This window comes from Electrona antarctica, assembly GCF_951216825.1.
Source record: "Electrona antarctica genome assembly, chromosome: 1".
Taxonomy (NCBI): Eukaryota; Metazoa; Chordata; class Actinopteri; order Myctophiformes; family Myctophidae; genus Electrona; species Electrona antarctica.
The window spans coordinates 37307887-37379975 of NC_136806.1; the positions used below are offsets into that span (position 1 = coordinate 37307887).

General features: G+C 43.9%; 2 protein-coding genes across 3 annotated transcripts in view; one reads left to right on the forward strand and one right to left on the reverse strand.

Annotated features, from left to right (window-relative positions):
* fgf16 (fibroblast growth factor 16) overlaps positions 1 to 3944 on the forward strand; it is a gene marked incomplete at its 5' end in the record, with an annotated part of 9002 nt that extends 5058 nt beyond the window's left edge. Inside the window, one exon of one of the 2 annotated variants that reach the window (XM_079503556.1) lies at positions 1904 to 3944. In XM_079503556.1, the coding sequence (XP_079359682.1) occupies positions 1904 to 2149 (246 nt within the window). In that variant the 3' untranslated portion in view covers positions 2150 to 3944. The remainder of the gene's footprint in view (positions 1 to 1903) is intronic. The other variant, XM_079503557.1, reaches the window with a different exon arrangement.
* A 2324-nt stretch (positions 3945 to 6268) lies between these two features.
* Positions 6269 to 60451, reverse strand: atrx (ATRX chromatin remodeler). Its single transcript, XM_079511241.1, has 34 exons — positions 60248 to 60451; positions 57766 to 57824; positions 57529 to 57584; positions 57324 to 57442; positions 56981 to 57061; positions 56747 to 56862; positions 56543 to 56610; positions 53445 to 56299; positions 53268 to 53325; positions 52886 to 53043; positions 51429 to 51596; positions 48926 to 49073; positions 48334 to 48442; positions 47265 to 47447; positions 46547 to 46688; positions 46198 to 46307; positions 45765 to 45911; positions 44720 to 44897; positions 43304 to 43441; positions 42505 to 42680; positions 41582 to 41699; positions 36147 to 36271; positions 35750 to 35841; positions 35369 to 35502; positions 33912 to 34059; positions 30027 to 30127; positions 28783 to 28891; positions 27626 to 27803; positions 27161 to 27355; positions 18324 to 18473; positions 12326 to 12439; positions 11517 to 11612; positions 9864 to 9992; positions 6269 to 7993 (listed from the first exon to the last, which is right to left on the reverse strand). Exons 2-34 carry the CDS (start codon positions 57811 to 57813, stop codon positions 7766 to 7768), a joined length of 6975 nt encoding a protein of 2324 aa, XP_079367367.1. The 5' UTR covers positions 57814 to 57824; positions 60248 to 60451; the 3' UTR covers positions 6269 to 7765.
* Between the last annotated feature and the right edge of the window lie 11638 nt (positions 60452 to 72089).

Here is a 72089-nt window from a genome sequence, read left to right on the forward strand (position 1 = left end):
CTTTGAACAATTAGAACAGAGGCTGCCATTAAGCTTTAGCCCATTATGTTGAAAATAATTGTGCGGATATCATTACTGTGTCCTATCAGAGTCTGGTATCCTGCAGCTTTGACCCTGGGAGGGGGGTTGTGTGTGTGTGTGTGTGTGTGTGTGTGTGTGTGTGTGTGTGGGGGGGGGGGGGGGGTCATCTAGTAATCACACACCTGACTGAGTCACCTGACTGACAGAGGGGAGTATGTAGACATGTCTGTCTGGGACTGAGGGCCCAGAGGCCCCAGGGCCAGGGTCAGCTAGACCGTCATCAGAGTAGACGAGTACTGCCATCCCACCGTCTTGAGACTGTGACGTCTTTTATCCTGCAAGGTTCTCTCTCTCTCTGTGTGCGTGCGTGCGTGCGTGCGTGCGTGCGTGGAGCAGGACCATTCATGTGACCTTCAGGCTGTGTTTACAAACAACATCTTACCACCGCACAGCCTTGGCCTAATTCACTGGTTCTCGACGTCGGGTCCAAACCCTTATGGGTCTGTAACTCTGACAGTGTACTCAATATGGTTCCATTTGTACGCCCTCAAGAGTTAAATGAATACTGAGGAGTTCACAGTGTAGATTGGGGGTCCCAGAGATAAAACAGATGATATCAAATCGGGGGTCCGTGGACTAGTGCATATCAAACTGGGGGGTCTTTGAAATTCAAATGGTTGAGAATGACTGGTCTAATTGATAACATTGTAACATTGTAACTGGAAGAAAAAAAAGAAAAAGAAACCACAGAGCTTTGGGACACTGCTGCGACTCGTCGGTGAAACACGTCCTAGAGCCATAAGCCCTTTTAAAAGCAGAGATTAAGCGACCGCAGACACTTATGCTATCACACAGCAACGCCAGGCCGCCGTCCTCCCGCTGCCAGAGACAGACCCAAACAATCCAACGGGACAGAGTTTTTAGAGTCGTTAACGACGCCCCTGAGGTTGGGCCTTCTTAAAAAGCAGTTCCAGGAGCAGAGGCCCTTGTAGCACAGCCATCGCATGACTGACTGGTCTTGGCAGGAACGCGACCGCAGAGCCGATGCCCTGCATTGTTCTCACACGCTCTCGCAGCCAACAGACTCTCACCTGCTGAACCCGCAGCCATCGCTCATGCTGCGCTGTCAGAGACGGCCTGGGCTCTGAGAGCTGCTGTGTGTGTGTGTGAGAGAGTGTGTGTGTCTGTGTTCGTGTGTATGCATGAGAGAGAGAGAGAGAGAACGTTGTTCTCGTTGCATCACAGGGAGTAATATAATTCTCCACGCACACTGAGAGGTTAACAGGGCTGAGGAGTGAAGTTTTGGGTGTAAAAGTATAAAGCTGCTGGTAATGACTTTCCCTCGATTGTCATAACGAGCACCTGCCGAAAAGACTTTCTACCGGTTCATTTCAGCCGATGAAATGGTGCAAGTCTCCAGGTGCTTTAAAAGAAGTTTGACACATACAAGGAAATGTATTAATACGAGTACATAGTTGCACACAGGATGAAGTGATGCACAATATCATCGCTCTTGGCCAGAAACCTTGCATCCATATATTTTATTCTTCTCCATAATGGATTATTTTATACTTTGTCGTATAGTAGTAGCTCTAGATCAGCTGTTTTGCTACATGTAGTTTGAAAGTGGTTAAGTCTGTGGGTCTACGGACAACAGACATACCGCGACAGCAACCACATGTGTCTTTGAGTGAAATAATACAACACAAAACATACATATAAGTCTACTATACATATATCTCTGTTCCATCTCTTGGCTGGGGCTGACATACTTTTATTAACTACTACCACATGAGCTGTACTGTGTATCATATCACTAATATGTTGGTCTCTCTCTCTCTGTCTGTTTGTCTGTCCCCCGCTCTCTCTCGCTCTCTGGCAGAAGAAGCTCACAGCGGAGTGTGTGTTCAGGGAACAGTTTGAGGAGAACTGGTACAACACGTACTCATCGACGATTTACAAACACAACGACACAGGACGCTTCTACTACGTTGCCCTCAACAAGGACGGCTCGCCACGGGAGGGAAACAGGACTAAAAAACACCAGAAACTCACCCATTTCTTACCCCGGCCGGTGGAGATCGACAAGATCCCACAGGCGTACCGGGACGCCTGGCAGTACAGGTGACCAGTGTTGCCACTGGGAGAGGTACCCCAGTCTGACGGGGCTTGGATGTTCGAGTCTCCTCTTGTGGCAGAACTCTGTTTCCTCTCCTCCTTCTGTCCTTAACCTCCCCCCTCCCTTCAGAGGTGTTTACATTTGCCCCCCTAGTCCACGTGGCAAGCCCACTCCTCAGCACAGCACAGACATAAACATTGCGTGCGTGTTTTCCTGGATGCTGCCACTCCATGTCAGGCTTCTGACCATGGATCAGAGGCAAAGTTCATCTTCAAAGAAAGAAAATGGAGAGGGGTCAGGTTCGACAGGAAAGACGCTGACCTCAGATGTGTAGGACCGCTCGGCTGCCGGCTCGGGACACCAAATCTGTGCCGCGGTCTCACGTTGTCTGAGGAACCACTACGAGAAGTGAACGATTGTTGTTGGGTAGCACGGACTATTACTGGGTCACAGAATGAATGGATGAATGAATGGCTGAAAGTTGGATGAACGATACGAGCTCCCGTTGCAGATCCCATCTGGTGCATTTGTCATGCATTGTGATGTTCAGTCATGGCAATATGCTAGTGTAGCAGAGTAGCTCAACCTGAAGCCCAAAAGCCTAATATCTCCCCTGCCAAGGGTTATTCCCTCTTGGCCTACCAGTAGAAGTTTGTTTTCACACCCGGGAGTCCTGGGTTCGATTCTCAGGTGTTACATCGGTGCCGTGATCTGGATCAGGTCCCCCGGTGTGAGGGGGTCAAAGGGGCTGAATGTAGCAGAGTAGCTCAGCCTGAAGCCCAAAAGCCTAATATCTACCCTTGGCCTAGTGACAGGAGACCCGTATTGCCAGTTCAGTTCAGATTGAGGGTGCAATTCACATGCAAGTCAGAGCAGACATGACAGGTCATCGTTAAGTGTATAAAATGGGCAGTTTATGACAGTTGAGCTACTAGCGACTCCAGTATACCGAGAAGCGATTGCATACAGTAGTTTTGTTGAGGGAATGTCTATGAGACAACAGGAGGTTAAACTATTATTATGGGGGTCCTGTGTTCACTAAATGCTCTTCTAAAACGAATATGGAAGAGGGCAAAAGATTTGCCAATGTATGACATTGGCAAATCTAAGAGCACTTACTGCCCCACGGTCTCGTCTGATCATCACGTGTAAATGAACATTCTAAGTAGCATCTCGTTGCTGTCGGACAGAAACCTTGTAATCTCAAGATTTGACCTTTTAATATTTCTTTTCATAAATGAATGCCGTTAATACATTGTGACATAATTTCTTTTTGGACCATTTATGCCTATAACGACATGCCCAAAACAGGGACAACAGATTGAAAGTGGTTAAGTCTGTGGGGTTTATGAATATTTAAATGAAAAGTAAATAACTACATTGGATCCATTGGAACAAAGGTTCTATTTTTCCTGAAAAGTAACAGTTTTGGACGTACAAGATTTCCACCCGACAGCAACGATCTTATAGTTTAATAGTTGTATGAAATGCCGGTGAGTAAGCTTGGGGCTGACTGTGGTTTATGATAGAAGTAAATCTGCATTTGTGTTGAACTTTGAAAGGTGGGCGACTTGTAATGTTCAGAGTGTCAGGAACATTATTAAAAAAAGAAATGCAAGCAGCGGAGGTGTACATATGGGTGATCCTATTTATGAGATGTACAATATATTTATTTTCTACATATACAAATCTATATATAAATCTATATATTTATTTATTGCAAAGACTTTATTTTGTAATGAACTTGAAGTTATCTGAACTGTAGATTCTACTGAAATTATATAGAAAAAGCAAAAAAAAAAAAAAAGAATTGAGATGAATTTGACAATAAAATTGTCCTGCTATTGAGCGCTCATTGTGAGACTATTTTTGCTTGGGTAAAGGACCTAATGTACCTATTAAAACCACATATGGATGATATGTGAATTATGTGGAGTTTTTGTTCCACCTTTTCTCAGCCTCCTATCTGAAGACTTCGCCCAGCCTGAGAACCATCCTGCCAGAAGCCTGTGATGGGGGTTGGCAGAAGAAGCGTTTGCGGTTGAGTTTAGGTTCCAGAAAAAAACACCACAACTTTCAAACACTCAGTGGCGCACTCTGGAAGAAAAAGAACAGAGAAAGAGAGAAAATGTTTTGGGACCTGCTGGTGATCTAAGAACATAGTCATGTAATGGAAGTTCGTACAAGCCTGCGTTAACCACTTGAACCCTAGCATCCCTATTCTGGGGGGTACATTTGCAGTAGATCAGCTTTTCTTTGACTTGTGTAGACAGTACAAATTGTAAACCAAGTACAGATCCCAGCCAACTAATTATAGGTAGGTTTATTAAGTCTAGAATAGAGGCTGTAAGTGGTTGAAAGAATAGAAAGTGTATAAATTAATAGTAAGCAAAGTGTTTAAAAAGCAATCCCCTCTGTGCGGATTTTGTCCTCATCTCTAAAAGAACACCGAGCAGCAAATGTGGCTCAAGTAATAGAGGAGATGCTTTCCCAGGGGAGAACACCCATACAATCTCATGGCAATTTGCCCTCCTAAAGCCTTTACCCGGCCTTATCATACAGACCCTCTCTGTTCTGTCTCCAGAAGGACTTAGTCGGCCTTCATCCACCGTAGAAAATGTGATTCCTTATGCAACTGGATCCCCACCCTTAATTGGCTTTACACATCAGCACGGATTTAGAGTGCAATGATTGGTTGTCCAAGACAGGGGCCTCACAGGCTGGGCTGTAGCGTAGGACTGTCTGAGCGGGGCCCTTCGTCAATGGACAGAAACAGCTGCCTGCTCCACAGCCAGCCAGCGGGGATGTGCAGCAAACCTGGAGTGGTGGTAATCCAGGGCTAAGAGGGGATGGGATCAACATTTCAACATCTGCAATAGTTGTAATGTTTCTCCAATGGCAAATTTCTATAAGCTGTGAGAGCAGGGCTCCCCTGGGGACAGGGAATGGAAAAGTCAAAGACATGCAGGGGGAAAACCCTGGTAGACTGAGAAATGAAAACAATACGAGGAGCAGGAGTGGGGGTAGATGAAAGATTGAAGGGAGAGAGCGATGGTTAGACAAAAGTGGGCTTAGATAGTGCTCCGGGTGACCAGGGGTAGTGCTTCAGATGGTTAGATAGTGCTCCGGGTGACCAGGGGTAGTGCTTCAGATGGTTAGATAGTGCTCCGGGTGACCAGGGGTAGTGCTTCAGATGGTTAGATAGTGCTCCGGGTGACCAGGGGTAGTGCTTCAGATGGTTAGATAGTGCTCCGGGTGACCAGGGGTAGTGCTTCAGATGGTTAGATAGTGCTCCGGGTGACCAGGGGTAGTGCTTCAGATGGTTAGATAGTGCTCCGGGTGACCAGGGGTAGTGCTTCAGATGGTTAGATAGTGCTCCGGGTGACCAGGGGTAGTGCTTCAGATGGTTAGATAGTGCTCCGGGTGACCAGGGGTAGTGCTTCAGATGGTTAGATAGTGCTCCGGGTGACCAGGGGTAGTGCTTCAGATGGTTAGATAGTGCTCCGGGTGACCAGGGGTAGTGCAGTGATTCAGACAGACCAAGTTATCCACCGAGGACACCTGTCTGATCGCCTCAGACAGACAAGTCCATGTTCACACTGGCAGCCCAGCTGTCCGACAGTGATTCTCCACCATTTTAATTTCATTTCAAGGACCCCCCCCTCCCGGTTTGATAAGCACTGGACACCCATTAGATTTTTTTTATTCTGTGGGATCCAAATCTATACTTTAAAATCCCCAGGGCTTATTTATTCAAATAACAGTTGGTGACTGGTACATACAGTGTAAACTGAGCATTACTCACGCTTGTTACTTCATGACCACAGCATCCAATGCAGATAGAGCGACGAGGTCTGACTCTGAATACACAAATCCGATGTGAACACTTGCAAATAACAGTGTGGACAGTCAGTCTTAAAGATGCTACTTGAGAAAACTCTGATTTGCCTCCAATATGAAATAAATCTCAATTAGCAAAAAAGAACAGCATTATTAACACAATTGCCAATCTTAAAAGGTTATTGTCTCCCAGATTCCCGCCAACCCCATATAGAACATGAATTTAAACATACTGTCTGGAGAGAAGTGCAGACGTGGGGACAAATAAGTGAGTCTGTAAACATGAGGTGGTCATCCTTTTGGTCACTTTATTAAATGTTAATATTAAATACTTATCAAGATAATAGCAGATCAGATTAATGGCAAATCAAGTTGGTGTATTCGCTAACATAAGAACATTCTGAGTAGGGCAGAAACGTTTCTCTACATTTAATAAGTACACCTTGTGCAAAAACGGAGACGGCCGTCCCCTAACGAGAAATGCGTGGATCTCTCATCATTAACAGCTACACCAGTTGAAAGCATTTAGAAGCAGGGATGTGCCAAAAATAATGGAAGTAACCTGGGGGGGGGGGGGGGGTTCTCACAAAGCAGGCTGTGGAAGTTAGCCTGGTAACCAATGAGACGGAGTCACCTTCTCCTCCTGAATTAACAGCCACGGAAAACAAGAAAGTATTCAAATTTGTGAGTTTTGAAATAAAACCAAAATAATTAATAAAATAAGAACTTGTGGAGTTGCTTGGGGTCTCCTGGCCGCCGGCTAACTAGACTGTGCTTTGTGAAATTCAGTCTTTTGGTGGGAGGTGGTGGGGTGGGGTCAACACAAGTGGGTCAAACGATAAACGGGACGCACAAGTGCTATGCTAGACAACACCAGACGACATGAATGAGGTTACAAAAAGTTTATAGGAACCCGGCAGGCATTTTGAACGACAACAGCATTCCATTAACATGTGGAGCGACAACTAATGTGTAAATGCCTAAAAGCAGAATAGAAAAACAGGAGTTCAACATATCTCAAATTTCAGAACTTTACAGAATTCATTTTTTTTTCTTCTAGGAAATTTATATAAGGCCTAAACTTTTTTCTCTTTTGCGGCTTTTTTTTTTTCTTTTCTTTTTTTGACATCGTCAATTGTCTCCCAAAAAGAGCAGGACTTTACAGCACCAATAGCTGCCCATGAACAGGTATTGGCGGAGGAATCAATCAGGGATGTCCTCTAGATCAGAGTCCAGTCATCCACAAACACTGGTCCCACTCAGGTTTAGTTTTAAACGTTTAAACTGTATAAAAACAACTGAGTTCCACGTAAATAATCAACAAGCCCTCCTTTAAGGGGAAAACAATGCAATGCTCAAAAGCATTGGGGGTAAAACCTGTTTTTATCATTAAATACATGAAAAATGAAGATATCGAACTTGAATAACATTAAGGCGGTATATACAATAATTTCAGATGAAATTGTTAATAAACCCCCTTCATATAGTCTCTTTTTACATGACTTTTCTGCGTCGTCCTCTCAGTGCCCGAGAGACACGTAGACTCGGTGGACTCCTTCTAAGGGCTGCTGACACCCATCCGTCCTACTGGAGGCCACAGCGGACAAGTCTCAAAGGACGCCCGTCTCGGCTTGAGTGCACCACCTTCAAAACCTCACCCTCCGTTCAACGTTGAACTCCTGTGTGTGGTGCATTAAGCTGAGAGAAGGGCACCACTTGGACTGGGCCGTTGTGGAGCCTTAGTTACACAGGGATTTGGGCTGTTTTCCCCCCTCTGAGGGGCCCCTACAGGCCCTTAGAGGGCCCTGGGTTCATGTTCCCATAGGGGTTAATGCCATGTAGCTGCTGGTACAAATTCAACAGTTGTGTCTGGCTGAGGCCGGTGCCGTCCGCTTGTAGCAGGCCGTTCTGTGCGGCCAGCTGTTGGAGTTGGTAGTTGACCTGGTTGGCCATGTGCTGCTGCTGCTCACGAACCTTCCTGTTGTTGAGGACCTTCTGGACGTAGACCATCAACTGACAGGAGAGGAGAAAGAGGTGAAGAAAAAGATGGAGGACATTTCACAATGCCTGGGACCTCAATCTACTGTAAAATCCTCAGTCTTAATTTAACTAGTGTCTCTAAAGACTGTGGGCTTTGAGTTTTCATATACCACCAGAAGTGCTGAAAAGCCACAGCTGATTTTTCGCTTCCACCAAACTTCCTTTTTGCAGACTCTTAAATACGACCTACAGGAAATCTAATTGGCCGAGGCCAAACTTTGGTTGCTGCTTACTAGAAATGAAAATCCCAAAATATATTTTATTAACAGAAAAAACATCTTCCAGTGCAGGGGCAACTTTTAATGGGCGTAATTACAAACTCTCTGTAGAATTTGAAGATTGTAGAAGAATTGTCTAGCTTGAGCCACTAGAACAAGATGCACAACAATGACATGCCTTGCCCATGTCTTTTGGGCAAGTCGTAGGTCAAAAATGTTCAAAAGGAAATATCAGATAGGGCTTAAGTGGTTAAAATTCCACCTTAAGATACACTTAGACACGATTAAAGTAAACTTCCAAATAAAGATGCTGTACGTCAATCCTTTGATGCTTAAACCACTCGGGCTGGAATGTTCTCGTAAGGTGTGTTACACATTGTTCGTGGACCTCCAACAACACAATGTCTGACTCACTGAATTTCCCAGAATTATTTGCGACTGATTTTCCAGTCTTTAAGACTTGGGCGGTGTTAAAAAGACATTCTATTACAAACAGGAACTGGGTGTCAGTATTGTGTAATATTGGTTAAGTTGGAGCCTTAAAGGGCTGGACGATGATCACCAGTAACATTTTATTGCTGGCCAACCGTCATTTGGTAGTTCATATTCTATCGCTCAAAAGTAGGCGGGGGGGAAGGTCTGTCACAATTATTACATAATAGTCTATTCGCAATAATTTAAGATAATCACAATTAAGCTTTGTAAGCTTGTAGATCAGCTATGTCTTCTATTTTTATAGTATAAGATTAATGCACATTTGTATTTTTCAGTTAGTCATATCGGCCCTGTGCATATTTGATTACAAGGCAAACAGTTTTTTTTATCCATATATTCTAATGCCAAAAACAATTAAATCATTAATCACAATTATTAGTGTGACAATTAATGGTCAACTTAAATGTGTAATGGTGACGGCCCTAGTGGGGACTGGGGGGGCCTTGTGGCTCAGACCATATGCTCCTTATGAGCATGAAGACCTAGTAGGGACTGGGGGGGCCTTGTGGCTCAGACCATATGCTCCTTATGAGCATGAAGACCCCATTTCTTTATCTGTCATGTCTCTACTCTCTCTCTGCCCTTGGTTTCCTGTCTCTCTACACTGATTTATATGAAATAAAGATGAAAAACAAACAAACCAAAAAAGAAACACCAAGAATATCATACCAGGGGTTCTCAACCTGGGGTTGAGAACCCCTGGGGGTCGCCAAATTATTTTGGGGGGGCAGGTCTCCAGATTACTTTCCAAAAAGAAAAATGCAACTGAATGGCTGGAAAGTGGAAATTAAGAGTTGACATAGTACATGCATAAACTTTCCTTAATGATTATATCTGGTTTCAGTATTTATTTGTGATGTATTTTCTCTATTATTAAGGTTATTGTAGCGGTCAATTTGTATTAGTGGTGGGGAGGGGGGCAGGGCTGGGGTCACGAGACATGGCCAAAGCATTTCCGGGGGTCCCCACCCAAAAACGTTGAGAACCCCTGTTAACCACTTGAACTCTATATACTTCATCACATGACAAATGGCAAAACGGCACCACGTTTAAGCGCACAACGCTTGTAAATCTGCTTTAACAATACGGACGCCAAGCGTAAACGTTCGGTGGCGTTCCGTGAGACGTACCGTCTGCTGCTTGCTGAGTACGTCCCTGTAGACGGCCTCGCGTCTCTTCTGCTCCAGTTCAACGCTGGCCTGTCGGCCCATAGCCATGGCCTGGACCTGGTTCTCTGTTAGAGACGGATTCTCCTTCCACTATGAGGACAGACAAACATTCACTTAAAAGCGGCTTTAGAATACATGATATTAAAACCATGTCAAGTAATGTACCAAATATTGAGAACACAAACAAATGTAACCTTCCCTGTCTCAACCTTAGGGGTGGAAAATAAAATAGATTCATAAAATAGTTAGTTTTTGTATGTTGGTACAGAATTCATTTTTTGCTGCTTAACCCATTCAGGACGGGAACCCCCGTTATTGGTTCTTGTTATTGTGATGTGGTGTTTTAAGGATTGTTATACTTGTATAATCCACCACTCCTGAATTAAGTGCCTGGTGCTGGGAGTCTGGTGCAACGCACAGGTCCTAGGCCTGGTGAGACGTAGGAGGGGCCTGGAGAGGAGTCAACCCACAGAGCCTACTCCTTCCACGTGCCAGAATCTGGTTCTCCCAGTCCTGGCAAAGTAGTTCCGGAGCAACGGATTGTGTGGCCCTGGTTTCTCCCTAATGAGACTAATTTAGGGTAGCTACTGGGATGTAAGTCGGGACTTGATCACCCCAGCTGGGTCACCTGAGTGAGGGGTATGATGTTCGAGAGACCCGAAACCCTGATGACCTTGGGATACATCACTGATGATACGTCCCAGGTACATCCATGCAATGTTTTTTTTTGTTATAGCTATTGAAAAATAGCAGATCTACAAGCTCATAGCGCGGCGAGCTTGAAGATCTGCTATTTTTGAAAAAATTGTGAAAATGTGGGCGCAAATCTTTGACTATATATTCTTTCAGAGCAAATGTTTTTTAACTCAAATCTTTGCTTCTGGGGGATCCCTGGAACAACATATTTTCAGATGGGGGTCTGCAACCAAATACATGTCATTCTGGGGCCACTACCTGATTTCCAGATTTCCGCCCCTACTCTGCACTGGAAAATTCTTTAATAACATGAACATTGAACTATACCAATTTAGAACTATCTAGCCATCAGCGGGTGACTCGAACCACCAGCTGCTTCTTTTCAGCGGACAGTGAGGAGGTTCACCTGAAGGACATATCGCGTGCAGAAGAACACACTATCCCTCCTCCACCAACCTGTACCAGCAGGCTTCCCACCTGCAACCATGAACAATGTGTCTGTCTGTAGCACCTGGGGAAGCCGGCGGATTCAAACCCAACGGCGGTGGGCAGGAACTTTACCCCTGTGCCACCTAGACGCCAACAATTTACCCCATTAACCCATTTAGACCCGACGTCGAAATGTAAAAAAGATTCTTCTTAATCATGACAATTTTTTTGAAAGATTTGAGGCACATTTTAACGATTTTTCAAAAAATAGCAGACCTACAAGCTCGTAGCGCGCCACTCGGTGGCGCGCTATGAGCTTGTAGATCTGCTATTTTTCAATAGCTAAAGTATAACATAATGCTTAGTTAAAACACCAAAAGGGGTTCCCGTCCAGAATGGGTTAAGACCCGAGGCGGGTTCTACAAATGCCTTCTAAGTCAGTAGTTCTCACATTTTAAAGATTTTTTTGCAGCAGCCAACCACACTCACCACTCTGCCAACAATATCCTCATACGACTCCCGTGGTAAGGACTTCAAGGCGTTACTGGCTTCTAGAACCTTCTGACGACCCTGGTTTATAAGATCCTGCGCACATGTAAAAGAAAACAAGAATTCACCACGATGAGAATGTAAACAAGAGAAAATCACCAAAATGAGAATGTAAACAAGAGAAAATCACCAAAATGACAATATAAACCCAAGTCAACTCGAGTCCCATCTCAAACCTAGTGAAAACAGATCTACATCGTGCCAACGCTTCCTTTTCTCCTTGTCACTCAACTTCTAGATCAGCAATTTTTGCATTTCTTTGAAAATAAATCAGCATTTGTTAAACTTTTCACACACACACACACACACACACACACACACACACACACACACACACACACACACACACACACACACACACACACACACACACACACACACACACACACACACACACACACACACACACACACACACACACACACACACACACACACACACACACACACACACACACACACACACACACACACACACACACACACACTTTTTTTTGTCACCATCTAAAAACATTCCTTCTTGGATTTCTCGTCCATTCCCCAGCATGTATAAATAGCAGCTGGCACAGCCATGGGACGACCAACTGTTCTGTAAGGGAGCAGGGGCTGGCCTGCGCTGCACCGAGACACAGCTATAGCGGTGGGACTGCTGTCACAATTAGCAGCGGGGTCTGTGGAATGTGGGGCTCCGTGCTGCTGGGACGGGGAGGGAGGGAGAGGAGGGGGGGTCATGTGGAGCTCATTACTTACCTCCAGCTGCACGTGGCTCATGTTGGTCAGAGCGGCTACATTGAAGGGGTTCAGGTAGCCGTGGGCGCCCATGTCCATCTGGGGCATGGGCATGTTGGTCCTCATGGTCAGACCCTGAGAGATGGACGACAACGCATGCAGCAGTGGGTTTAGAGCAGGTCAAGTCAGCCGCTGGTTTATAAATGCCGTTTTCAGATTAAAGAATTGGAGCATAAAAATAGAAGAGGGGAGGAGACGCACAAATGCAAATGCACAAATTAAACACGTGAATTAAGAGTCATGAAGTGTATGTAAAAGAGCACAAAGAAACGGTCCACAGTGGACTCAGCTGAACCCATAGTGTTTAGAATTTGCATCAAATCAATCAATAATACTTTATTTTGCAACCAATAAACATGTGTTTATTAAACACGGAACATAATCCGTAGGCAGCATCAGTTCACACTTGACAGGAGAGTGCAACAGTGCATTGACTGCATTCAGCACCACAAGTTCTGCAGCTGCAGCCGTCAGGTTTAGAATTTGCATCAAAGCCAGAATAAAAAATACTTTTATCGTGTTTATTAAAACACGGTACCGTTGTTTAATCCCTACAACAGTAGCATCAACAACAGTAGCATCTACATAAAGCAAAGTTCTTTGTTTACCCAGGGTAAGTGGACTAAGCTCGAGATGCTTGTTTACAGCCACGCCCTGCTCATAGAACATTTCATGGTTGGGGTTCAATGCCTTGCTCAAGGGCACTTCAGCGGTGGTAATTTTAACGTGCCGGTCCGGGGATTCGAACTGGCGACCTTCCGGTATCAAGACCGCTCCACAAACCGTTCGGCCACCGCTGCCACATGCTACAACAGTAACATTCACTAGCCTCGCTAGCCGAATTGGTGCCATTGCAAAATAATCCACGCAGTGACCCTGTCAACCATGCATAGCAACCGTGCATAGCAACCGAGCGGTTCCAAAAATGAAACGCAGCGAGGCAAGGTCAAAGCGATATCAAACGCCTAAAGACGAGCCTGCTCGTCATCTGTACCCAGCGTCATTCATTTATATACTCGTCATCTGTACCCAGCGTCATTAATTTATATACTCGTCATCTGTACCCAGCGTCATTAATTTATATACTCGTCATCTGTACCCAGCGTCATTAATTTATATACTCGTCATCTGTACCCAGCGTCATTAATTTATATACTCGTCATCTGTACCCAGCGTCATTAATTTATATACTCGTCATCTGTACCCAGCGTCATTAATTTATATACTCGTCATCTGTACCCAGCGTCATTAATTTATATACTCGTCATCTGTACCCAGCGTCATTAATTTATATACTAGTCATCTGTACCCAGCGCCAATTATTTATATACTCGTCATACGGATCCAACGTGTTAAACCATTTTAAACCCTCTACACTTGGTCAGAACGGACCTCAACCGGCTCTGTACTTGGTCTGCTCTTTCTCCTTCTACACCAAAATGTTTTCACCAGATCTCGAGGGCACTCGAAGGATGATGATGATTTCACCAGAAATAGCTGGCCTACACGTGTTCTGAGCTTGTATCCGATCTACAAGCCCACCCACCCAAAAAAAGAATCAGGGGGCACTACAGTAGGGTTCAAGTGGATAATGCAGTTTACAGTAACACCGAGTTCAGCTGTGAGTTAATTATCATTATATCCTACAAATCCATGTCCAGACCAAATGGAGATGGCCAATTATGCCATGTACCTGAAGTTAACTAGGCTTGTTCCAGTGAAGGACAGCAGGATGTCAAGTGTTTTTGTGTAATTAAACCTCTTCTGCAGATGCTCCCATATTTGCCCTGTAATCTGGACATCCGGTGTGTGTGTGTGTGGGGGGGGGGGGGGTACTTTGGACCTGGTCAGAGGCAGGTGTGCAAGCCTAAACAAAACAGTAGACCCACACACAGCTGCAATGTTTTGGGACTGGGAAAATACAAAAAGACTATTTAACAGTGAAGTAGCGATTCAACCTCAAGATACTGTTTGTGCACACACACACACACACACACACACACACACACACACACACACACACACACACACACACACACACACACACACACACACACACACACACACACACACACACACACACACACACACACACACACACACACACACACACACACACACACACACACACACACACACACACACACACACACACACACACACACACAGTCGATCGACAACAACGGGAGGTAATAACAAATCTATCGCGACTAGCGACTGGACCGCGGAAGGCCATCAAACACAGGATCTTTTTTCAGAATTAGATGGGATGATTTAGATCGGGAGTTATGATCGTTTTAAGGTTTTCGTCAGCTAAACAGGCAGGGGAGATTTTCGATACGTCATCGGATCGGGCAACAAGCGCTCCAAGGCTCTAGAGCGATGCGAACGGTTTTGTTATCATTAATCTCCGTCCTATTTATCAATCTCCGTGTTGGGCACTTGACCATGACCTTGAACTTGGACGGAGAACTCCGCCCTGGGCCTCCAAGGTGTTAACAGTACTGAGATGGAGGGGAGGCTACATGCTATGGAGGGAGGCTACATGCTATGGAGGGAGCCTTCATAGTTAACAGCAGAGGAGCTGCAGGGGAAAGCTGCTTAAGAGAGGGCAGAGGAGACAGAGTTAGCTGGAAAAATAATCATTAGTGTGAATTAGACCCTGTCCATAAGCTTCTCCTCTCTCCAAATAAACCCTACTAATTACCCAGCGACTGGGAGGGGGAGGCAGGGCAGGGAAAAAAGGTCAACAGAGAGCGCTGGAGGTTGAGAGTCCAACGTGTTTAACTTGTACCTGTTAACCTGTTAGTGAGCTGCTAGTATGTACCCGTTAACCTGTTAGTGAGCTGCTAGTATGTACCTATTAACCTGTTAGTGAGCTGCTAGTATGTACCCATTAACCCGTTAGTGAGCTGCTGGAATGTACCTGTTAACCTGTTAGTGAGCTGCTAGTATGTAACTGTTAACCTGTTAGTGAGCTGCTGTAATGTACCTGTTAACCTGTTAGTGAGCTGCTGGAATGTACCTGTTAACCTGTTAGTGAGCTGCTGGAATGTACCTGTTAACCTGTTAGTGAGCTGCTAGTATGTAACTGTTAACCTGTTAGTGAGCTGCTAGTATGTACCTGTTAACCTGTTAGTGAGCTGCTGGAATGTACCTGTTAACCTGTTAGTGAGCTGCTGGAATGTACCTGTTAACCTGTTAGTGAGCTGCTAGTATGTAACTGTTAACCTGTTAGTGAGCTGCTGGAATGTACCTGTTAACCTGTTAGTGAGCTGCTGGAATGTACCTGTTAACCTGTTAGTGAGCTGCTGGAATGTACCTGTTAACCTGTTAGTGAGCTGCTAGTATGTAACTGTTAACCTGTTAGTGAGCTGCTGGAATGTACCTGTTAACCTGTTAGTGAGCTGCTGGAATGTACCCGTTAGTGAGCTGCTGGAATGTACCTGTTAACCTGTTAGTGAGCTGCTGGAATGTACCTGTTAACCTGTTAGTGAGCTGCTAGTATGTACCTGTTAACCTGTTAGTGAGCTGCTAGTATGTAACTGTTAACCTGTTAGTGAGCTGCTAGTATGTACCTGTTAACCTGTTAGTGAGCTGCTAGTATGTAACTGTTAACCTGTTAGTGAGCTGCTGGAATGTACCTGTTAACCTGTTAGTGAGCTGCTAGTATGTACCTGTTAACCTGTTAGTGAGCTGCTAGTATGTAACTGTTAACCTGTTAGTGAGCTGCTAGTATGTACCTATTAACCTGTTAGTGAGCTGCTGGAATGTACCTGTTAACCTGTTAGTGAGCTGCTAGTATGTAACTGTTAACCTGTTAGTGAGCTGCTAGAATGTACCCGTTAGTGAGCTGCTAGTATGTAACTGTTAACCTGTTAGTGAGCTGCTGGAATGTACCCGTTAGTGAGCTGCTAGTATGTAACTGTTAACCTGTTAGTGAGCTGCTAGAATGTACCCGTTAGTGAGCTGCTAGTATGTAACTGTTAACCTGTTAGTGAGCTGCTGGAATGTACCTGTTAGTGAGCTGCTAGTATGTAACTGTTAACCTGTTAGTGAGCTGCTGTAATGTACCTGTTAACCTGTTAGTGAGCTGCAAGTATGTAACTGTTAACCTGTTAGTGAGCTGCTGGAATGTACCCGTTAGTGAGCTGCTAGTATGTAACTGTTAACCTGTTAGTGAGCTGCTGGAATGTACCAGTCTTATCCACTCACAGGTTAGAACCTAACCTTAACCCATGTCTAAACTAAGTATGCACCCACAGGTTACAGCAAAGGTATGTCTTTTTTAATGCCTGGCTGGCGGCTGGCTTACAAAAATGACATCATGTGGCAGCCAAGTCTATGGACTTTCATGCCCCCCCAAAAAACAGCACATGATGATCATGTGGCAGCCAAGTATATGGACTTTTAATGTTTGCTTTAACTCATTGACCGCCAACAGCCCCATCTAGTGGTGGCTCAGAGCTCCCAATGTATTTAATATGGCGAGTTATTGAAAGAAGATTTGGCCGGAAACTGCAAATCAGGAAGCAAAAATCTGCTATGTAACATGTCCCGCGATTGTCATTTAGTCCACACAAAACGTACTTTTTGTAAGCGAGGATCATGTTTAGAGAAACCGCAAATCAAGCTAGTTTTGACCCAAAAAGAAGAATCCGAGATATTACGAATTTACGATTCTAAAAACTGCGTCCCCATAGACAGCATAAGCCAGGGGAATTTTCATTTCCGTTTTTTTTACCGCACCGGAACCAGAGTGTTATGAGCACGTACAGGACACAGTTGTGAACCGTAATCAATTTATATTAAAATATGCATCATAAGGCGATCTCGGCAACCAGGGCGTTTGGACAGGAGGTGTCAAAAGGCGATTATGGCGCCCAATGTTAAGGATGTTTGTATGTTAAGCAGGTTTGCTTTAAGCATACATGATCATCATGATAAAGGCGCGATAAAGGCATAGATTTTTGAATCTACAAAGCTTTACTTGGTAATCTCCAAGTTTATATTTGCACAACATTTTATTTAATTAGAAACTCTTAACCTCAGATCTAATGTTTAGTTGCGTTATACAGTACCCATAATGCAGACTCCGGCAGTCAAAGCAGTTCACGTTATTTTGAACCTTGGTCTTGGAATGATATTCACAATCAGACCCGACTTGAATTCATCCTTAATTTCGTTACAGTTTTAAAAAGATAATTGCGGAAGCTGTTACCAGTTACTGTTCCTGCTTTGATGTGTAGCCACACTTGTTATATTGCATTTGTTTTATTGCATTTTATTGTTTTAATCTTTTTAAACCTAAAACCATTTTATTTTCCCTTATGCAAGCAATTTCAGTAGTCTGTCTTTTGAATAGATGTATTGTCTTATATTTGTTCTTTGTGTGCAACTTATTTAGCTCTTGGCCAGTTAATTTGTGCAAAACTAAAGAGAGGGTCTCAATGTGGTATATTTTAATCTATAAAGCCATTCTTGGTGATCTGCCCTCTTACATTTACACCAAATTTAATTTGGTAAAAAATGATCTAAATCTCAGATCAAATGCCTGGCTACGGTGTGTAGTACCAGCATTCAAATCTGAGGGGCGTAAAAAGAGTCTTGCTTTCTTTGGCCCCTGGTCGTGGAATGACCTGCAATCCAGACTAAAATTGGCCTCAAAAGTTCCATTGAGAAGTTTCAAAAGAGTCATCTTAAATGTACATGTAGGACGTGTAGGCTACTAGCCTTTGCATAGGCCCTTGTATTTATTTTTTCCTGTTTTAAAATGTACATTGTGTATTTACTTACGTGCACAATTTCTTGCGCCCGGTCATTGTACCATTGTTGGAGTTTCTATTGGTCAAATAAAGGTTATATAGATAACCCATTAGTGACCGGATGGTATGTACCCGTTTACTTGTTACTGACTGTGTGTGTGTTAGTTAAAGGTCATGGTTGTTTTTTGCGGTACCTTTTTCTCTGCCTCATACTCGGCCCAGGCTGCCTTGCGATCTTCTTCGCTCAGAGCCTCCGATTCCTTGTGGTCCAGCAGGGAGTCGTGTTCGTGGTAACACACAATCTGGTCCTTGAAGGTCTGCAGAAGCTCGGCCAGGACTAGATCCTACAAGGGAGATGGTTAAAGCAAATATGAATGTTGGGCAGACGGCAGGGAGAGGCTTGGACCTTCTTAGATCGGAGCCTTCATTTACTGAAGTCACAGAGTGAAAAGTCATTTTTATATTGTTGAAAGATACTTAACATTTGAAGGTTTCCGATAACAGCAGTTTTTGCGTTTCTTAAATGAGACATTAAAATATGCCGTCCATATTGGAAAATTCAATTTAAAGAGAAATCTGCATACATGCATGTTATGTGAGAGAACTCACTAATGCTCCAATATAACAAAACTAAAACATTTAGTGAACAAACAAAAAGGTTTGAGACGGAGAGAAGATACAGAGGCACATGAGAGATAGAGAATTGAAGACATGTATACAAAAAAACCTGTAATCTGATTCCTTTCATGCGACTCGGGTTTCCATGACAACACTGTTATTGAAAACAATACCTGAGTAAGATGTGAGTGGAGGGCCAGGCCCCGGTCACACAAACTAATACTATACAATACTAAAACAATACCTGAGTAAGATGTGAGTGGAGGGCCAGGCCCCGGTCACACAGTAAGATGTGAGTGGAGGGCCAGGCCCCGTTTAGTAAGATGTGAGTGGAGGGCCAGGCCCCGGTCACACAGTAAGATGTGAGTGGAGGGCCAGGCCCCGTTTAGTAAGATGTGAGTGGAGGGCCAGGCCCCGGTCACACAGTAAGATGTGAGTGGAGGGCCAGGCCCCGGTTAGTAAGATGTGAGTGGAGGGCCAGGCCCCGGTCACACAGTAAGATGTGAGTGGAGGGCCAGGCCCCGGTTAGTAAGATGTGAGTGGAGGGCCAGGCCCCGGTTAGTAAGATGTGAGTGGAGGGCCAGGCCCCGGTTAGTAAGATGTGAGTGGAGGGCCAGGCCCCGGTCACACAGTAAGATGTGAGTGGAGGGCCAGGCCCCGGTTAGTAAGATGTGAGTGGAGGGCCAGGCCCCGGTCACACAGTAAGATGTGAGTGGAGGGCCAGGCCCCGGTTAGTAAGATGTGAGTGGAGGGCCAGGCCCCGGTCACACAGTAAGATGTGAGTGGAGGGCCAGGCCCCGGTTAGTAAGATGTGAGTGGAGGGCCAGGCCCCGGTCACACAGTAAGATGTGAGTGGAGGGCCAGGCCCCGGGTTAGGGTTAGTAAGATGTGAGTGGAGGGCCAGGCCCCGGGTTAGGGTTAGTAAGATGTGAGTGGAGGGCCAGGCCCCGGTTAGTAAGATGTGAGCGGAGGGCCAGGCCCCGGTCACACAAACGTGGTTTAAATTACTCTCTCTACAGCCTGTGTTTGCTTTTCTTTGTCTTGCCTTTGCTTTACATTAAATGGACCTTCGCAAATGTGGAAACGACACCGCGGTGGGGTTGCGTCGTCCCCTGCCCCGCCCCTCTCTTGCTCTCTGATTGGACAGAGACAAAACAAAATTAATCATAGACGTCGGCGGCGTGAAGAAAAAAGAGGAACACCAACCTCTAAGAAATTAAGCAGTGATTGCAAAGCTGTGCTGCATAAACAGAAAATAAACAGCCGACCAGACGGGGGAGAAACTGGATCTCGCATGAAGGAGAGGCCAGAGCCGCCGGTAGGCCAGATGAGAGGCTATTTTTAGGCCCTTCTTCTCCACCCCGGAGGAGTGAGATAAGGTGGCTGAGACAGGTAGGAGAGGCAGAAAGGGGGCTGTGAGGAGGTCGGCCATTCAGCCCCCATAAAGACCACGGTGCTCCGTTTGCCCGCACGCAACCACACCACCCCGCAGAACGCTGGGGCCTGGGGACCGAGCGGGTCCGATGGCTGCTAAAACAGAAACATGTGGCAAAGTATCGTGGAGTCCAATCAGGACATGGTTGCCGTCACGTAGAAACCTCATATAACCGTATTTCAACCTTTTATGGGTTCTTTTGGCAAATGAATGCCCGACGTTGTCACACTACAGCGTCGTAAAAACGTAGCAAAGATATCCGCTCTACAACTCTGTGAGCTATTTTTGCGAATGCAAAGAAAGAACGAAAGTTATACTTTGAAAGTTAAAGTGTGTGTGGATTTAATAAATATTGAACCTATGAAAAGCATCAACAAGGGCATGTGACTAAATAGCAGCTACACTGGATCCATTGGACGTTATGGATCCAGGTTAACAGTTGGACGGACATACAAGGTTTCTAGACGACAGTGAAGACCAGGCCACCCTGGAATAGCCAGACGTCTTGGAGCAGCAGAGACCAGCCAGGCGCTCAAACTGCTGCTTCACTTGCTAATTAGGACATAAAAAAGCCCTGAAGAGAAGACATCCAGAGTTCTGTTCCACCAAGGTAAAGGAGAGGTCGTAGTCAGAGCAGCGTTGTGTTGCATTTCATGCATCCACAGAGTAGTGTTGGGGAATTCACCGAAAACTTCCATTCTCACCTTTTATACATACAAATAATAGTTCATTATTCGTAATCGAGGCAAAAGCATTAAATCATCGTGATATCGATTTGAAGTCATATCATCCAGCCTTACTACAGAGGCATTACTAGACGTGCAATATACTCATTACTCACTGGTGCTGGGGCCCCTTGATGGGGTTTCCAGGGGGTCCCCAGGTAAAATGACTGATAATTAGGAGCGAAATGGACCCTTATGGGGCTGTAACGAATGTACACGGATGCAACCAAATGGAACCCGACGTGTCCAGACCTTTGTGGGGTTGTGGGCCGTGGTTTATAGTGCAGGCATTTTAAGAAATTTCCCCTAACAAATCCCCCCCCCCCCCTATTAATCTCAGTAGAAGTTGCTCAGTGGCGTTTTGAAGCACCCGGAAGACTGCCGGAAGTATAATAATAACTCAATGGCTCGAGCGAGTGGAAGTTTAGACTAGCCTAGCCCCGGACCTTACGCACGTGACGGCATGAACATCCGTCCAGTTCCATGAAAGTGCTGCATTCCACATTTCGCCAGTAGGTAGTGGCAGCTTCAACGTTGGATAGCCTTACTGGGGGCTTGGGTCAGCCCCACCCCACCCCACCCCACCCCGGGACCCAGTGCATTCTGGATGCCTAGAATAATCCCCACCAGGAACGGCTCTGGGGTGGTCCAGTCTGTCTGGGGGGGGGGGGGGGGGGGGGGGAGAGTAACTGGACCTGTGCTATTGTCATGCTGAAGGAGGAGGGAAAAGCCGATCACTTTACTGCAGTGTTAGAGCAAGAGAGAGAGCGATAAACCACTGGGTGGGCAGATGCTTAGAAAGAGGTAAATTACTCCACTCAAATGCACTCTGAGAAAGTAAGTATTGCAGAGAATGAAAATCTGGAAAATAATTTTGGCATTGGTGTGTGTGTGTGTGTGTGTCAAGCTGTGGAGACCCCTCCTTCCATTGTGGATCAAGAAGAACTCCACTTTCTGGGGTCCCTGATAATCTGCCATCTTGATTCTGAACTGCACGTTGGAGAGGAAAGTGCATTTTACTGGACAAAGGTTCTGCAAATGGCCTATTAATGTAAAGCATGTTTTCTGATGGAAATCTTGGCGTGAGGTGATGGCAGAACGAGGGAGGGAGAGACGGGAGGGAGCTCGTAATAAAACTACAAATCACCAAATTACTGCAGTAATTCAAATAGGCATCAAACATATATGGAATTCAAACATCTCCATTCTTTCCATTGAGAACAACCTATACGTTCGCCTTGTGGTGTGTGTGCGCGCATTATAAAAATGGCTGACCTGAATCTTTAGGTAGCTCCCACATAACCAAGACAGCCTATGAACAGGCCCCATGTAAGGATATTTTACAACTTGGCAAACGGCGTCCGCATGTACTTCACTATTAAGACTTTAGATGGTGCTTAAGTAAAAAGGCTGCGATGCATTTAAACACCCTCCCCCATGCACTAATAGCTGCGGTTGCCGCGCGGGCAGCAGTCTTTTTGGCCGTGTTATCAGATGTTTGGGGGAGCTGAGAACACCCTCGATCATGTTAGCCCAATTTCCTGCTTTTAAACTGCAGCCTTTTGTGTTGAGCTTTTGAATGCGGCAACCGAATTCACCGCTTTTATTTTATTCCCCTCATTACCACTGTAATAAACCTGTATTTAACAGAGAAACCCTTCACAAGGGGGCTATTTTGGGGGAGGGGAGGGAGGTCATTCTGCCCAGTGATGAAGAGTGGGGATAAGAGATGAAGGTCTGGAGGAAGGGGGAGATGGCGAGGAGAAAAGAAAGATGGGAATGGAAAAACACTCGTCTGGATGGAACATATGCAGGTGTGAAAGAGTATGGGTGGGCAGGTGAGTGGGTGGGAGGGAGTATGGGTGGGCAGGTGAGTGGGTGGGAGGGAGTATGGGTGGGCAGGTGAGTGGGAGGGAGGGAGTATGGGTGGGCAGGTGAGTGGGTGGGAGGGAGTATGGGTGGGCAGGTGAGTGGGAGGGAGGGAGTATGGGTGGGCAGGTGAGTGGGAGGGAGGGAGTATGGGTGGGCAGGTGAGTGGGTGGGAGGGAGGGAGAATCCCCAAACACAAGGAGCGCTTGTGGAACGTGGAGAACACGGAATACACAAGGACAATTCATAACTGAATAATCATTGCTAACATTACATTCTGAGTGGGATATAACAACGGTTCTGTTCACTGGGAAGAATAACGTCACAGTACCATCACCAGAATAGCAAGAATTAGATTCACGGCCATATTGCAAAGTCATTAAAACAGAATTGATACACAATTGGGAAATTGTGTCACAGGTGGGACTTTTCAGTGAATGCTTCTCTGCTGTGTGTGCTTCAATAGCGCTCATCAGAAGGACACACACACAGACACACACACACTGTGTTTCAGGTACGAGAGGGATGCTGCGTCATCTGCCTGCCACAAGTGATCCATCTGTACTCCACTGTCCCAGGGAGCCACGCTGACCAGACTGCGATGGACGTGGCCTGGGGCAGGAACTCACAGGGCCAAGAGATCCCATATTTCTCTAATAGTGACCCCCCTCCCCACACACACACACACACACACACACAGACCAGTGGGGATACATAACCCCACTGGTCTCTGTGGCGCGGCGTTGTGCCTGACACTAGCTGAACAGCCCTGCCCTGAGGACTGGTCTCTGTGTGCCTGACACTAGCTGAACAGCCCTGCCCTGAGGACTGGTCTCTGTGTGCCTGACACTAGCTGAACAGCCCTGCCCTGAGGACAGACAGTGGGGTCTTTACACCCTCCAGGGGAATGAAGACTACTGCCAGGGTTTTTCCGGTTGTGAATCAATAAAAAAAAATGAAACAAAATCATGCGTGTCACAAAAGGCTAATAAATAAAAGACAAACACTGCACACATTCCCATTAAAACAAGCCTCAGCTAGTAGGGGCATGGAGTCTGCTCCTAGAGACCTCAGAATGAGAGACAGTCAGTCTGATGTGTGGGGTAAAAATAAGATACCATGTTACTGTACTAGAATAACATACTGTACCATTGCTGTACTAGAATAAGATACTGTACAAGAATAAGATACTCTTTCGCGTCAGGCAGAGTGATGTATGTAAATACACACCTCTGGACACCATTATAGTATGTAGGGACTTATCCTCAATCCAACCCCTCATGCAGTGTCAAGCAGGGATATTATAGTATTCTTTTGCTATGGTCGCAGATTACTATGAAAACCTGCAAAACCTCACGCCACCATATATGGATGTCAGTCCATCACACCTCGTGACACGCTCCAAATATGGCCGTCTCCATATATGAAGATCACAACACTGACCTCATCAAAGGCTAGATAGCCATACATGGAGAAGACTGGATCATCATCATCACCTAGATCTGCATATATGGAGCCGGCCAGCAACTATCTGACCTCAAACCCTTAGATCTCCATATATGGAGCCGACCTGTTCTGACATTCCATATGTTGATGGGCGCGTTCGCTTCTCGGGCGTCTTACTGGTGGTATGACTCAGCTGGGGATTGAATTGAACCCCAACCTCCCAGTCTCAGGGCAGACACTCACAACTACAAAGGCTGGTCCCTACGACTATAGATACCACGTTACCATAAAACCAACACATCATCATATCAAACAAAGGCATCACAGTCTGTGATGCCTTTATTTGATATGATTCACAGAGGTTACAATGGATCGATGAATTCCTGCACCATGTACGACACAGATGTACAGCAGTGCCATCAGTGGAAATGTATATATAGAGTACGTCCCATTTATTTCCATGCAGTGTGCAGTTCACCAGCTCACCTGCAAGCGTGCCCGCTTAAAAGTGTAACATACAGTGCCTTGACCGGTGGTCCTCAATGTGGGGTCCTTGAATGGGGTTCCCCAGCTACGTTATTGATAGTTAAGACTCAAATGGAGCTTGTTTAACTCCGAGTGAACACTCTTAAGAGTTAAATCAGCACAATTAATTTCACAGTGTAGATGTGGGCCACAGCGATAACACTGGTATCAACTAGGGGTGTGTGGCCTAATGTGTGTAAAACTGCGGGTGTCCTTGAAATGAAAAGGGTTGGGAACCACTGGCCTAGACAACACAAGAGATAAATCACTGTGACCACATAGGCATGCCTTCTGCCAAGTGCACATGCACATGCACATGCACACGCTCAAGCACACACCAACACAACTGGAGGGTGTGTTGAGGCCATTGGGGCAGCGGTAGGATCTCATGTCTGGGTTGCGCAGTCCTCCTTTATCATTAGGGGGAAATGCGCCTGCTTCCTTTGTCTCCAATTAGTTTCTCTGAAGAGCAGGGGGGGGATGTCTTTAAGAGAGGGCTTTAAATAATGACCCTCCATCAGGCAGGGGAAAAAGAAAAACAACTTTACTGAGGTCTCTTTGAACATTCAGAGGCAGAGTGGTGAGTCAGGCCAACAGATGGTCCCGGGGTTGGGGGGGGGGTATGAGCGGACGACAGGGAACGGAGGGGCAAGACGGGACGGGAAGGACTGGGGGCGGGTACAAGGTGAGGGGACGGAAGGAAGGGGTGAGAAAGACGAGAGGGAGGTGTAGAAAGATGCCGGCTGCAGGCCATGGGGATACACAGGACTTCCAAGCAGTGGGGGGCGGTTAGTTGATTCTTTTTTTACTAGTGTGTTTTTCCCCCGTGTACAGATTAAAGAGATTGGGAAAGGCCGTAAAATAACATTTTACAAAGATACATTGACTCTGCTTGCTCATACGACAAACTAGCCTCCCCATCTGAGAGAGGACAGGGTGACAGGGGGAGCCCAGTAAGCTGTCTGCCATGGATAAAACTCGAGGATATTTGGCTCAAGGTAATGGAGGGTGTCTGACTCATCTTCTCATTATTCCAGACGGCGAAAATTCCTTCCGTAGTACAGCGCTGCCACATCACAGCTGAACGGGTCAGCTCCTCAAAAGCTCCTCTCCCGTCTTTTAATACCATGTCACATAAATGTCACCGGGCTCGTTAAAGATCATGCACATCTGAATGGGCGGTGGCTCAAACCCGGCACATCTTTCCTCTCTCAAATCTCCAGCTGAGCTGCGCTGAAAAAGTCGATTTCACCGATGGTGGGTTGCGCTGCGAGGCTCGGGAGGACCGCGGCCCCGAAGTCAGCTGCTCAGACACAGCGTTCCTTCCCGATTAATGCGCATAAGGGAAGCAAAGATAAAGATCTTTTGGACGGAAAAACAGATTTTCCTCCAAGGTGCTTTGAAAGGCTTCTCGCCTGTCCGGTTTTGAGAGAAAAAAAAGAAAAAGAAAAACAAAAAGCGTGGAAGCCGAACTTACAGTGTTGCTTTTATCCCATTCTGTTTACAGACCTCAGCAGAGAAACCCAAGTCAAACCAAAACAAAGAGGGAAAGACCACTTAAGATCACCAAGATGAACTCTGGGACTGCAGAGTAGGAGGGAGTGGGAAGTACTCTTGAGAGAGGAAGGAAAAGAGGCAAGGACACAGTGAAGGAAGAAGGAAAGTAAAAGAGAGTGCAGGTTGTGTTCTAATGTGAGCACTATTTAGTAAATAGCTGTAAACAGAGGAATCCGTGCAGCTGTGTGCGGTTGGACAGCCCCTCAAAGGGCCGTGTGTTCCCATTAAACCACAGGGGGCCATAAGAGGGCCCCCAACTAGTGACACAGCACCTGCACCCAGGAGAGAAGAGGAGATTGGAAGGACGAGCGAAAGAACACGAGGAGCGATAGAAGCCAGAAGAGGCTGTGAGGTGGAGGAGACATGCTGCTTTAAAACAACAATGTTTATCACTGGAGTTCAAAGGCACGGTGCACGCTCCGCAAAGCAGGTTCAGGGAAAAGGAGATTGGCATTTAAAGTGGAATTCGGTGCAGTTTCTGGTGAAGGAAATTGAAACGGCAATTTTACAGCAGCGATCGTTAAACGGTATTAAGCTGCCTCTGGTATGGGTTCATTACGGTCTAGATTTCATTGATGGGTTTGATCGATTAGCCTCATGTAATAATAGTTCTCATTGATAAAAAGTGCATTTTGCCCTCATATCATGCCAATGTCAAATGTGCTCACATATAGACACACAATACATATACAAACACACATACTGTATATCGTCACTGTCCGGTGGAATTATTTTGTGTCCAAAACAATTACTTTACACGAGCTCTTGTTAATACTTTTCATTGGTTCAATATTTATAATGGCTTTCTGCCTGACAGCAACGATACGCATGCATGCACGCGCGCACACACACACACCTTGGGCAGCACGGGTGTGGAAGTGGCCTTCTTGCTCTTCGTCGAGGGGTCGTCCAGCATGTCTGGTGTAAAGTTGTAGAGCTCAGCCAGTTCGCTCATGGTGAAGTGTCTCTCGATCTGCTGTTGGTCCACCACACGGAACGACAACGACTGCTTGGTTACCTGCCGATCATAGATCTTCTCCTCCATGGTTCCCTGCCAGAAAGACTGTCCGTTAAAGCAGTGGTCCTCATAACATTTCAGGGATTTAGATGGGGACCCCCTGAAGGGGTACAGCGAGTTGACCCTCAAAGGGAATCACTGAATTAAAGGGTCTATTCATCTAGTGAGACACACTGAAGATTAAAATGGATGAAGACTGACTGGCAGTGTTTCGTTCACATTATAGTAGGACTAGAGCGGTGCCCGTGTTGTGATGTTAGAACAGGCCAGTGGTACGAAGTGCCCTGGTGTAGGACTGCTCACCTGAGCCAGGAACCTGTAGACAAAGACGGTCTTGATTTGGCCGAAGCGGTAAACCCTGAAGATACTCTGGATGTCGTAGGACGGGTTCCAGGAAGCATCAAAGATAATGACCCTGTTAGAAGCCACCAGGTTGATACCCAGAGACCCGGCTCTGGTGGAGATGAGGAACAGACGACCCCTGAGGGAGATGGGAGGGAGAGGGCAGAAACTATAAAATATGCAAATCTCTGCATCATTCGTGTGAGCATAAATGTCCTTTGCAGAATTGCCTAACCAATCAACTTAACAAACTAGAGAGAGCGGGAGTGTGGTGAATAGCCTATTGACTGTCTCACGTCATTAGGATTGTGGTAATGGGTAGTGCATCGGATATAGCATGGTCACACTGATAACGGGCACAACAGGGATTTCATAACACGGAGGGGCATGCAGCCCCTATTTGCATCTTGACATTTTTGATGGCCCCTCCTATGCCCAGTTGTGTGTACCCCATAGCGATGATTTGATTGGCTGACCACCCCATAGCGATGATGTGATTGGCTGAGCACCCCATAGCGATGATTTGATTGGCTGAGCACCCCATAGCGATGATGTGATTGGTTGAGCACCCCATAGCGATGATTTGATTGGCTGAGCAAAGTACGTATTGAAGATAAAAAGTGAGGACGCCAAAAGTGATTTACGGGATTGGAATTGAAGATAAAAATCACACCAGTGTGAAGTGAGGGGCGCTCTTATCGTACATCATGAATCATCTCATACTGGTCAATCAGAATGCCTGTGATTGGTTAGCTGATTTGCTTGTTTACATATGACATACATTTTCCCTTCAATGTCAATGGCGTTTAATGTTTTGAGGTTTAATTTATGTCATATTTAGCAGACATTTGACCTGAATTCCCCTTTCATTGTCAATGGTAAATCTTGAGACGTGTGGGGACAAAAGGTGTTTATAGAAGGGGCTAGCGCCCTGTAAGAAGTGAGGACGCCAATTGTGATTGGCCGGAATGAGATGATGTATGCTGATAAGAGCACCTCTCACTTCACACGGGTGTGATTTTTAACAAGCCAAACCGGATGGAAATCAGTTGAGTTAAAAGAAAAGTCAAATAATACTTGATATATTAGTCAGGCTCTAGCCGAGTGGTGCATGGTACCTGATGTTGGTCTGGTCATTGAATTCCTCTGCCCATTTCTTCCTGGTGATGGCAGCGGTGGAGCCATCCAGGCGATAGTAGTCAATGTTCCTGAACCACTTGCCATCACCTTTCCACAAGAAAAACAAAAAGACCACTGATATAGTTGTTCACCAACACCACCATCAAATCCCAACAAAAACGCTTCACAGCCCTCTTCCAAAATTATTGTCCGTTTCTTTTTTTGGGGGGAGGGGAGTAATTTCTCTGCTGTGGGTGAATACCAGTACCCCCCACCCCACCCTGCCAGCCATCATAACTAACATTTCAATATGTTTCCAATTACAGCACTGTGATCTTTTCATTACAAATTGCAAACCCTTAAGCAAACATTTTTTTGCAGAATAAAAAAATATATAAAAAAAGTCATGGTCTAATCATTTTCAAAATGAAAGCAAAAGCAGCTGGTGAATTTTAATTAGGAACATGACCTTACGCCAGAGGCTCTGTGTGTGCGCGTGCGCGACAGTGTGTACCAGTATGCATGTTGCATGTGGGCCTGTCTTACGAGTGTGACACCTATGTCTACATATGAAAGTACTTGAGCGCTCTCTTTATACCCCACACATGGTTTAGTAAGTTCAAAGACTACAGTGTAAAACCGCAAGAATGAGCCTTAAGACACACAAGTTCAACATCAGCTACAAGCTCCATCCACTCAGGGCTGGGATTACAATATTTAACACTGATTGGTGATTTTAGCAGCTTTTCACATCATAATATGGGGTGGGGGGTTAAATGTAGGGCCCCATACGCAGTGGTGGTAACTAATAGGTAACCAAGTACATTTACTCAAGTACTGCAATTGTGTGCAATTAATGAATTGAGTACAATAATACCATTTTACCACTGCAATTATTTGACAGCTTAGATAGTATTTACATTGCAGATTGACATTAATACAAAACATACATTAACCACATTTGATACTTTGGCTGTTAAAAATGGCATATCTACAAGCTCATCAGATTTAGGCTGTAGATAATCTATTTAAAAAAAAAGATTTGAGTACTTGAGTAAAAGTACATACTTAAAGTACGTACTTTTACTCAAGCCAAATTTTACTTAAGTAATAAGTAAAGTGAGGAACTTCTTCCACCACTGCAGGCCCCATAAGGAACCCCACAATGTCCTTATGGTTGGCAGATTGGGAGTCACTGGGAACCTTCCTGGGTAATGAAGGCCATATTCCATCATCAGCCTACCTTTGTATGGAGACTCTTTGCCCTCCTCTTTAGCCCTTCCAGCCAGCTCCAGGAAGTCTTCAATCAGGTCCAGGGAGATCAGAGACTGACTGAACACCAGCCTGAGGGTGGGAAGGGATAGAAAATACAACAGGGTCACTTAGTTATACAGGTCTGCCAACTATTGATTCATCTTGAAGGGTGTTTTTTTATTTATTTATATATATATATATATATATATATATATATATATATATATATATATATATATATATATATATATATATATATATTAGGGGTGTGCATCTCTCCCTTACAAGACGATTCGATACGTATCGATACGCATGGGCTACGATGCGATTCGGGGACGATACATTTTATATACAGAACGATTCGATTCGATTAGATTCCGTCCAAATCGATACGATTTCGATTTTGTGGAACTTCATGGAATTTGATGCGATGCGATTCGATTCGATACGATACGTTGCAATCTGACACATTTAACCTTCTATAGATTTTTTATTTGAAGCTAGATCTATAAAGAATAGGGTTGGGACTTCATTAAAAAACATCTAATTAATTGGAGGCTTTGTGATTGATTAATTAATCTCAATTAATCACATATCAATAGGCCTATTTGACCTGAGCAGTGAGCTTTTTTTTCAAATGGATTTGGATATGAGTGAATCAATGAATAGTGACTACATAAGCATAGGCAATAAAACAAGTAGTAATAATAATAGTGGTAATAATATTATTTATATGCTTCTCTGAGTACTTAAAGACACTTTTCAAGGAGAACATGAGAAAACAAATAAAAACAACTTTATTAGAGAAAAACTAAGAAAGACTATGGAATAAAATAAATGAAAGCTATAGCAATATTCCAGAGGTGGGTTTGAATTTATAGGTGGTGACATGTCTCTGAGTTTTGGAAGTGCATAGTTTGACAGGTCTGACTGCCTGCTGTGGACAGAGAAACCCTGACCATTAAACACGGGCAGACGCAACGATACAGTCTATCATTCATTGTTAAAGCTCCAAATGATATTCCCATTCGTCTTTGTGTCTGCCCGTGTAAACGCAGCAGCGAGTGTGAGGGGTTGGGGAACGGATGGAAAGTACATAGTGTTATTAAGGAGGACTCCTAACTATATGGAAGTTAAACTAACGTTAGCTCCCATGCTAGCTACTAGCTAGTAGCTTCCCTCGTCAGAACAGAACAGAACACCACCACAGATCGGGTGGAAGCTGTTGATATCACTGCTTGTGCCCGTGGATGGGAAATAAGATTTAAAAGGCTATGGAAGCGTGGATGAAAGCACAGATGTGTGCAATAAAGTTGTGTCGGATGTGCCTGTGCACCCCGTCTGCTGCTCGTGTGCTGTTGTGACTGTCGCTGGCTGCTGATGCAAAGTTAAAGAGCGTCATAAGCATGCGCCCATTCTGCGCTGGAAGTAGCAGATCTACAAGTTATCTACCCGTCGCAATGCACAGCGCTTTGGGCTTGTACATCTGTGTTTTTCCCGCAGTTAGTTGAATTATATCGATTCACAACTTTAGGATCGAACCAACGTCCGATCCAGACGCTATTTTGACCGATCCAGACACACGTGCATCGATGTAGTCGTATCGTTAATGTTAAAATCGATTATCGATTCATATCGATATTTTTTGACACCACTAATATATATATATATATATATATATATATGTTGTCAAAATATTACTTAAACAGTAATATACTACTTATTACTTTTTTTAAAAGTAATAAAGTTACACTACTTATTACTCCCTGAGAAATGTAACTAGTTACTTATTACTTTTTTCTCTCGCCCCCAGTAATTGCATATTTTGTCCCCAAAAGTCTTACTTTGCATTTTCAACATTAGCAGTCCCCCCTCCCCTATTCTGCAGTGTTTATTTAACTCTAGAAAGTGTACTGTATAGTGTACACATGATGATGGGTCCATTTGTACACATATTTGTGTAAAGTACATTTTTTCGACGTGGAATATAGCTTCTTCCCTATGCACAACTTGCAGCGGACAATAATGTTCATCTCGTCTTGATCGCGGACATACTCAAAATAATGCGAATACTTCCAAGTATTGAATGTTATAACGCTTTGTTGTGCTGGTGTCTCTGTCTCCTCCACCTCCTCCATGGTTAGTTTGTTTACGTATCTTCTCTCTAACAGTGCAGTCTAACGAGTTACACACACTAGTTTAGGTTGTTCCGTGTTCCGGACGGTTTAAGGCCCGCCCTTCTGCATCCGATACTTCACACATACGTACCGACGAGTGTGCATCGCAAAAGTAATAATATTACTGAAAGTAATATATTACTTAAGTTACTTGACAACACTGAGATTAATTTCAATTACAGAAACAATAACGTGACTAAAACAATTCACCACGGAATCTCAGCTCAAATATCGATTAAAATGTGATTAATTACAATGCCTCAAATTAATGAGAGATAGAGATAGAGCGCTACTGTCGGGCAGAAACCAGCCATGTCCAAAATTTGAACTTTTCAGGGATGATTTGTCACTCCCCATCTCTCTTTCTCCCCCCTTTGTCAAACTACTGTACTATCAATAAAGGCATAAAAGCCAAAAAGTTAATCTTTAAAAAGTAGTAGGTTTTTGACCATTAATGTAGAGATCATTCAGATAATCAATGATGGAAAAAACTGTCATCTCTAAGGTTTTTTTGTTTTTACATTTGATGGCTTAACTTTTGCACCCCTAGTCAGCTGTGCTGTTATCCAGTCACAGTCCAATCAATCCAAATGCATAATCCAACAGCGTCATGTTGGACACCCCACCATGTATCGACTTGAGTTGATTGTGTGTTTATTTGAATAATGTTCTTCTCCTGCTCATGCGATTAAAGGTTATAAACTGGTGAACACGAGAGCTTCAGTACAGATGTTAAGGGGCCTATAAAAGGGCATGCTGAGGAAGAATGATGCCAGTCTTTATTTTTATTTGTTCTTCAGTTATACTAAATTCCTCCAATTTTCCTTTATAATGTTAGTACTTATTGTCTCGATACTAGCACATGAGCAGGGATTTCAAGCCGAGTCTGAACTTGTCACTTCCACAATGTTATAAAGCAGGCGTGTCAAACTGGTGGCCGGTTGGCCACATAACAGCTCGCAAAGGGGACCAATCCGGCACGCAAGATGATTGAGAAAAAGAAACCACCAAAGTGAGCGTGTTGTGTAAATAAATAGCATAATAATAGAATGGCAGTTATCCCGCCACTTTGCATAAACTACTTCATGAGACACAGTGTAAACACATACATCACTTTTAACCAAGCTGAGACGGTTTACTGTTGTGGTTCAAAACGCTGTCCAAGAAAAGTAAAGTTGACGTCAAAAGGTGGAATATTCAAAGATAATTGGGAAAGGTGGTTTTCTGCGCCAAACTCGTGTTATATGGTCGCATAAAGTGGCTGATGGCCAGGAACACAAAGTCAAATGACACTATGAGACTCTACACTGAGAGTCTCATAGGGATCCCACTGAGACAACTAGGCTATGCAGGAGCATGCAAAACGCAAAAGTCAAAAACGAGCTTGAAGCGGTGGTGAAAAATCTGTGTGCACCAAAAGTCGGGACACTCATGATGATCGGGATGTAGGGGTAAAGATAGCCTTTCTTGAATCTAGCAGCAGGCAGGTGACAAATTTAAACAAGTGTTAATTTAATTTCAAAGACCCTCACTTTGCATTAGGCCACAAAGCTCCCTTTGATACTACTTTTAATCTTTTTGCATTAGTGTTACATTTCAATGCTCATGAAGAATAAAACAAAATGTGTTATTAACTATTAACTGTTGCAGCCCTATCTTGCAGTCCATGTGTAAACAGTCATGTTTTTCACTCTTACACTTTGTCGTCGACCTCCTCTGCCATACGTAGGATCTCAAACAGCAACACCATCTTGCTAGAATGTTCCAGGATCTCGCCGTCTGCGTCTTTAACAAACTCCTTGTGCCAATCTGGACTGGGAGCGGAGTTCTCACTACGTTCAGGTGCTGTTGGGGGGGGGGGGGGAATACAAAAATGCTTATTTGGTAGTTTTACATAGATTCCCGTTCCTCATTTAAAAACACGCCCACAAACAAATTCTCATTTTTCCTTGACCTTCATGCCTTTTTCAGCGTGCGTCACATTTGTTTTTGACATTAACAATCACCTTCCAATGTTATTGGTGGGAAGGGAACAGGGGAGTGACACACTGTCAGGCGTTAGAGCCCATGTGGTATAAACCATAATCATCCGGATATCGGTTCGTGCCCTTCCTGTGTGTATGTATTCTTAATGTTACCGCTAAACTGTATTCAACTACAGATAATGCAAGGCATTATAAGATGTGTAAAATCACTGCATAACGAGGATTCAGTGACACACTCAATATTCACAACTTGAGTATTATGACTGTGGACATACAGTTCCACCAACAATAGTCAATAACCCATTTTGGACTGAGGTCGATTCTAAATGCCTTCTAAATCCTGACCTACGTTTTCTGAAAAACTTCAAATATTGATATAAGCTGCATCAAAAAATGTAACATTTTGAATACTGTACAGAACCCCAAAAGAGGTTCCTGTCGAGAGGGGTTAGAACCCCAAAAGAGGTTCCTGTCGAGAGGGGTTAGAACCATAGATATTAAGAAATAGATGCCTCATTTGCCGTTGCAGTTCATTGGAGCGACGTGTATCCCAATGAAGGCGGAAGTGCAGTGCTGAAGGCTTTTTTTTTTTTTTAACAAATCTTTATAACAGTCATGACCGTATACATTAATACAAAACAAGACAAACAAACAAACACAAACAACAAAGTTATTAACAATACAACATCAGAGCCAGGGGGATTAGATTACTAACAGAAAACATTAAAGAGTGAACACAAAGCAACAGTTCTCCGCAGCTTTATTATTTAGAAGTGCTGAAGGCATTTGCTGAAGGCGACTGCGTCGCTCCCCAAGTGACGTCACTCATGTGACTCCTCCATGTCTCTCGCTGTCACTCAAGTGACTACTGGCCAATCACAGCGCGTCTTTTCCGGGACTTATGTTACGCACGCGGAAGCTTGACAAGCTTCCGCTTTGCTTCCGCTATTCTTCGCAAGGAATGTCGGGAAAATAGTGCCTTCAATTTTGACACACGCCTCAGAGCCGGAAGGGGCGTCTATGTATATATGTCTATGGTTAGAACACCAAAAGGGAGTGCCACTGGAGTGCCACTACCGACACAGTCCAGAAAACAAGCATTGTGTGTGGATTCTGTGGAAACATTGAATGAATGTGTCCTTCCTTCAGGAAAGGTTTAAAGTACGTACCTTCCTCTACGGGCTCAGCCCGGTTGCGGCTGGATGGGTCTCCCCCCCGGGAGCTGGTGTTCCACTCCTTTATCACCTCCAGTTCATCGCTGTTCGAGTCATCGCTATCCTTCTTCTTCTTTCTCCCCTTCTTTCTAAGAATTTTGAAAGTCAAAATGGTTAAGCCTGTCTGTGGGTTTGATCATGATTTAACCTACAAAAAAAAGAGCCTGTGACTAACAATAACTGCATTGGATCCATCGGAACAGAGGTATTTTCTTTTTTTTTATTTCCTGAAAAGTAAATGTTTTGGCCAATGGCCATACAAGGGTTCCACTTGACAGTGACGATACGAAGGACAGTGTTTGTGTGGGTGTGTGTTTGGGTGCCCTTATTCCGTACTTTTTTTTTTCATCCTCAGAAGTCATACTCATGGAGGACTCCTCTGTCTCCGAGGCGATGAACTCGTCCATGCTGTCCTCATCGAAGTACCCCTGAGAAAGAGCACAACAATGTGATGAGCTTTTAATACAACTAATCCATTATCAATAATTGATGGCATTGCGATGCATTGTGAGCTTGTAGATCTGCTATTTCCACTACTTTTTGAAAACATTTGAAACAAAAAAAATCAACATAGAAAAGATTATGCAAAAATAATTGCGATCATCTCAAATAACTGCGATTAGACGATTATGAAATAATTGTAACAAGCCTACATGCAAGGATTACGACTTCATCATAGTAATCTAAAAACAAAACCAATTAAAAAAAACATGAATGAAGAGCAACATGTCACCTTGTTTTCTTTACTGATGTAGTCTAGCTGACAGCACCAGGGATGAGTCCAGATTCTGCTCAGTATCTGGAAGTCCTGGAACAGTTTGGTCCCTGCACCCCTTCCTTTTCCCTCCTGCCCCACACCTGAACACAGAGAGAAAACAGAGAGGGGAAGACAGAAGTGGAGATGGAGAGTTGGGGGTGGAGAGAAAGAGAGAAGGAGAAAGGGTGTTTGACATATGACAAATGGAACCAAATGAACCTGTACAAATGAACCTGTACCAACTTCCAAATGGACCTAAGGGTCCATTTGGAAGTTGGAACCCCCATGGGAATCGTTAAAGGGAACCATTAAGGAATTGTACTGTTAAGAGGTAATCGTTAACCCCCTTATGGCCACCCTAATTAACAGTGGATTGTGCCTTATACCTGCACTATTCATCCTACAATAAAAGCACTGAAAAATATCTGTCTGTCATTCTGTCTGAAGCCTACACTTCCTTAGCTCTGGATTAAGAGCATCTGCTAAATGCCTAAATTGTAAATTGTAGCACAGAGCAAGACTGCTGCTCGCTTAGGGCCCCCGACAAAAACGCCACGGCGCACGGGCAGCCTCAAGGAACAGCCCTGTCCTCCAGCCTCAATCTGCTCTGCATAAAAAATAAACTCAATCATCTTAATTTAATTCATTTGCGTCAAAAACGACTCAACTTCCCGCAGACTGGAGACATCGCAATGCGGCCGTGCATGATTCTGCATCGCGCCGTTGACGTGATATAATCGATTATTTATAGCCAGATCATCCTGATGCATTTGTTTCCCCTGGCAGTGGCAACGTTGCAACTTGCAATTGTGATGCTACGTTAGCTACATGCTAACACTGTTACTGTTGACACTTGCTTGGCTCCCTGAACAGCTGTCTGAGCGAATGTTCTACAATACATCGTTTCCCTTCTTTCTCCCAAACGAGTCCCATACACCAGTGGTTCCCAAACATTCATGTCAAGGACCCCTAAATCAACATTTAGACCGCGGACCCCCATTTGAAAAGATGCCAGGGACCCCCATAAGAGAAGATCTTTATTACATTTATTACTGTGTGTAAAAAATATTTATATTATGTTTTTATTGGCTATTATATATATCTCAACAATTGACAAAGCACTTGTCAACAGTCAGAACTGTTCTTGGTTTTGTTTTAATATTGATATGAATATACTGCATTTGGTAGTCAAAGTTAAATCCACCATTGCCCATTTTATTTTTTATTTTATTGGTAGGCTAAAAAAAAAAAACAGGAGCGGGATGGGAGCGGGAGTAATTTCGAGTGGGAGTGGGATGGGATCAGGAGTCATTCTACAGCAGTGGGACAGGATGGGATTTCGTTTTTTACTCTGGCCCAGGATTGGGACAGGACAGGAGTTTTTCTGCAGGAGTGGGATGGGACAGGAGTGAAAATCCACTCCTGTGTCAGTCTCTACCGCAGACCACGTGTCACCAGCGAAATGCATGTTGGGAGGGACACAGATTCATGTATGGTCACAGTTTTCCATGAAACATCCACCTTGCCTTCCCCACCACACCGGCACCTCCCCTTTTGGTTACAGCGCTCTCGCTGACTGTTCCTCTATGGTTCCTCCTGCCAGGGAGGCAGCTGAACCACACAGGGAAACCTCCCCACACCTATACTACATACACTCTATGGTTCCTCCTGCCAGGCAGGCAGCTGAACCACACAGGGAACGCTTTACGCGCATTTTAATCAAATATTCTACTCTGCCGAGATTGTTTTATTACCTTTAGAGCATACGCTGAAGTATTTGCAGCTTTCAACGACGAAAATCCGGCGAAAAATGGTCCGTCGGCTTGTTATGATAATCAGCACCAGCGGCCATGACAATGCGATACAAGAACCACCTCCACGAGGTGTTGTAGTCCAGACAAACCCCCCGTCCACTTGCATTGGGCTCAATTTCCCAGAAGGCCTAGCAGCCCAGAGCATGGGTTGATTTCCGGTTTTGTCATCAGAACACGATGGCCTCGTCACCAGGTCCGTCACAAAGCCGGAGTTTCTTTTTAATTATTAAAATACGGCTAATTAAATGCATTAAACAAATGTCGGGTATAGCATATTAAGCAGAGTCGATGGTTTGATTAAACAATTAGCGGCCGTCAAACTGTTAAGGAACCGGAATGAATCATTAAAATACTAAAAAGGATCCCAACCCTAATAATTAGTACCGACGCCAAAAGCCCAGAATCAATCCGCTTCCATTTATTCCTCACTACATAACAAGAAATAACCAGTCTCCCATCAAAGTCTATTTTTGAACTCTTTGAAAAGGTCTGGATGTTTAACCGACCAGCTTTGACGTGTTGCCTCCCATTTGCCAAACACACCACCGCACCAGCTGTATTTACTGGCTCCAGTTGAAATCCAAAATATCACCATATTTCACTTTGTGCCCTCTCTTTATCACCCAGTTGGGCAATGATTGCCATCTCTCATATCTCCAAAAAATAGACAGGAAAGTTGTCCACTTATTCCAAAAATAATTCTGCTCCGCCCACATCATGGGAATGCAATGCCATGCCTATTAAAGGAGCATTCAGTGATTTGGGTGATTTGGAAAAAAAACCCGGTCCACCCGGTAACAAGATGTGCACATGCACACGCTCTACAGTGGGGGAAGTACAACAGACCAACAGCACGTGCACCAATGCCCGCCCCACTCGATCATGATTGGAAGAAGGCCCCTCTCATCCTGATTGGATGAAGGCTTTGCCACCCAAAGCCCAAACCGAAACTAGGGTTTTTTTGACCCCAGGGGCTCACTGGGGACAGGGAGGAACTCCTTATATGGTCAGCACACTTTATAGTAGGGAGGATTATCCAAAAAATAAGAAAAAATAAGTGATATTTGAATTAAGTGAAATCACTGAATATACCTTTAACACTGTTCTTAATCACTTTAGTTTCAACATGTCCGTTTTATTTCATCGTACGACGGTGCCGTGTGTAAACGCAAGCCGATTTAAAAGTCCACAATGAGTCGTTGATGCAACGTGTTGTGAGCTTGTAGATTAGTTATGTTTGCCACACGACAACGAAGAATATATGAGCTGCCTGCCTGCCTCGCACACTGCACACACATGCCTCGGAGCGTAGAGTTATATAGTATATCGGAGACGGTAGGCTTTTGACTTTCAGTATTAGAAAGCACACACGTTTAATCAATGTTCCTTTAATTGATTAAAAAACGATAACAGGTCAAGCTGAAACTTTGGGGGGAAAAAAGCTGAAAATTTGCTAATGAAGGCACAGTTTACAGTGAGACTCGACGACCGAAAACGAAACTATGCATGGATTCTTGTCTCTCGAGTTAAAGCTCCCTCCGTGACACATTTATCTTGTAGCCTACCTTAATTTGATTTAAACCAAAAACAAAGCATTGCTTTGATTATTTCCCGTTTCATGTCGAGGTAAGGATTGTTCCAACTTCTATCACAACACAATGAGCACAACGTTGGAGCGATGCGTCTCTGTTACCAAGATAAGTACCAGGCTTGTATCTAAACTAAACCATTACAAAAATTTGGCTATAAGATAAGTATGAATCATTCATTTGATCTTGCAAAAGAGTGCATTTCTCAGCACCAACGGCGGCCGGCGCATATAGAGAAAGAATGTTTTACTGTATATTACGCTACAATATTTTATAATAAAATTATATACATTCGAAGTTCGACGTGGGGTTTAAAAAGGAATATTCGACTGTCATTTTTGGCCAATTCTTGCAGCACTACTATACTGTAGGTAAAAACCTTACAAAAATCTACAAACTCACATCGAATTGGCTATTTCTACTAGTCATACAAGTAGGACAGCTAGGGCTTATAATATAAGAGGTTAAAGAGGCAGATGCCTACTGTAACACCAACGTGCAGACAACATGGATGTGACGTAGATGCCCCCACACATATTGGTTTTTGTTGCACATCCACACAATTCAAGAAGTGGACATATTTTCAGGTAAATATTGTGAATTTCACAATAGGTGAAAGGTTTGCCCCCCTGCTTAATGAAGGGATGGGACCAATAGGTGAAAGGTTTGCCCCCCTGCTTAATGAAGGGATGGGACCAATAGGTGAAAGGTTTGCCCCCCTGCTTAATGAAGGGATGGGACCAATAGGTGAAAGGTTTGCCCCCCCTGCTTAATGAAGGGATGGGACCTATTTGACCATGTTCATCTGTCGCAGTGGTGCCAAGAGAACATCAGGAAATGTATTGTGGACTTGAAGCAGATGTCCTACATGCCACTCTCACACGTTGTGAGCTTGTAGATTGGCTATTTGAACTATTCAAATTGTTGTTTTTTTTTAGAAGTTTAGGGGTAAGGCACTGGCAAAAATAGGGCCCCTAGTATGTACATAGTCTGTGGTAAAGTATAGGTAGCACTGCAGTGCACCTCAGACCGCTAAGGAAATGTAAGGCATCACAGAAGTCTTTCTACTCTGCTACCACCCAGAGCTCAATGGTAGGGGGCACCACTGTCAAAATAGCCACTCTCAAAGACCTGCGAGTCCTTCGGAAGGTGGTGCGTTCGGCTAAGCATAACCTAGCTACTGTCGGATAGAAATGACAACAGGTGCATGGACAAAAAGAGTCATGGTACTAGACACCTTGGAAAAGATGATCCAGTCAGGCAAGTGCTTGAGGTGTCTCAAAGCCTGAGGGCTCTATAGCTCTACCCGGCTGTTCCCACTGTCCTGTTCAGTTCAGTTTGGTGTAAAAACTACCCCCCCCCCATCCCCCCCTCCCCAAAGCACACCTTTCTCCCCCTCTTAGTTATGCTCCCACATACCCCCTCCCTCCCTCTCCCAGAGCTCTTCATTAGATACAGACGTGGGACGTGGGAAACTGGGTTTAGTCCCCCCTCCAACCTGTGGCATGCTGCCAGCTGCCACACACAACCACTCAATGACTTAACAATGCACAACCAACTAGTCAGAGAACTGAGAGACCTCCTGAAATCACGCTCATGTTAATGACATACAGTCCAAGAAGAAACCTGACCTGGTACAACTTAGCGGTGTACATTTACACGGCCTACTGCCTGGGGGGGGGGGGGGGGGGAGATAAATATACATTTATCTTTGTATATAGTCAAAAGTATTCTATACGTGTTCCAAGCTGGCAGATCTGCTATTTTGGGCAAAATGTAACAAATCTTCTCTTGCGGTACAAAATCTTTTCAGATGAGGGTCCATGCCAAATACGTATTAATTTGGGGGCCCTTGACATGCAAATGTTTGAGAACAGCTAAAGTAGAGTTTACACAGGATGACCATGGAGGTCTCTCTGGGGACGGGGGGCGGGGGGGCGAGACGGACAGTAAGGGGTCTTACACAGGACCATGGAGGTCTCCCTGGGGGGACAGTGGGGGGTCTTACCTGTGAAGTGGTCCAGGTAGTATCGGTAGAGTTTACACTGGATTGGGGTTATCCTCACAGACAGCACGTACTCGTGTTTGGGAGGCAGGAACTTTGTCAGCGCTCTGTAATCTTTCCTCTGTGGGAACAAAACCAAAAAACACGGTGAGCCCCAATCCCTAGTTTGTTGAGCCCCAGACCACCATTTACACAATGTTTAATCCCTAGTTTGTTGAGCCCCAGACCACCATTTACCCAATGTTTAGTTTGTTGAGCCCCCGACCACCATTTACCCAATGTTTAGTTTGTTGAGCCCCAGACCACCATTTACCCAATGTTTAGTTTGTTGAGCCCCAGACCACCATTTACCCAATGTTTAGTTTGTTGAGCCCCAGACCACCATTTACCCAATGTTTTAGTTTGTTGAGCCCCAGACCACCACTTACCCAATGTTTTGACAAAAAGTGCAATATTCTCGAACCATTTTGAAAGATACATTTTATTTAATTAAGTATTAAACTTCAATAAATAAAAAGAACATTTGACTTTAACCACTTAAACCGCAACATCAATATTCTGGCAAAATCACAGAAAATAGCAGATCAACAAGCTCACAATGCTTCACAACACGGTTCCTTTTGAGCTTGTCAATCTGCTATTTTCAGAAGATGTAAGATATTTGGAGCGAAAACAGAAGTATAGAACCCTGAGGGAGTCCACCTAACAACTTATGTTCAAGTACAATGAACATGCAAACAAATGTAAAAATACACAAACTCAACTTTACTCTATTTAACCACTTATGTCCTATTTAAAGTTTAAACGTTCTTATTTTTTTTAAGAAACTAAAATAATTTCAACTCTTTAACGTCTTCACCTGTAATGACATGCCCAAAATAGGGGCATACATCACCCATAATTCACTTCAGTATTTGCCGTGTTACCTGGACACAGCCGTTCAGCATCTCGAACAGGATGTGGGCTCTCTTCTTCATGACCCGGACGTCTTGCGCGGTCGAATCGGCACACTGGCCATTCTGGATGGGGTTGATGAAACGATTCCTGAACTCCTTTACGGAACCCAGCAGGTTCTCCTTGATGAAGTTCACCATGCAGTGATCTGAACAGGGAGAGGGGAGGGAGTGACAGAATTACTTGCTGATATAGTCGCTGCCGGACAGGAAAGCTGTCGTGCAAAACCTTTCAGGAAAAGGACCCTGTGTTCCAATGGATCTAATATATCCATTTAGTCACAAGCTCTTGTTAGCACTTTTCATTGGTTCAATATTTATTTAAAAAAAATCACACCCGTGTGAACTGAGTGGTGTAAGGTCTTATATAGCCTGTCTGACGTAATGAAATCATGTCTGACGTAATTAAATCACACCCGGGTGAACATGGCAACCATGCTCATTTTTTCTGCACTAACAAAGCCAGTTGTAGGAGTAGTTTACACCACACACACACACACACACACACACACACGATTTAAGGCATTTCAGAAATTCTCAAAAATAGCTAAACCAACTGTTGTGACGTGAGCTTGTAGATTTTGAAATGTCTACAATTGCTAAAACCAATCCATCAATAATTCACAAAAATATAAAACCATGTCCATAAACATGAAGTTAGTTTGGTCACTTGACTCACTTCTTAAACATGATGGCAAATATATGAAATTCATGAAAACTTAACCAACAACATATGAAATGTGGTGGTTTTGTTTGCAGCATTGAGACTCACACTCAATCAGGTTGTTCTGCAGAGGCGTTCCAGTCAGGATGATTCTCCTCCGGGTCTTGATGGAGTTCATGGCTTTGGACACTGCAGACGCCTCATTCTTCAGGATGTGACCCTCGTCACAGATCACAAAGTCAGGACCTGGGGACAACCAGAGAGGTGCAGGGAGTATTAAAGTCAGGACCTGGAGACAACCAGAGAGGTGCAGGGATTATTAAAGTCAGGACCTGGGGACAACCAGAGAGGTGCAGGGATTATTAAAGTCAGGACCTGGGGACAACCAGAGAGGTGCAGGGATTATTAAAGTCAGGACCTGGAGACAACCAGAGAGGTGCAGGGAGTATTAAAGTCAGGACCTGGGGACAACCAGAGAGGTGCAGGGATTATTAAAGTCAGGACCTGGAGACAACCAGAGAGGTGCAGGGATTATTAAAGTCAGGACCTGGGGACAACCAGAGAGGTGCAGGGAGTATTAAAGTCAGGACCTGGGGACAACCAGAGAGGTGCAGGGATTATTAAAGTCAGGACCTGGGGACAACCAGAGAGGTGCAGGGAGTATTAAAGTCAGGACCTGGGGACAACCAGAGAGGTGCAGGGAGTATTAAAGTCAGGACCTGGGGACAACCAGAGAGGTGCAGGGATTATTAAAGTCGTCAGGACCTGGAGACAACCAGAGAGGTGCAGGGATTATTAAAGTCGTCAGGACCTGGGGACAACCAGAGAGGTGCAGGAATTATTAAAGTCAGGACCTGGAGACAACCAGAGAGGTGCAGGAATTATTAAAGTCAGGACCTGGGGACAACCAGAGAGGTGCAGGGATTATTAAAGTCAGGACCTGGGGACAACCAGAGAGGTGCAGGGATTATTTGCGACATTCATAGATGGGATGTAACGATGCCTTGCGAGATAGTTAAGTTAAATCGATGAGAAAAAAGGGAAAATAATAAATTTGACATTTTTTGTCAAGGATCAACAAAGGGATCAATTTCCGATAAGATTATTAAATTGTCCTTCAATCTTTTTTATAATCGATTAAATCTATTAGTTACTAACTACCCACGAATAACAGTGTAAAGCCCTAACCACACCAAAGGGTCACCATGCAACTCCTTGGGTCCAAACTGAGCAAGGCGTTAACGCTAAAACTGTCTCGACCCTTTGGTGTGGTTTGGGCCATTGAATTCCATGCGTTGACTCACTAGGGTCAACGTGCAACAAGACATATCACACCACAGGGACAACGCTAAAACCGCCTTGACCCTTTGGTGTGGTTAGGGCTTAAGTCCACACTAAATATCCATAATGTATAAATGATGGACACAGGGTCAGGACAGATAAGCCTTTTCAGGGAGGGGTCAGAATACATTTTGGACTTGGACTGTGATTCGTCTCAACTGCTCATGTTGTGTGTGACAGTACCTGGATCTACTAGAGTCTTTTGGAAGGTTTCCTTCAGTTTCTTGCTCTTGATGTTCCTGCCCTGGGTGAGGTTGCGGTACATCTCATAACCGATGATCATGATGCCTCCGTCCTCCTGCCAACGCTGGAGGACGTACGCCCTCTCCTGAGGTCTCTTCACCGTGGCCAGCTCAGTCACCTGTCAATCACACAGCAAACGTCAACACATCCGCCAGGACGATCTGAAGATCTGAAGTGCTGGAGCCGGACAGACGGTATATATATATATATATATATATATATCCGCCATTATTAGTATTCTTTGATGACATCTGTGTCAGCAGCTATGCAGCCCATGTGTCCGGATTTTTTAACCACTTTTCAACCTGCCATTATTTTGTATGTCATTATAGGCAAAAACGATCCTAAACTATTGGGATTGGCATCGACCACCAAATATTTGGCATAGGTTCACCATTATGTGAACCGATTGTTCTTCCCATAGACATATAAACGTCGACGCCCTTTCCGGCTCTGAGGCGCGTGTCACAATTGAAGGCACAATCTTCCCGAGATTCCTTGCAAAGCCTTTGCCTTCAATGTCAAGCTTCCGTGTGCGTAACATAAGTCCCGGAAAAGATGCCCTGTGATTGGCCAGTAGTCACTTGAGTGACAGCGAGAGACATGGAGGAGTCGCATGAGTGACGTCACTTGGGCAGCGACGCAGCGTGCCTTCAGCACTGTTGCTTTGTGTTCACGCTTTTATTTTAGTAATCCCCCCTGGCTCTGACGTTGTATTAATAACTTTGTTGTTTGTTTGTTTGTCTTGTTTTGTATTGTAATGTATTGTCATGACTGTTCTAAAGATTAGTTTTTAAAAAAAGAAAGAAAGCCTTCAGCACTGCACTTCCGCTTGACTTCCTGCCTTCATTAGGATACACGTCGCTCCAATGAACTGCAGCGGCTAGTGAGGCATCTATTTTTTTATAATATCCATTATGTGCCCCATAACAAATGCAAAACACACGCCTACCACAGGTAAAGGGAGATAGGATCAAGAACACACCTCTAGGCTCTCTTCATCCTTCATGCCGTGCTGCCACTTTTCAAACTCGTTGACCCAGTTGAGGACGGTGTTGAGAGGCGCCACCACCAACGCTGTGCTGAAGTTCAGCTTCTCACACAGCAGCAGAGTATGGAGGAACGTCACCACCTACAGGCAAAAGACAGAACTGCAGTCAATCATGGGAAGAGAATTAAGATGAAGACTTGTTTGCTAGTTACGGTTTGGCTCAAAATAGAAAGCTTTTTTTGTATTTTAGGCAGTTTATTAGTTTAGACAGGACAGTCATTAGGATTCCATTTAATCAGGCTTTCACATATATATTGCATCAGGTGGCCCCACTCCCATTAAAGGGATTGTGAAAATCCCTGCATGTGTACATGCAGGCTTTTCCCCAGCCGCATGCAACCCAATAGGATAGAGAGGGACAGCGTACCTGCAGTGTTTTCCCCAGGCCCATACAGTGGGCCAGGATGCACCCAGAGCCTGCAGACTTCTCCGTCTTCTTCACAGACTCACAGCAGCAGTCCCACATGAACTGCACCCCTGGAACCACAAACAGAGGCCTGTTTTATTACACCAATTGTTTACATCACCGGTACCATATCTACAAGTACATTCACTTGGGGTCTCAGGTCTAAATAGTCGTAATATCAGTTCACCTAGGATGACATGGACCCATTGCAGTTAACCTTAACCAAGGATTGTAACAAACTTAAATCTTTCTTCCTTGGATGGGTTAGTCTCTAGACCATCACATGATAACGTGACAGATGGGACCATACCGTCAACCTGATGAGGTTTGAGCTTAGTGACAAGGTTCTTGTGCACGTCCACCAGCGGCTCCTTCGTCTCCTCGTCTTCATCCAAGACCAGCTTGGTGGTGACGGGACAAGTCTCTGCAGAGTACTCCTCCACCACTACAACCTGAGGGGGGCCAGGACACAACTTCATTAAGGCACATTTCCTGCATTAAAATACACTTCACATTAAGTGTAAGTGCACATATGAATAAAGCTACGTTCTCATTAACTTAACATTGGTAGGGAGTAGGGACTAGGGACAGACCCCAAACCGGGGCACCGGGGAACGTTATGCATTAATTATAACATTACGCAGCCTGGGAGATTGGTTCTAACCTGGTGAGCCGCGAGGATATTGCAAGTAGGCCCCCAAATAATTTAAAAACAACTATGCAATATTAATATTAAAAATACTTAATGTTAGTTGCATTGATCCAAGCCGGAAAACAATCATTTTGATTGATCATTAAAATGAAGGACTGTGACAGACCACTAACATTCTGGAATATACTGTGTATGGGGAAATAATTCACCTCCTCCATTGAAAAGGCTGACTTCAAACATGGAGGCACACTTTAGAAGTTATTATACATTATATGATAATGTGTCAAACATGCAATTGATGCTTGACACATCATCATATATTGAAGTTTGGTCAATGAATATGGTGAGAATATTGTTGCAGGTTTTTCTTTTTGACCTTTCTGAGCTTTTTCCTGAGCTCCTCTCTCTCTGCGATGCGTGACCTCCTGTCCTCCTCTTCCTTCAGAGCGTCCCTGGTTTCCGTGCGAAGCTTCTCGTCCCTCAGGATTTTGCGGAGCTTCTTGCGACCTTTGGGGGTGTTTCCGTCCTCGTCTTTTCCCTCGCCATCTTCCTCTCCGCTCTGTGGAAAATGCCCAATAACGACATTAGCACTGTGGCATCTTCAGAAATAGCTAGAATAGCCTGATCTACAAGCTCACAGTGTGGTGCTATGTGATGCATTGTGACATTGTAGATCAGCTATTTTCGTTATCTGTCGTACGACAAAGGACAGTATATAGGGCATAAGTGGTTAAGTCCAGTTATCTGATGTTGAACCCTGATTAAATCACGACCCACCCACCCAACAACACCTAAGCTTGGTTGCCTGGCAACCCCAAGATTGATTTATGATGCCCAGTCTTACTCAACACTATCCGGGGGCTATGGTGGAATATTATTAATACTTGACGATCCATCCACCTCAGTGGTGTAAAAACCCATACGACTGTAAGGCGAGTGTGGAGAAGATGAGCTCCTGACTGCAGTTTAACCCATTCTGAACGAGAACCCCTTTGTGTTTTAAGCATTATGTTACACTTTAGCCATTGAAAAATAGCAGATCTACAAGCTCATAGCGCGGCACCGAGTGCCGCGTTACGAGCTTGTAGGTCTGCTATTTTTCTTCATTTTATTCAAATCTTTGAATGTATATTCTTTCAGAGCCAACGTTTTTAACTCAAATCTTTGCTTCTGGGAGGTCCCTGGGACTACATCTTTTCAGATGGGGGTCAGCAGCCAAATACATATAATTCTGGGGGTCCTTGACATGAAAAAGGTTGAGAACCACTGACATAAAAACATAGGTTTTTCAGAAAACTGTCAGGATTTAGAAGACATTTGTATTATCGTCCTCAGGTCTAAATGGGTAAATACTTGACGATCCTTCCACCACAGTGGCATAACAACCCATAAGACTGTAAGAGTGTGGAGAAGATGAGCTCCTGACTGCAGTTTAATATCCATACCTTTGCGTCTGAAGACGAATCCTGAACCTTGATCCGACGTCGCTTCTTTTTCTGCTGCTGCTGCTTCTTCCTACTGCTCCGTTTGGCCTCCTTCTTCTTCTTGGCATACCTGCAAACACAAATGGGACGTAGGAAATAACTGATGAACAATTTAATTGCTTTTTAAGACTTTTTAAACAAAAATCACACAGTAGATGTGACCAATTGCTTAAATATACACAGAAATTACAGACAATGACCGGTAACAATAATCGAAATAATGAAGTATGGCCAAAACAGGACATAATAATTTTATATTTTTATTAAAAAAAAAAAGAGTGGAAATATACTTGCTCTACGTGTGAAGTACGTTGAGAGCTTGTAGATTTCCTATTTCAGCAATTTTTTACCGTTTGAAATCGTCTGAATATTCGAACAGATTCAATTGATGTATACATTATATTGCAAAATCATTGCCATTATCTCAAATAATTGCAACCAGGCGATTATGTAATAGCTGTAACATGCCTAATGGACATCGCATGACCTATAAAAAAAAGGAAAATCAGCATCCATTGGGTGACACTCTCTCTCTCTCTCCCTGTAGCCTCACCTGGTTTTACGTTTCCCCTCCTTCTCCGACGAGCTCTCCGAGCCGCTGCTTGAGCCGCTCACTTGCTCGCTGACCCCTGATTCCTCGTCGCTGCTGGACTCCGAATCCTTTCCCTTAAAGTCAGAGTCTGCCGAGTCATCGCTGTCAACTGCCAAACAGGAACAACAGGAAGTGAGAACCAGTCAACTGTCGTAGTACCCCTAGAGTACACGGTATAATCCTTCGGTCTTGGTTGCTCAGCAATAACGGCACTAGCAGTAAGAAATAATGTGAGTAACACTTTTGAAGTGCTAGAAAATGCTGGCATCACAATATATGTATAACCATATATTAACGTATATGAATACCGGTACATGTGTTTACTGTTCAATTAGAATATGTAGTGTCGGGGCGCCCGCTGGCCTAGTGGTCCAGGCTCATGCCACGGCACATATAGGGTCTGTCCTGACAGCGTGTTGCGTGTTCGAGTCCCGTTCATGACGACCTTTGCTGCATGTCTCTCCCGTAAAGTTCTCAAACTCTGCCCGAACCCGACCTGGACCGATCGGTACCGACCCGACGTTATCGGGCCGAGCCGGGCCCAAAATTATGCTAATTAGTCGGGCCGGGCCTCGGTGATTTTGTTAGAGTGTTATTATAATAAAAATAGCAATTCTGTTATTTGTGTAATGTGATTGTGTATACATGTATTTATTATGAAGAGGGCTGCGCTAGGCGATTCACTTGTGACAGGAGGACTGGAGGCGGGGGTTGCATCGCACTGGCATTTCAGACTCGGAGACCTCGTACACACATGTCAAACCACGTGACTTCCATTGGAAAAGCATTGAGCTTGAGGCGGCCATGAAACACAGACAGAACAGATCATGTCCGTCCGGCATGTGTGTACGAGGCCAGAGCCGCATGCAGCCCGCCCCGCAGTCCTGCACTGCGCGCAGGCAGTACAGTAGAGAGAACAGTGAACGGTATGAGACTTGCTTGCTACCGCTGGTTTCCCTCTGGTTTGCGTACCAAACAAGCTACTAACAACCAGTTAAAGTTGCCATATGCTTAAATGTTTTATAAAATCAATCAGATTATCACACGATATAGCTTAAGCGTCAGGTTTTCATCATGTTGCACTGAGTCTCGTCAACCCAGCTGGCTGCGATGAATAAAACCTAATTATTAATCAACGTCACCAAACGATCCATGGTGATATAACTTAAACGCTACACCGTAAAGCAACTTCACTTCAGAGGAAACTAAAGGGAGGGAGCTGCAGCTGCTATTCGTGTTTACTCACCAGTCACCACCACCACTGTATGGAATCCATTAGAATGATTGGAAATGGAACATTAATAGCCTATTCTAACGTGAGTTACATACATCCTTTATTTCTATAAGTCCGTTGATCTCTGTTCTCACTTTCACACTGAAACACGACGCGCCGCCATTTAGTGGTGTTACTGTTTTTTTTGTCAGGCTTCGGGCTTAACATAGAGCACCGAAGTCCTGACGTCACGGTCAGTAGAGGGCGTCAATCCACAGGTTCGTCCACTTTTTATTTGCATTGTAATCTCCATGGGGGATATTAGATCGCCTCATTTTTAATAACTGTGTTTGAAAAATAAACCGATCACCCCGGCCTTTTCACTCATATGGATATGAAGCATCGACTGAAGGTGGAAATGTACAAATATGCCCGTCGCACAACAGAAACTGAATGTTAATTATTTATATTATATTATTATTTTTATTTTATTGATATTTAATGTTTCGTGGTTAGTACGAGTCGAGTCACCACCAGCTGAGCTTACGTCAACGAGGAATCTCAGGAGCGCAATGTGTTGGGCGTGACGAATATTAGCAGCGACATTGCCTTCATATGTAGTTTCAGGGCTTTTGCGGCCACATTAATTCCATTTTCTCCAGAAACTGGCTGTATCAAATATGAAAGGACATAATTAACAACGCACAGCCACTCCCCTGACAGAAAGGCCGGGGTGGTCGGTTTATTTTTCAAAATCGCCCTATGGGGATCTCAATGAAACTAAAAAATCACACCCGTGTGAACTGAGTGGTGCAAGGTCTTATATAGCCTGATCAGCTGTGGTCTGACGTAATGTCAGTGACCATAGTAACCATGCTCATTTTTTTGGGTCCCACGTACAGGTACACACACGTACACACATACATAGATACAAACATAGATACAGACAAAGCTGGTTGTTGGAGTGGTTTGCACCACTCCAAAAATACATGAACCTGTGTATTGGCGCCCTCTACTGAAAGTGACGTCAGACTTCGGTGCTCTATTATGGTAATTTGTAGGGTCAGGCCGAGCCTCGGGCCGACCCAGTTAGGGTAGGGTCGCGCCGGGCCATCATTTTTGGGCCCGTTGAGAACTTTACTCTCCCATTCTCTCCCTCCCTCTTTCCTGTCCGTCTTCACTTATAACTATCAATAAAGGCACAAAAGCCAAAAACAAATCTTTATGTGCAACAGATTAATGTATCCATACCTTTTCGTCTAGACGTCTTCTTTTTCTTCCCTTTAGCGCTAGGTTTCTCATCTCCTGATTCGGCCTCGCTCAATGTGAGTTTTTTGCGAAGCAGGCGGTGGCTCCGGCCGGTCTTCTTCTTCTTCACCTCCGTGTCGGAGCCGGATTTTTCAGACTCATCCTCGTTGTCTGCAGCAGAAAGAGAACACGGGTGAAAACATTGCACATCCAAAACCGTTACTGTGGAGTTGTTTGTAGTTATTTGAGTCACAAGCTTCATTGTCTCATTGATTGAATAATATTTATAAAACCAACAGACTTAAAGAGTAGTTAGTTGTTTAGTCCTCACAAAAGTGGTCCAGTTGTTATTGTGAAACTATAGTGCTAATTCGCACTAACTTTAATCCCAGAGGACTAAACAACTGCAACTAAAGGTGAGAAAGCCTTCTAGCACGAAACCCTCCTTTAAGCATTTTCAACCTAATGGCACATTTTTTTTTTCTTTGGGGGGGCTTTTCTGCTTTTATTTGATAGTATACAGTAGACTGACAGAAAATGGGGAGAGAGAGAGAGAGAGAGAGATGGGGCGTGACAGCCAGGAAAGGTCGCCGGTCGGGCTGGGCGAATAATCACATTTTATTCCGGGAAAAGCCGGGATCGGGACTCAAACCCGAATATTATCAAATAGGAAATCTACAATATCACAGTGCATTTCATCAGAGCTTGTAGTCAGATCAGATATTTTCACACAATCATAGTGATATAAGGTTAATTTATGTATGGAAAAGCATAAATACATGGAACAAGGTTTTGGGCCGAGAGTGACAATATGTAATGATGTCATATAGAGCAGTGGTTCCCAAGGTGGGGTCCGGGACCCCCAGGAGTACTTGAGGGAGTTCCAGGGGGATCCAGCTAAATGATTATTTGGAACCAAATGGACCCTTATGGGTCTGTAACTCAGAGTGTACAAATGGAACCAACGGGTCCATTTGGTTCCATTTGTACGCTCTCCAGTTAAATTAGCATTGATTTTACAATGTAAATTGGGGGTCCCAGAGATACAAATGCTATTAAATGGGGGTCCGTAGACTAATGCATGTCAAACTGGGGGTCCTTGAAATTAAACTGGTTGAGAATCACTGCTAGAGCTGTAAAAACCTACTCTTAGGGGGTCGCTGCATGTCATGTCTTTTTAAATGGGGGTCCGCAGGCTAATTAGTGTCAATTTGGGGGTCCTTGACTTGAAAAGGTTTGGGAACCACTGATATAGAGGGTATGTGCATGCATAAAGTGAGTGACTTTAATGTCGTTTAATGCAAATCAGACTTTTCTATTTGGATGTATAGGCTGTCAAGGCCAGAAAGTCGTTTTTTTGCCACTCAGGTGTTTCCGCATAACTTCTGGGTATGATGATGATGTCACGTGCATACCCTCTATTGACATTTAAACATTTATAGTTTTTTTTTTAAAGTTACCATCTTCATCGTCCTGCTCTTCATCTTTTTCATCCTTCTTCTTCTTCTTCTTGGTTGCCTTCTTGGGAGACTCCGCATCTTCCTCATCCTCAGACGAGCTCTCCCCTCCAGAGGAATAGTTTGACTTTATTTGGGCCAGGAGCATTTTCTTGGCAATTCTTCAGGTGGTTAAGAGGAAAGAAAGGGAAATCAATGGTTGATAAACATATTTTTTTAACATGATCTGTTGGTTCATTATCAAATCACATGATTAACAGAACAAAAAGCTTTAACAATTATGATGATGGTTAAGGTGTCTTTAAGGGGGATTATAGGAGGGGGGCATGTCTGTGTTTTAAAATGAAATACAGCTTTAAGTGTTTTTCTTTTCTATTGGTTTTACCTGTTTTCAGCATCTTCTTCCTCCAACGCCGGAAGGTCTTCAGCTTCTACTTCATCCCCTACACACAGAAAAAAGGGTGTACATTTTTTTAAAAACAATTATGAATTGTTGAGCAAGTTACATTATGGTATAAGAGTCTTAAACTTGTGAAAATCTGGTCCAACAGTCTGGAAATACCTGACGACTGATGAAAAGCTCCACTTCCTCCGGCTACATCCTCATCCACAATGCGTTTGATCTTCTGCTGATCGCTGTCCTCCCCAGAATCACTTTCAGCTTGCTTCTCCTGCTCCTCATCCTCACTGGAAGGGGATAACTCCTGCCCGGCGTCGACTTTGCCCTTCCTCGACCTCTTCTTTTCATAAGACCTTTTCTTGGGGGTTATTTTGTCTTCCTCTTTGCTCTTTTTCTTTCCCCGGGCAGGGTTCTTTTTCCCTTTCCCCAGTTTGCCCTTCACATCCTTCTCCACGTCCGAGTCATCTGACCCTGACCCGTCCTGCTTCTTCTGCTTGGAGACCCTCTTGGATGCCCTGGTCTTCTTGCCTTTACTTTCTGAGTCCTCCATGTCGGAGTCATCTGACCCTGACCCATCCTGCTTCTTCTGCTTGGAGACCCTCTTGGATGCCCTGGTCTTCTTGCCTTTACTTTCTGAGTCCTCCATGTCGGAGTCATCTGACCCTGACCCGTCCTGCTTCTTCTGCTTGGAGACCCTCTTGGATGCCCTGGTCTTCTTGCCTTTACTATCGGAGTCCTCCATGTCGGAGTCATCTGACCCTGACCCATCCTGCTGCTTCTGCTTGGAGACCCTCTTGGATGCCCTGGTCTTCTTGCCTTTACTTTCGGGGTCCTCCATGTCAGAGTCATCTGAACCGGACCCATCCTGCTGCTTCTGCTTGGAGACCCTCTTGGATTCCCTGGTCTTCTTGCCTTTACTTTCGGGGTCCTCCATGTCAGAGTCATCTGACCCGGACCCATCCTGCTGCTTCTGCTTGGAGACCCTCTTGGATTCCCTGGTCTTCTTGCCTTTACTTTCGGGGTCCTCCATGTCAGAGTCATCTGAACCGGACCCATCCTGCTGCTTCTGCTTGGAGACCCTCTTGGATTCCCTGGTCTTCTTGCCTTTACTTTCGGGGTCCTCCATGTCAGAGTCATCTGAACCGGACCCATCCTGCTGCTTCTGCTTGGAGACCCTCTTGGATTCCCTGGTCTTGTTGCCTTTACTTTCAGAGTCCTCCATGTCGGAGTCATCTGCTCCTGACCCTTCCTGCTTCTTCTTCTTGGGGGCCTTCTTTTCTTTACTTTCCGAGTCAGAGTCAGGAGAGTCTGAATTGTGTTTGCGCTTGGATGACTTCTTCTCGTTGTCTTGGGAGGATGCCTTATTAAGCGTAAACAAGCATTTCCTAACGCTCTTGCCTCCCGGGTCGTCATCGGAGCTGTGTGCTGCAGTCGTCTGCAGCAGGATGTCAGGGACTTCGTCAGAGTCAGAGTCCACATCCTCTGTTCCAATCTGTGAAGAAACAGCCGTGGATCCCTTGGTCTCATCAGTCTTGTTGCCAGCCGATTTTGTGGAGGAGTTGGATTTGGCATGACTCTGCTCTTGGGTGTCGGACTCGGAAGAGTCGGTATGGTTCTTTTTTTCAACTTGCTTCCTCAGAGGAGTGGTCTTAACTCTAGCGGAGCGACGTTGTCCTCGAGACGTGTCGTTCGCAGTATCATCTGCAGTGTCACCGGAACCATCCTCCTTTACAGCATTATCTTGCTCTCCTTTCCCTCGCTTGCTTTTGGATCGGGACCCACGTGTCACCACTGGCACAGGGGTGAGTCTGATGGTAAGGTTTTTCACCTTTGGCTGAGACTGTGGAGGTTCTTGTGACTTTCCATTGGTCTGTACATCAGCGTCTGTGCCATCATTTTGTAACAGCAGGGAGGAATCGGCAAGGCTCTCCACCATCTGAAAGAGCTCCTCAGGGACAGAGGGAGGAACAGAGACAATGTCATGATCTAGGGATGAGCCATCATCACAGCCTTCGGTTTTGGCTGGTTCGGCATCAAAATCTTCAGCCTCTCCAACATCATCGTCTTCAGTTGTGGCCAGTCCACCATCCTCATCTTCAACTGGTTCAACAACAGCGCCTTTAGCTTTGACTGGTCCAACATCACCCTCTTCATTTGTGACAGGCCTACTATCACAGGCTTTAACTTTAATTGGTCTGGCGTTGCAGTCTTCAGTTGTGATTGGCTCACTGTCGCGTATTTCCATTTTGATCCTTGATATGGCTGTCGTAACCTTTGTTTGGCTACCTTTCACTTCAGCCTCATCCGATGAACCAACATTGTCCATATTAGGCTCTTCGATGTCAGCCTCCTCCTCCATGCTGTCATCCATCTGGCCACCAGGTTCAGGTGCAACCTCATCAGAGGTTTTCCTCTGAATGTGCAGTCCACCACCATTCTGCATTTCCATGACTTGGAACTCGGGGTCCAAAGCCTCTTCCAATGCATTATGAGCTTTTTTCAAATCAGTCAGTACAGACTTGAAGGCCTTTAAATTCCGATACCTGATGCTGTTGTCTCCTTGCTGCTCTGTTGTCTGCTGAATGAACTGAATGAAAGTATTATTGAGCCCAGTTGTCGTTTCCACTAGCTTTTTCATTTTCTTTACCATTTCTTTTGGTACCTGTAGCTTCTTATAGGAGAATGTCATGGTCCCCGAGCCTTCAACATGATCCTTCCCATTAACGACTGGTTTGTGCCCTTTGCTCTCCTTGTCCTTGTGTCGCTTATTGTGCTCCACCTTCTTAGCTGGCTTGTGTTCCTTATTCCAGGTCTGTTCCAGTTTTGCAATGAGGCGGTGGCATTTGGAGGTCAGGTCCCGGAGGGACTCTGGGCAGCAGACATAGCATCGCCACTTTGAGTTTTCATCATTGATGACAGACCATTCCTTCCTGCCCAGGTTGCGAAGGATGCATTTCTTACAGAAAGCATTGTTGCAGAAGTCACAGCAAACAAGCTTGCCGCCTTCAGCACACCACCTGGCAATGGAAATTTCAGATCACATGTTAATTGAGGTCTCAATCACTTCCTATTTGAGCAATTGTTTGAACGTTAAAAATGTTGTGAATGCGGAATTAGTCACTAGTAAAGACAAGCAAACAAAAGACAAAGCAAACCAATATTCATGTGGCACCACATCATTGCTTTTCAACTATTCTTATCAAGAAAGGAAAGCAGAACATTTTGAGGGCACCGTGTGTCAAGACTGGAGGTAAAATCACCTGCACTGCTCATCCATTCCATCAGAGTCTCTGCTTATGTCATCACTTTGGTAAAATGTGTAGCATGACTAGAGGAAGGAGAAATAAAATGAAGAATAATCACCAGAGGGAATTGAGGTAATATGGTTAAAACATATAATTATTGTGACATTACATTATTTGAGTTCACTCTTATTACTTTTCCATGTCATGAAGAATTTGTACCTTGCATATAAGTACTTTGAGCACAGGATGCTCATAGACAGATTTGCGCTGAAAGTGGTTAACTTGTTGTCCACAGGCAGAACAGTTTACTAGTTTCTTGTGTAAATCTGTATCATCTGTAATGAAGAAAAAACGACAAACATGAGGGCAAAGGGAGTCAACAGTGTGACTGTCCAGACAGTGTTAATTAATTATATAAATACAGATAAAATACACATCATATGGAATAATAACCTGTATCTTTCTGTTTGAAATCCACTCGGAGCTTCATAGCGCCTTTGTTTTCATTACCAGCTGGTCTCATCACCAAAGTGCCTAAATGGCAAAAAATTATAAAATCACACCTGTGTAAAGTGAGGGGCGCTCTTATCATACGTCATCAAACATCATCTCATTCTCAACCAATGGCACATCTCCCACCCAATCATGCTGACCAATCACAATTTGTGTCCTAACTTTTATCTTCAATGTTTGTTTACACAAACACTCAAAGCTGGACATAGGAAGCCCTCAATAATAGGACTGTATATATACACAAACATTTATATGACTGTCTGTCACAGCAGACGCTTCATACCTTTAGACGAACTGTTCTGGTTAGTTTCTGAAAGATTGTCAGACATGTTTTCATCTTCACTCTCTTCTGAGGTGCCCATTTTGCTTGATTCAGTGTGTTTAGTTACAGCAGTGGACTTCCTGAAATGGAGGAATATTGGATCTTTGGAGTTGCCTTGAAGCTGCATTAATAAATATGTGAATCTATCTATACACATCCAGCTCACCTCTTAGAACGAGAAGAGGAAGAAGGCTTCATGTTTTCTGTTGAGCTCCCAGGTTGCTTGGAGGGGGAAGCATAGGACAAGCATGAAAATGTAGCAATGCAAACATTCTCCATAGAAAACTTAAATTCAAACACATCAAATACAATGTGTCCATACAAAATTGCCTTTTTTATAACAGATTATTGTTAATTTCAGGAAATTACCAGAAATGTTCACCACAAAATAAGCCAATCTCACCTCCTGTGCGATGTCTGCCATTTTATCTAGGATTTCAGAAGAAGCCATGCGCAATTTACCTGAGAAGAAAATGAAGAAAAAAGACGACATGAGTCATATTCAAACACAGACAGACAATTTGTATTCACACGGAAAGATAAAGAAGAATGTTTAAGTAATAAACTCCTCCTGTGACAAGTGGCAGTGATAATCTAGAGGTAGACAGCTAAATCTGGGTCACGTTATACTGGTGAATTGCAGCCTCTATTACCAGTTCGGAAATGTAAACTTTCACGTCATCAAACATCAAAAGCACCACTACCCAGGAGCTGTTAAAAAGAATACTGCTATGGAAGAAGATTTTTTGAAAACATGCTCTGCATCACTGAATCTGTTGAATGAAGTGAACACATCAAACACAGATGACACTTGTTCATCAGTAAAGAAGCCATCGGATGGTGTTGAGTTCACATCATCTGGGGGATTTTTTTTATTTAAAAGAAGTTAGTTAGTTTGTTAAGTAATGTTAGTTCATGGTATTTACGGTATTTTAAGTACTTGATTATAAAGGTCTTATTTAGGTTAATTACAAAAAATTGATGTCACTAAGGACAGATAGCAAATAGTGCAGCTAACATTGTACACCAGGGCACATCATTAATTTATGACTAGCAGTAAGGATGATAAGCGTAGAAAATATTATGTGTATTGACTTGTGCATACAGTACAGTAACAAACAGGGATACCCTATTTGATAACAAAGTCAAGGATGTGTAGGCTATCATTGATACAAAGCTTATACAAAAAAAACGTGTCGTCAGTGTTCAGAAAGATACACATTTCAACATGTACATGATACATTTAACTAATTTTAAAATGAAGATTCCTCGGATCAATCAATCAATCAATTAAGGGGTACAATATGGCGGCGGGACGGGCCACTGTTTACATTTTGCGTCATCATAATGTGCGCGTGATGATTAGATGTTTATCCATCAGCTCAGGAACGCAAACAGGAAGCGGCGATAGGGAACATGCGAACTAACACCACGTTTGTCTGCCCGCCATGTAGGAAGTTATTAAGCGTTGTTATTATTAACTAATTGATCACACACGAAACATGATTCAACACATTGAGGCATGCAATAGTGATTCTTCTTTGTGGATTTATACGAAAGGCTGCGTTGCCGCCATGTTTCCCCCCCCAAAACCAACGCCAAGCTATGTCTTATTGTAGCATGCTGCCGGAGCCATACCTTTATGTTCTTGCACATATAGCTTTTATAACATTATCGTTGTTCATATCGATCTGCAGCCTAGAGCACTGACACCATTTTACGATCATCACTGTGTTAGCATCCTCCCAAGTATAACCGTTGGTTGGGCACCATCCATTATTATATCCCTCCCGCGCGCTCTGCTTTCCGACATCCTACTGATCCTAGGTTTCCCCGGCAACCCTGCAGTTCCAATGCATGACCCCCCCCTCCTCCTCCTCCACACACATGCATTAAAACATGCAACAAACTGTAACAGGCCTGCCTGCTGCCTGCCACTGCAATGGCATCGGGTCTCCCCGTGGCTGCTGCTGCTGCGCTGCTGCAGCAGTGCCACAACTAGCCCCAATACGTTCCCTCAGTCCCTACGCTCATCCTGTAGCTACAGAATACAGAATTTAGGGTAGGGACTGAGGGAACGTATTGGGGCTGCTATGCCACAACATTCATTCTAGCTAAACTAGCTTAGAAGCAGCGGTGCATCATGATTTGCAAGCCGGGGGTTAAAAAGCTAGTTAGTTAGCCGAGCTTAGCTTAGCTATAGCCTGTGATGGCTAACGTTATCTCTCACTATAAAACCGGCTGATGTTTCAGTTTAGTGAAAAAGCCAAAAGGTTGGGTTAAAAAAAACACGCAAGTTTAATATCACGCGCGTTACCACGGCTTTAGTGGAATACCGTGCCAGGACCGGTCGTCGTCTTAATCAATAAGAGCTGTGCTCTAATTATGAAACGATGGAGTTTTATTTACTCTTGATGTTAAGAAGAAGAAAAGGATTACCGGTGGCTGCTGCTGCGCGCTGACCGACTACCGATGGATGAGTCAGTGGCGTCACAACAAAGCGTCCTCCTAATAGGATGAGAGTACCGGAAGTCGCTTCTCTTCGCCTCCCTCTCTCTCGCGCGCGTCGAAAACATCAGATCCATAAGCTCTCACGCGTGCGCGTTGGGGACGCGACGTGGGCCTGCAGATCTGATGCTTTCAACGCACTTGGCGCAAACGCTCGGTTGCTTGTGACGTAAAAGTCTCATCCTCGTTTAATTCCACCAGAGCATTACGTTCGTCGCGAACAAGCCCCCTCCGTCCACTGCCGCCCAGAGGGTAGCCGCTTAGCTTAGCATTAGCATTTAGCACGCCAGAGCATCAATGCAAAACAAGGCTCCTCCGTTCTCCCTTAATATAAAACCCAACCGGATTGATGCTTCTTTGGCTTTTTCCAACCCTACCTTTTCTCCGTCGTCATTTCTTGGTTGAAAGAATGCGCACACGGATATTAGATTGCGGCTGGTCGGAGCCGGTTCAAAGAGCCCCTTTGAAATGTTTTAAGTGGCTGTCTTGGAACCGAGAAAGAATAGTGAACAAACTCCGGGATTTTTTTTCTCCTAGTGGAGACAAAGCGACGAGGGGACCATCTTACCGGATGGTTTGCTGTGGAGCCGACGCGATAAAATGGCGCATCTGGTCCAATTCCTATCGGCCAATCCCATTGGTTGTCCACGCCAGAGAGTACTGCGTTCTGATAGGTCCATGCCGAAGTGGGAGGGTCAAAATCATAATAATAATAACGTTAACCTTTATTTGTCCATCCATCCATCTTCAACCGCTTATCTGTAGTCTAGTCGCGGGGGCAACAGCTCCACCAGGCGTTCCAACTAATACCAGTGAGTCGATGTAATGTAAACCTTTATTTGTATAGAACATTTTAAAACAGTTTAAACATTATTCACATAGCATATGATGGACCCTGTGGTTGTAAACAAGTGTAATGCTTCATGGTGTCGTCCACAGTAACACAGTTTTTGTATTGACTTGTGCTTTCATTTGAAATGTAATACATTTCAGTGGCTTGGGAGACGGGAGTCTCTGAAACGCCACCTAAGCCAATGGGAGTGCCTCCTAAGCCCTGAAAGGCCGCAACGAGCTAACTGGAGCTACAGAACAAAACACAGTGATTGAACCAACAAAGGCACATCGGAAACGAACGCAAACAACGGCCGCAAGGTTGTCACAGAGAAACATACATGTAAAAAAATAATAGGGAAAAAAACGGTGGACAGATGCACAACGGCGAGCGCTTAATTGTTTCACCTGGCAGTTAATGTTACGCGTGTCATTCTTGTTTTTTGTTTTGTTTTTTGTCAAAGTTTTCCTTTCACCATCCTGCTCGTAGGGTTAAAAATATAACTTTTTGGGGACACAAGCCAATATATATAGCAAATGTTATTTAAAGAAGTTATTTCTTTTGTGAGATTATATGTGAAGGCTGCCAAGGATCACATATCGTACTCGATTATAATGTAGGTTACTGATGGAATGGCATTTATAGGAATAACATCCAATAAAATGTGGATCCGTTTCTAAAATTGTGTTTTTCTCGTTTTATTTAACCATTTCATGCAGTGAAAGGATCTATCAATGAAAAGATGGTTTGGAAGATCTCCAAAACCACCAGGGGCGACTGTGGCTCAAGAGGTAGAGCAGGTCGTCCAATGATCCATGGGTCAGCGGTTCGAACCCCGGCTCCTCCTGGCTACATGTCGAAGTGTCCTTGGGCAAGACACTGAACCCCAAATTGCTCCCGATGTGCTGGTTGGTACCTTGCATGGCTTCCGCCACAATCGGTGTATGAATGTGTGTGTGAATGGGTGAATGTAATGCACAATCTATGTAAAGCGCCTTGGATAAAGGCGCTATATAAATGCACCATTTACCATTTTTTACCACCAGGGTGTCAGACAACATTTCGGTTCGGCAAATATGTCTCTTCTAAAACCTTTTTCAAATCATCTTCAGATCACATGGTCTCTAAACAGTCACTGTTGAAGGAGCTGCATCACTCTATGTCAGCACTGACACTTAACCACTTCAAGTTTAAATGCTATATCGTTGACCGGAGTCCCTCAGGGCTATAGTGGATTGTCTGTTTACTTATATTGTGGCCAAAGCTTTCACTAAAAATAGCCAATCTGTTTGGCTGCGGAGAGTCTGACTGAATTTCGGCCACATTCATCTCTGTATAAGAGCAGAGAAGCATGTGATATAACAAGACAAATGGATCCATAGTTTTAATTTCTAAAAATCACTCTAATCATCGGACATCATGGTGGTCCCTTATTGTCCAAGGGTTCCTACCGACATACTTATGCGCATTTGCTCAGACACATATGACGTAAATTCTCTGTTCATTGTCAATGGCATTTTTAATGTTTGTTCAGACAAAACAAACATTTGTTCTCCATTCATTGTCAATGACATTTGTAATGTTTGTTCAGACAACACATAACATTAAAGCTGTATAGGAGGGGATAGTCCCCCTCAAAAAAGACGCTTTTAACGTGACGTCATGTAACTATTTCCGTGTGAAAGCTGCATTGAAGATAAAATGGTTTGGAAGATCCCCCAAAACACCCCCGGAGGGGATCAGAGAGGCATTTGACAACATTTCTACCTACGTTAGCAGCAAGTGACTCACTATTTTCCAATCAATGATCATCTGCTCAATGGTCCTTAGATGGATGGACGGATCGATGGATCGATTGATTAAATGTTTGTCCTTGAACAACAAAATATTTGTAGTGGCATCAATCCAATGCAAAAGAAGATTAAGTGTATAGAAATAAATTATAAATAATTTATTGAGAGAGAGAGGGGGGGGGGGGGGGGGGGCACTAAGATTTAGAGTTCAACATAATAAAATCAGAGTGGAAAAACGCTCTTGAATCTGGTGTATTTGGTCCAGAGGCATTTAGCCCTCTCTGAGTGAAAAATCACACCTGTGTGAAGTGTGGGGTGATCTTATCATCATACATCATCTCATCTCAATCAGAATTTGCATCCTCACTTTCGTTACGCAATGGTAAACCTGTCATAGTAATATGTTTGTCAGTCACACATTTTCCTCAAGCTATAAGCCGTGACACAAAGCTTCACGCTAATTTATGATGAATATATATATATATATATATATAGAGAGAGAGAGAGAGAGAGAGAGAGAGAATCTGTATTGATTATTATTATTAACAATAATAACAGAGGTTCATAACAACTTGTATACCGGTACTTCATTGACAAGATTCCCCTAGAGGTCCGTACTTAGCCCCCTTCATTCTTATACAAGTCTACAGTACACCAATTCTCTTCGCTCTACATACAAGCTCACATTGTGAGTTTGTAGAACTGCTAATTTTTGCTGAATGTTTGCCTATTTTTGCAGAATGTTATGACAGAAGAAAGAAAGAAAATGACTTTGATGAGCCTGATGGCAGGTCCTTATTTGGTCATCAGAAAGATCATGACATGAATCTGTAATCTCAGTCTTCATCAGGATGTGTAGTGGTAGTCATACATCATCTCATCTCAATCAGAATTTGCATCCTCAACCTTCGTTTGTGTTACGCAATGGTAAACCTGTCATAGTAATATTTTTGTCAGTCACACATTTTCCTCAAGCTATAAGCCGTGACACAAAACTGACCACATTTTATCTTCACCACCAGTTGATAATTTCCTGCCGTTTCCAAGAGCTTCACTTTATGCTAATTTATGATGAATGTGGGTATACTCAAGCAGTTGTCCCATAGTGCATGATCTATTCACATACAAATACACACACATTTTTATATAAATATATATATATATATATATATATATATATATATATATATATATATATATATAGAGAGAGAGAGAGAGAGAGAGAGAGAGAGAGAGAGAGAGAGAGAGAGAGAGAGAGAATCTGTATTGATTATTATTATTAACAATAATAACAGAGGTTCATAACAACTTGTATACCGGTACTTCATTGACAAGATTCCCCTAGAGGTCCGTACTTAGCCCCCTTCATTCTTATACAAGTCTACAGTACACCAATTCTCTTCGCTCTACATACAAGCTCACATTGTGAGTTTGTAGAACTGCTATTTGTTGCTGAATGTTTGCCTATTTTTGCAGAATGTTATTATGACAGAAAGAAAGAAAATGACGTTGATGAGCCTGATGGCAGGTCCTTATTTGGTCATCAGAAAGATCATGACATGAATCTGTAATCTCAGTCTTCATCAGGATGTGTAGTGGTGTGAGAGTGTGAGCATTTGGTAGTGTACAGTATATAAGCAACCAGTGTTTGAGTGTATATTAGTAAGCTTTCCATCTCAACTTGACAATGAGCTGTACCTCAGCCATGAAGATTGTTTGGATCCTCTCTCTGACATTCATGATGGTCTACACAGCACCACATAACCATACATTTAATCCCATGAAACACCTGAAGGGAAGTCAAGTAAAAACAGTCCAAAATAACCACGTAAGTTATGTTCAGTGTTGCAGAATCTTCAGTGTCATTGTTTAATCATGATTTATCCAATTGGGCAAATGTGTCATTTCTAAGAGCTTTTTTCAATCTCTGATTTCTAAACAGCAGGCACTGCTGTTGAATCACCGTAATCGTAATCACAAGCTTCGTGAAATGAAAGATGATGTAAAAATGATAAGAGAAAATCACACGGTAAGCTACATTCAGTGTTGCAAAATCTTGCATACAAAAAAATCGATATGATTTAACTACATTTGAAAATGTGTAATTTCTAAAAGATTTGACCAATTCTCTTCTTTTCTTTTAACAGGAGCTATTGAGGGAGTTTATCTACCCACAACCATGCATGGTATGTTTTCCACAAACTGTAATGAACTGTTCTTAACATATATAGTTTGGTATTGTTGTTACTAGTAATCTGCTGTTTCTAGATGTTTTAATAAAACATCCAGTGTTATCACAGCAGCATCATGTTGCATCGTGTGTACTTGATGAAGCTTCACTCCTGACTCCTATTTTAACCCTGACAGAAACAAAATTATTGCATATTGTTATATTGATATTACTTATTCTGTAATTCTGTCTTCTTCCCATTAGGAGAATCTCTCGAATTTCCTCTGTTTGGTTGAGAAGAGACTGAAAGAATTTCTAGAACATCACAAATCTCTGAACGGCACAAAAAAACAACTTTCCAGACTTCCACATCTCCAACTTGGCCTGAAGGTGTTCAATGATAATGAGGTAAGCAGAAGTCTCCCAAATCCAGTGTTTACCTATACAGTAGTCTGGGGCAGCTGTGGCTCAGCTGTGGAGCAGGTCGTCCAATGATCCGTGGGTCTGCGGTTTGAATCCCGGCTCCTCCTGTCTTGGCTGTCTACATGTCGAAGTGTCCTTGGGCAAGACACTGAACCCCACATTGGCTCCAATGAGTCGGTCGGTGCCTCGCATGGTAGCTTGCCACCATTGGTGTATGAATGTGGGAAGTGAGGACGCTGGCATCGACTGTTTGCCACTTCATCTCCCGATGTATGAATGAATGGATCATTGTGAAGCGATTTGAGCACTTGGAAAAGTGCTATAAAAATGCAATCGATTATAGTTTCACCAACATTCACACGCTGCTTATTTTAATATGCTTTTATGCAAACTAGAAATATATGTGTGTACAATATAATGTGTTCATGTTGCTCTTGTGTTTTGGTTTTCTTTATTTCATGGGGAGGGTCTCAATTCAAATTATATTGTCATAAGCAATTGTTATTTTGTCTTGGATGCAGGGTACGAAGTGTGAGCTGAGTCATTCCCAAAGAAAACAGACACTGTTCAAATTTCTGGACAATATCACAAAATGTATCGACAGGGAGGAGGATTGTCCAGACACAACTATCCATCACTGAACAACTATCAATTGTAGAAATATGAATGTTCCTATTTATGCGGTAATAAATTATTAACATATCCGGTGTGTGTTATGTGAATTGTGTATACCATATACAGCAACATCAACAATGATGGCAAGCTAATTTCTGCTAGGCTTGGGTACCTCAGGGGTAAAGTAGCCTACCTGTGTGTTAGCCTACCTGTGTGTACACCACCATGTAGTCTAGTAGCCTGGCTTGGCCAGCCTCATAGCGGGGATTCACTGAAGATTCTTCCCCGGGAGGAAGCGTCAGTGAATCCATCATATGAGTCTGGCCCCGCCAGGCTAGGAGTCTAGGGGTTTGAATCCAATGTGGTGCATCCGGCTTGCCGGGTGTCTATACGAACACAACTGCCCGCAGTGCCTGTGTTTGAGGGAAGGAAGCTGGGTGGGAAGGGTGATCTTTGTCACTGCATGTACACCTACAGCAGGTGTTGTCAAGTATGTTTGGCCTCGGGCCAAACTCTTTCAAAGACAGTATGGTGGGCCTGAACAAAATCAATGGCTAATTTAGGACCTGGAACCTTATAATGATTTGATTTATTTAGCACAATATAAAACGATACAAAAAGGAAATACGTAGAATACAAAAAAAAGAAAGAACGTGCAAGGAGGAGGCAAGAAGCCCAAATCGCTTAACTATATTTTTCTAAAAGTGAATACATGTGTGTGGTATACCATATTATAACAATAGATAGACAACCATGTGTTGTGGAATAAAATGTTACAGGTGCAGGCAGGCCTCATCCTTGAATGTGGCACTTATTTAATTCATCAAAACGTTTGAAAAGAAGATTTTATCTGGAGACAGTCATGCTTCTTTTGGAACAAGAGTTCTTTCATGGTCAACGGTCTCTTAACACGGAGAGAAACAATGTATCATTTATTTTATCCAAAAAACAGCCTTCTTCCACCTCAGCAACATTGTAATTGCCTGCCCACACTTCATCCCACAGTGACCACACGTCTCACACTGTTGCAGAGACAGACTCATTTGCGCCTTCATTACATCACTCGATTACTGCAAAGCCATGTTGGAAAGAAATTGGGCCACGTATTAGTTCCTGTATTAAGGCTATATGTCCCAATCTGCTCAAAGTGAGTCATGGTGCTGATATTGTGCATGTTGGCTCACTGGAAACACTCTGCTACAACAGCAGTGGGTCTCAAAGTCTGGTCCACTCCAGGTACCCTCATGCCCTATTCTGCCCTGCAGTATAAGGCTATGGGACTTTCGGTTTTAAATCTCAAATTTAAATCAGACCAGCCTCTCCTCTTTAGTGGAAATCTCAAAAACGTTTGACCTGCTCACCAATACAAAGACGGGTTGTGTCAATAGAAAGCCTACTTTCCTTAGTGGACGCACTCTGCGCCCCCCACCACACGTATAAACGGTACTTTTTGGCCAAAAAGGGATTTTGTTTCCACCGGGAAAAAAAATACTTTTAGTTACTCCAATGCGCCTCATAGAGAATATTTTTCCTCTGGTGAAAAAAATCCCTTTCTGGCGTACCATCTGGCGTACCATTTATACGTGTGGTGGGGGGCTCAGAGTGCGTCCACTAAGGAAAGTAGGCTTTCTAATGACACAACCCGCCTTTGTTTTGGTGAGTAGCAAAAACGTTCTTTTAAAATACGCTAAAGAGGAGAGGCTGGTCTGATTTCGATTTGAGATTTAAAACCGAAAGTCCCATAGCCTTATACTGCAGGGCAGAATCGGACCAGAGCTACTCATGCCCCTACATGTGTGTAACACTAACTGTAGTATTATAGAAGTAGCATACATGAACCAGCAGGGGCAGACTGGAAACAAAAGCCTGCAAATTTCAATTAAAGCGCATATTTGATATTTATGGATGCGTTCGGATATACGGAAACTGAGCGCACTGACTCAGTTTCCGTACTGTATGACATACAGTAGGCCTACAGCAGGGGCGTATAGCCATGGGGTGTCGCACGTGTGCATGCAGGCCCACCCACTCCTGGCCAGGCCCACCCAAAACTTCAGTTCTGGCTTATCCACTGCAGTACAGTAGGCTAGCCACTGCATGTATCACTGCACCTTTTGTGTTACACCAGCTGTTGTTGTCTCCACCAGGCCGAAGGCATGGTGAGAGAGTATGTTTTGCACTCCGTCCGTGTGTGTGTCCGTCCGTCCGTGTGTGTGTCCGTCCGTGTGTCCTTCCGTCCGTCCGTTACCAGCTAATCTCCGGCACCGTTAACCCGGTCGATGCCAAACTTTGCACACACACTCCCTAGATGCCAACGATGAACCTCTGCCCCGCATTTTCCAGAACGGCCTGTTATAGCGCCACCATGAGGCAGCTTTTCACATTTGTTACCTAAAACTGCACCGATCTGCGTGAAACGTTGCATGCACACTCCCTAGAGGCCAAGGACAAACCTTTGACCTGCATTTTCCGCATCTGCCTTTTATAGCGCCACCAGGAGGCCGACTTTTGTAAAACACATTTTTGGATATTACTCCTCCAGATTCTGTCCAAAAATCTCACAAATCGTTACACAGTATCTCTATGGTCATGTGCTCAAGTCGGATCTGTCCGATATTTCATATTCCACCCTAATTGGCTATAATTGCCTTTCACAGTTTGCAAGATTGCCCCGTTTTGAACAAAAGCCTCAAATCATGAACACAGCATGCAATTTACGTGAAATCTTTCACACATTTTCTTACTAGGCTGAGGAATATATCCCACCCTTTTCACATTGGCCTGTTATAGCGCCACCAACAGGTTGATTTTTGCAAAACAGGTTGATTGGAACAAAATGCCTCAAATCATCCAATTGCCATACAAGGCAAACATGTTTATATTACTACTAAACATTTTGCCAAACATCTCACACAGTCCTATCCTCCTGGTGGAGACCTGTGCCCAGAAGGGCACTTTTTCTAGTTAATGATAATTTGCATCAAAAAATGATCTGATCCATTTAACCAACCTGTTCACTTGATGAACCATCTGAATGGGATTTCTGCTGATGGCAGGTGGTATTGCCAAACAGAGAGCACTGGAATCACAGACATACTACAGCAGTTCACCAACTTTAGTATAACAAGCAACCAGAAATCCTTGGTATTGAATTCAGAGATTGTACAAACGTAACCAAATGGACCTGTATATAAGGGAGCATAATAATGATGATCGCAATACACAGAGGGAGCTTACTCAGTAAAACCATTGTTGTTATTCCTGTGAGAAAACAAACAAAAGACAATTCATTTAATTGCAATGCAGTGCATGCCTGTGGAACAAAAGGATAAATAATATTATATTCCTGTAGTTAAATAAAATTGTTGCAAATGTGATGCATTTTACTGCGTGCATGCATGGTCCGAAGGTACTGTATGGCAGGAGGACTAAAGTTAGCTACTACTTATTATATTGTACAGGGCAGAACAGGGCATAACTTGTGATATTAGATGCAGACTTGCGAAGAATGTGGCCAATCTGTCTCCATGCGGCTTTTGAGGAATTCTTCCTCTACAGGGTGTTGTTTTGTCATTGCCATTGTTCCAGATTGCTGATTGTGTTTAGCCAGCAAATTCGGAGGATTTTTCTGAGGCAGATGTTGAATGCCTGGATTCTCTTCATGGTGTTAACAGTTAACAGGTTTCTGCTCCATACACAGCAGATCAGGCTTCACCATGGAATTAAATATCCTGATCTTGGTGTTGTACTTTTATTGGAGGGCTATTCAAGGCGTAAGGCCGTAAGCAGAGCATGTGGCCCCCTGTTCCCCTGCTGGTGGAGCCTGCAGAACCATTGCGGCTCAAGAATCCGCCGCTCCTGAATGAAGTGTCTGGTGCTGGGAGTCTGGTGCAACGCACAGGTCCTAGCTGCACCTGGTGAGAGCAGGAGTGGACCTGGTGAGACGTAGGAGGGGCCCGGACAGGAGTCAACCCACAGAGCCTATAGTCCTTCCACGCGCCAGACCTCCCAGTCCCGGCAGAGTAGTTCGGGAGTGGCGGATTGTGTGGCCCTGGTCTTTCCCTAATGGGATTGATCGTGGGTACCCGGTAGCTACTGGGACGTAAGTAGGGACTTGATCACCCCGGCTGGGTCACCTGAGTGAGGGGTGTGATGTTGCGAGACCCAAAACCCTGATGGCCTTGGGATACAGTGAGGATACATCCATGCAATGTTTTTTTTGTTCTTACCTCTCCCAATTGCCATCATAATTGCCATCATATCAGGCTAACTTATTCCCTGTCAGTTCCCCGATAAACTGTTTTTGACAAAGGTCAAATAGCTAGAAAATCACAGACATCAAGTAGTTTATTCTGTACTACAGTCAATGTTCCGTTACACATTTGAAAGAGGAAATAAAATGTTGCTTCATTCTCACCGAGTAACCATATATTACATGTGAATTTTCCAGTTGGTGAAATTCTTATTAAGTCCTATCACCATATGGTCTACCTCAGTGGGCTTTTTTGTTTGTTGCTTTTTTGGCGTTTACAGTAGCTTGACAGGAAAGGGGGCGAGAGACGGGGGGAAGACACGCAGAAAAGGTTGTCGGGCTCGACTGGACTGCTTAGCCGCGGCCCGGGCCAAAATCTTTAATTGTTTTTATCATGTTTTTTTTTTTTTTACTTCTGAAAATCTTTGATTTTTTTTGTTGTCATGTTTTGAAATGAAGAAAAAATAAATGTTGTGAACTTGTGACCCATAAAAATCTGTACGCAACCCACATATGGGTCCCGACCCAACGTTCAGGAACCAGTGTTCTACAGTCCACAAAGCACATTGGCAGATTTGTCCCACCCTCTAGTTGTTGAATTCGGCATTTGGTACACAGTCAAGTGACCAGAATGAGGTGTTTCTAAATCTATTATTCATTTGTGAGATAATATACAAAGAAATGTAAAGGCTATCAAGGATAGGCCTAATATAGGATCATATCTGTACATACGTATGGAATGGCTTGGATAAAAATAAGACATATGGATCTGAATGTCTTCGTTTAAAATGTTGCTTTTCTCATTTCATGTAACTATGTGTGGAAGATGCATTGAAGATAAGATGATTTTGAAGATCTCCAAAACCACCTCCGGAGGGGGTCAGAGATGCATTTGACAACATTTATACCTAAGTTACCAGCCAGTGACTCACTATTTTCCAACCAATTATCATATCTGCTCAATGGAGTCCTACAGATGGATGGATGAATGGATGGATGAATGGATGGATGGATGGATGGATGGATGAATGGATGGATGGATGGATGGATGGATGGATGGATGGATGGATGGATGGATGGATGGATGACGGACGGACCGATGAATGGACATTTTATGTGCAACAAAATTATTTGGTGGCATCAATCCAATGCAGAAGAACCAATATAGTGAACAGTAATATAGAGATTAATAATATAGATTATAAATACATGTCTAGCGATTGTACTTTTACTTTTTATTGCCTTATGTTTTTTGCATTATGTTTACCTCCCACTCTCCCTGTTAGGTGACCCCCGCTGCCCCTTCATTTGATTTACTGTATTTAAATTTAAATATGTTGTATCAGTCTAATCCCCTCCACTATCCTCTGGTCAATTTATTCTCGCCTTGTAAATAGGTTGCTCTTAACCCTAAACACTTCATTGAATGGAGTCCCCCAGGGGTCTGTACCTGTCCCCCTTCTCTACAGCAAATCACTTTGCTCTACAAGTAATTATAATTTACTTGAACTGTACAACAATTGCACCTAATACAATTTCTCTTTATGACCTCCTTAGAAAACAAAAAGTTTATAAAAAAGTATTTGGGTGGCATGAGCCTGTTGGCAGGTTCCTTATTTGGTCATTATGACGTGATTCTGAAGTCTTCCTCAGGATGTGTAGAGGTGTGAGAGTGTCAGCATTTACTAGAGTATATAAGCAACAAGTATTTTAGCATGCACGTTAAGCTTTCCATTTCAACTTGACAACTGAGCTGTACCTCGAAGCCATGAAGACTATCTGGATCCTCTTTCTGACATTCACGATGGTGTACATGATGGTGTACACAGCATCACCACAGCAGCACCACAAGGAACAGGAACACCGGCTGAAGAAGGGCATTATAGATGCCCTTCTAGAAGTAAAAAAACACCACGTAAGTTATGTTCAGTGTTGCAGAATCTTCAGTGACATATTATGATTTATCCAAATGAGCAAATGTGTCATATCTAAAAGCCTTTTTCAATCTCTGATTTTTAAACAGGCACTGTTGAATAAGTACGTCTACATGTACATGTCGGAGGAACAAGCATCGTGCCATGTGGTATGTTATAAACTTTACCACAATTTGTAAGCAACTGTTTTGGTATTGTTG

Coding starts and splice junctions, on each gene's coding strand:
- atrx (XM_079511241.1), bottom strand. CDS start 57,813: ATGGCTTCTTCTGAAATCCTAGATAAAATGGCAGACATCGCACAGGAG. Junction 51,597..52,885: donor AGAGCAGGACGATGAAGATG/GTAACTTTAAAA, acceptor TTTCTGCTGCAG/ACAACGAGGATGAGTCTGAA. Junction 30,128..33,911: donor GAGGAGGTCGACGACAAAGT/GTAAGAGTGAAA, acceptor TCCCACCCTCAG/GCTGGTGTTCAGTCAGTCTC.